The 72089-nt window shown below is 47.0% G+C and overlaps 1 long non-coding RNA gene across 2 annotated transcripts; it reads right to left on the bottom strand.

The window, feature by feature from the left end:
• Positions 1-6443: 6443 nt before the first annotated feature.
• On the bottom strand, positions 6444-47153 carry LOC140204461 (uncharacterized). 2 transcript variants are annotated; one of them, XR_011887626.1, is made up of 3 exons: positions 46952-47153; positions 45907-45954; positions 6444-6514 (listed from the first exon to the last, which is right to left on the bottom strand). It is a non-coding gene; the product is annotated as an uncharacterized lncRNA (long non-coding RNA). The 2 variants fall into 2 exon arrangements; XR_011887625.1 differs by lacking the exon at positions 6444-6514 and adding an exon at positions 14429-14688.
• Positions 47154-72089: the final 24936 nt, after the last annotated feature.

Raw genomic sequence — 72089 nt, forward strand, 5'->3', positions numbered from 1 at the left:
CAGGAGTGCTTACAGGACTGCTTTGAATCGGTGGTCTGGACCGTATTCAGGGATTCATATTTGAATCTGGACTAGTATGCTTCAGTTGTTAGGGACCTCATTCAAACCTGTGTGGATTTTTCAAGATTTTTAGACAGAACTTTATAAATCTTTATGTCCAGTAGATTCTTCCAAAGTGAATGCTTTCTTACAAAAGATTGTTTTTCCTAAAATTTCTGTTGAGGATCAAAAAACTCTTGATGTCCAAATTACTGAAGCCGAAATATATGAAGCTATTTTCTCAATGCAATCTGGTAAGGCCCATGGACGTGATGGCTATCCTGTAGAATTTTATTAAAAATTTGGAAAATTGCATGCTCCATATATGTTGGAATTGTTTAAGGATTCACTTGTGAAAGGTGATTTACCCTCTACTTTTTATGAGGCTTCTATTTCTTTAATTATTAAAAGGGATAAAGATCCTACTGGTTGTGCCTCATATAGGCCTATTTCATTATTGAATGTCAATGCTAAGATTCTGTCAAAGATAATGGCCAATCGGTTGGAGAATATTTTATGTAAAATTATTTTTAAAGTTCAAACAGGCTTTATAAAGGGTCTTTATTCTTTTTCGAATGTTTGGAGATTATTTAACATCATATATTTGTCCTCTTTTAAAACTCCACAATGTGTAGTCTCTTTGGATGCTGTAAAAGCATTTGAGCGAGTCGAATGGAAATATTTATTTAACGTTTCAGAGAAATTTGGCTTTGGTATTAATTTTAATAATTGGATTAGAATGATTTATAAAACTATTGCTACTGTTATTACTAATAACTGTAGATCCCCTGTTTTCACCTTTCACGGGGGACAAGACAAGGTTGTCCATTAAGTCCTTTGTTATTTAATTTAATACTAGAACCCCTTGCTATTGCTCTTCGTGAAGCTAAAGATATTTTTGGGATTTTTGTGAATGAGACCATTCATAAGATTTCTCCTTATGCTGACGATTTACTGGTTTATATATCCAATCCCCAAAAATCTATTCCTGCCTTGCTAAAATTATTTAATGAATTTGGAGATTTTTCAAGATATAAAATAAAATTTAGTAAAAGTGAACTGTTTCCTTTAAATGAAACTGTTTCTATATATGATAATACTGCTTTCAAAGCCACAGATTCCTTTAGATATTTAGGTGTTATAATCACTTAAAAATATCAGGATCATTATAAAGCTAATTTTGTTCCCTTGGTGGATTCTATGAAGTATTTATTTAGTAGATGGAACCCACTTACCTTTCCACTAGTTGGTCGCATCCATATAGTCAAAGTGATGATTTTACCAAAATGTTTTTATATATTTCAGAATATCGCTGTTTTTCTGACTAAGAAGGTTTTTGATCGGATTGATTTTATTATTTTATCTTTTATTTGGAATAATAAAAGACCAAGAATTAGTAAATGTCACTTACAAAAGTTGAAAAAGGATGGAGCTTTCGTTTTGCCTAATATGACATAGGTAGGAAAAGGGATGAGGTCCTGAAAGGAGAATATAGGGAGCTAGGAAGGGAGTTGAGAAAAAGGACCGCAAAGGTAGTAATCTCGGGATTACTGCCTGTGCCATGCGACAGTGAGAGTAGGAATGCGATGAGGTGGAGGATAAATGCGTGGCTGAAGGATTGGAGCAGGGGGCAGGGATTCAAGTTTTTGGATCATTGGGACCTCTTTTGGCGCAGGCGTGACCTGTACAAAAAGGACGGGTTGCACTTGAATCCTAGGGGGACCAATATCCTGGCAGGGAGATTAGCGGGGGCTACTGAGGTGACTTTAAACTAGAATGGTTGGGGGGTGGGAATCAAATTAAAGAGGCTAGGCGTGAGGAGGTTAGTTCACTACAGGGGGATGGGAACCAGTGCAGAGAGGCAGAGGGGTGTAAAGTGAGGGTAGAAACAAAAAGTACTATGGAGAAAAGTAAAAGTGGCAGGCGGACAAATCCAGGGCAAGCATTAAAAAGGGCCACTTTTCAGCATAATTGTATAAGGGCTAAGAGAGTTGTAAAAGAGCGCCTGAAGGCTTTCTGTGTCAATGCAAGGAGCATTCGTAATAAGGTGGATGAATTGAAAGTGCAGATTGTTATTAATGATTATGATATAGTTGGGATCACAGAGACATGGCTCCAGGGTGACCAGGGATGGGAGCTCAACGTTCAGGGATATTCAATATTCAGGAGGGATAGACATGAAGGAAGGGGAGGTGGGGTGGCGTTGCTGGTTAAAGAAGAGATTAACGCAATAGAAAGGAAGGACATAAGCCAGGAAGATGTGGAATCGATATGGGTAGAGCTGCGTAACACTAAGGGGCAGAAGACGCTGGTGGGAGTTGTGTACAGGCCACCTAACAGTAGTAGTGAGGTCGGAGATGGTATTAAACAGGAAATTAGAAATGTGTGCAATAAAGGAACAGCAGTTATAATGGGTGACTTCAATCTACATGTAGATTGGGTGAACCAAATTGGTAAAGGTGCTGAGGAAGAGGATTTCTTGGAATGTATGCGGGATGGTTTTTTGAACCAACATGTCGAGGAACCGACTAGAGAGCAGGCTATTCTGGACTGGGTTTTGAGCAATGAGGAAGGGTTAATTAGCAATCTTGTCGTGAGAGGCCCCTTGGGTAAGAGTGACCATAATATGGTGGAATTCTTCATTAAGATGGAGAGTGACATAGTTAATTCAGAAACAAAGGTTCTGAACTTAAAGAGGGGTAACTTTGAAGGTATGAGACGTGAATTAGCTAAGATAGACTGGCAAATGACACTTAAAGGATTGACGGTGGATATGCAATGGCAAGCATTTAAAGGTTGCATGGATGAACTGCAACAAATGTTCATCCCAGTTTGGCAAAAGAATAAATCAAGGAAGGTAGTGCACCCATGGCTGACAAAACAAATTAGGGATAGTATCAATTCCAAAGAAGCAGCATACAAATTAGCCAGAGAAAGTGGCTCTCCTGAGGACTGGGAGAAATTCAGAGTTCAGCAGAGGAGGACAAAGGGCTTAATTAGGAAGGGGAAAAAAGATTATGAGAGAAAACTGGCAGGCAACATAAAAACGGACTGTAAAAGCTTTTATAGATATGTAAAAAGGAAAAGACTGGTAAAGACAAATGTAGGTCCCCTGCAGGCAGAAACAGGTGAGTTGATTATGGGGAGCAAGGACATGGCAGACCAATTGAATAATTACTTTGGTTCTGTCTTCACTAAGGAGGACATAAATAATCTTCTGGAAATAGTAGGGCACAGAGGGTCCAGTGAGATGGAGGAACTGAGCGAAATACATGTTAGTAGGGAAGTGGTGTTAGGTAAATTGAAGGGATTGAAGGCAGATAAATCCCCAGGGCCAGATGGTCTGCATCCCAGGGTGCTTAAGGAAGTAGCCCAAGAAATAGTGGATGCATTAGTGATAATTTTTCAAAACTCGTTAGATTCTGGACTAGTTCCTGAGGATTGGAGGGTGGCTAATGTGACTCCACTTTTTAAAAAAGGAGGGAGAGAGAAACCGGGGAATTATAGACCGGTTAGCCTAATGTCGGTGGTGGGGAAACTGCTGGAGTCAGTTATCAAGGATGTGATAACAGCACATTTGGAAAGTGGTGAAATGATCGGACAAAGTCAGCATGGATTTGTGAAAGGAAAATCATGTCTGACGAATCTCATAGAATTTTTTGAGGATGTAACTAGTAGAGTGGATAGAGGAGAACCAGTGGATGTGGTATATTTGGATTTTCAGAAGGCTTTTGACAAGGTCCCACACAGGAGATTAGTGTGCAAACTTAAAGCACACGGTATTGGGGGTAAGGTATTGGTGTGGGTGGAGAGTTGGTTAGCAGACAGGAAGCAAAGAGTGGGAATAAACGGGACCTTTTCAGAATGGCAGGCGGTGACTAGTGGGGTACCGCAAGGCTCAGTGCTGGGATCCCAGTTGTTTACAATATATATTAATGACTTGGATGAGGGAATTAAATGCAGCATCTCCAAGTTTGCGGATGACACGAAGCTGGGTGGCAGTGTTAGCTGTGAGGAGGATGCAGGGTGACTTGGATAGGTTGGGTGAGTGGGCAAATTCATGGCAGATGCAATTTAATGTGGATAAATGTGAAGTTATCCACTTTGGTGGCAAAAATAGGAAAACAGATTATTATCTGAATGGTGGCCGATTAGGAAAAGGGGAGGTGCAACGTGACCTGGGTGTCATTATACACCAGTCATTGAAAGTGGGCATGCAGGTACAGCAGGCGGTGAAAAAGGCGAATGGTATGCTGGCATTTATAGCGAGAGGATTTGAGTACAGGAGCAGGGAGGTACTACTGCAGTTGTACAAGGCCTTGGTGAGACCGCACCTGGAGTATTGTGTGCAGTTTTGGTCCCCTAATCTGAGGAAAGACATCCTTGCCATAGAGGGAGTACAGAGAAGGTTCACCAGATTGATTCCTGGGATGGCAGGACTTTCATATGAAGAAAGAATGGATGAACTGGGCTTGTACTCGTTGGAATTTAGAAGATTGAGGGGGGATCTGATTGAAACGTATAAGATCCTAAAGGGATTGGACAGGCTAGATGCAGGAAGATTGCTCCCGATGTTGGGGAAGTCCGGAACGAGGGGTCACAGTTTGAGGATAGAGGGGAAGCCTTTTAGGACCGAGATTAGGAAAAACTTCTTCACACAGAGAGTGGTGAATCTGTGGAATTCTCTGCCACAGGAAACAGTTGAGGCCAGTTCATTGGCTATATTTAAGAGGGAGTTAGATATGGCCCTTGTGGCTACGGGGGTCAGGGGGTATGGAGAGAAGGCTGGGGCGGGGTTCTGAGTTGGATGATCAGCCATGATCATAATAAATGGCGGTGCAGGCTCGAAGGGCCGAATGGCCTACTCCTGCACCTATTTTCTATGTTTCTATGTTTCTATAACAATGCATTACTGGGCCGTTAATGTGCGATATATGTCCTTTTGGTTACACTGGGTTAATAAGAACGATCGGGCAATTTGGGTAGACTTGGAATTGAAAGCTGTGAAACAGTTTTATTTAACCTCGTTATTGGGAGCTGCTTTACCTATACAATTAGCTAAAGTTGCTAATTTAAATTCATACCCTGTGATTAAGCATTCTTTACAAACTTGGCTCCAGTTCTGCAATTTTTTTAATCTTAAAAAATTTAAACTTTGTAGTTTAATTTATCGAAATTAATTTTTTAAGCTTTCTTTGAGTGATCCAATTTTTTTACTTTGGAAAAATAAAGGTATTAATTCTTTTTCTGGATTTATTTAAAGAAGATAGACTGATGTCTTTTGAACAAATAGTTGATAAATATTCTCTTTCATACTCACAGTTTTTACAATACCTTCAAGTTAGACATTTCTTACAAAAATATTTCAGTAATTTTCCTTACATATTGGACGCCGACCTGTTGGATACAATTACGAGTATGAACCCTTTGATGAAGGGTTCCATTGGAAGAATTTATAATTTATTATTACAATGGGATAAGCATCCTTTATTTAAGATTAAACAAGATTGGGAAAAGGAACTTAATTTGACTCCTATGACGGAGGATTGGACGCGGACTTTGAAATTGGTTAACTCTTCTTCGACCTGTGCTAGTCATTCACTGATTCAATTTAAAATTGTACATCGTTACTATTTGACATAGGAGAGATTGTTTAAAGAGTTTCCTAATGTTGATAGTTAGTGCGATAGATGTAAAACTGAGACAGCTACACTGACACACGTTTTGTTCCTGTTCTATACTGGAATAGTTCTGGAAGTCAGTTTTTTTCTACAATTTCTAAAGCACTTAAAATTAATTTATAACCTAACAAATTAACTGTGCTTTTTGGAATAATTCCTCAAAATATCCACAGTATCTCTTTGTCTGACCAACATGTAACTGCATTTGTTACATTAATAGTTAGGAGGGCCATTTTGTTGAAGTGGAAGGAGACATTGGCTCCCATTTTGTCACAATGGTTCACTGAAGTGATGCTATGCCTTAGTTTAGAGAAAATTAGAAGTCGAACCTTTGAACCTATGTTTGATTTTGAGAAAAGATGGGGTTTATTTGCTCGCTACTATAATTTGAATTAATTGATTGATTTTCTCCACGGTCGAATTGTAAATTTTTGGTAGATTTTTTTTCTTGCTGGCAGGTTGATGTTTATCTTCAGAAGCTTTCTGTCTGACGCGTGGCTCCGGGGTGGAACAGCAGGTGGGTTTCTTTCCTCACTTTTCCTTGCTTAGCGGATTTTTTCCTCTTTCTTTGTCACCAAAATTTTTTCAATCTTTAAAACAATGTTTTCTTTTTCTTAAGACATTGTAAGTGTTGCCTACTTCGATGTACTCTTGTTAGTTTTGGATAATAATAATAATAAGATTTGAAAAGAAAGAATTGCTGTTCATTGCCAAACATGAAGCCATGGATGAACCAGGAGGTACGTTGTCTGCTGAAGGCTGGATCTGTGGCATTCAAGGCTGGCGACCCGGATCTGCAGCAGAGAACCTGTTATGACTTTTGGAGGCTATTTCAAGGGCAAAGAGACAATTTTGAGCGAGGTTGGTGGCAACATCGGATGTACAACAACTCTGGCAGGGCTTGCAAGACATTACTTTCCACAAAGCAAAACCCAAATGCATGAATGGCAGCGATGCTTCACTACCAGATGAACTTCACGTCTTCTATGCCCACTTTGAAAGGGAGAATATAACTACAGCTGCAAAGATCCCCGAGATCTCTGTCTCAGAGGCCAATGTTAAACTGTTTTTAAAGAGGGTGAACCCTCTCAAGGCGAAAGGCCCTGATGATCTACCATGTAAGGCTCTGAAAACTTGCGCCGTCCAACTGGTGAGAATATTCAAGGACATTTTCAACCTCTCACTGCTATGGGAGAAGTTCCTACTTGCTTCAAAAAGGCAACAATTATACCAGTGCCTAAGAAGAATAATGTGAGCTGCCTTTATGACTATCGCCCAGTTACACTCACATCTGCAGTGATGAAATGCTTTGAGAGGTCAGTCATGACGAGATTGAACTCCTGCCTCAGCAAGGACCTGGATCCTCCACAGTTTGCCTATTGCCACAATAGATCAACGGCAGACGCAATCTCAATGGCTCTTCACACGGTCTTGGACCACCCGGACAATACAAACACCTATTTCAGGATGCTGTTCATCGACTGTAGCTCAGCATTTAAGACCATCATTCCCACAATCCTGACTGATATGTTACAGCACCTGGCCCTCTGTACCTCCCTCTGCAATTGGATCCTTGACTTCCTAACCAGAAGACCACAATTGGTGATAATATCTCACCTGTGGCCCCTTTAAGTCATATGTTTTGGTCTTGTATAAAGCTAGATAACTTTTGGAGAGATGATTTTAAAACAGTATAAAAAGTTTTGGATCTGGACCTACAACCTAATTTACTTACGGCGATCTTTGGGATCATCCCATCGGAAGTAGGAACTATTCCTGTTTCCGCTCAACGTATGATAGACTTTTCAACTTTATTGGCTAGGAGAGCCATTTTATTGAAGTGGAAGGATTCTAATCCACGTACCGTCTTTTTTGGCCTTCCTCCATTATGTCCTGTTTTAGTTTAGAGAAAAGAAGTAGTCGGACATTTGATACATGCTTAAATTTGAGCAAATCTGGTGACCTTTTATTCAATATTTTCATTTGATTTGATTTCTTACTCGCCCAATTTTTTTTTGAAGTTTTAGATTTGATCAGAAAGTCTTTCCTTTTTTTTTGGTCATATCCTCAGAATGGACTGCCCAGACCCTTCTTTCCCCCTTTCTTCTTATAGTTTAATGTTTTTTTTCTTCATTTTGAAAATCTAAAGTTTTTTTTCCCTCTATGAATGATAAAAGGAGAATTAGTTGTCTTTTTTTAATTATATATTACATATTTGCTTAATACTATGCATGATTTTGATAATGTCTATTTCACTTTCTGTTTGTATTCTTATTGATATATATATTTTAGAGAAATCTCCTCTTGTTTGCATATAGGCTCTTTTTAAATCAATAAAAAGATTAATAAATAATGAAAGAATATCTCACCTTCGCTGACGATCAGCACTGGTGCAGTTCAGGGGTGTGTGCTTGCCCACTGCTCTACCTGCTCGATACCCATGACTGTATGGCTGGACATTGCTAAGCAGCATTTATAAATTTGCCAGTGACACGACTTTTGTTGGTGGAATATCAGGTGGAGACAAGAGAGTGGACTGGAGTGAGATATGCCAACTACTGGGGTGGTGTCGCAGTAACAACCTTGCACTCAGCGTCAGTACGACGAAAGAGCTGATTGTGGACTTCAGGAAGGGTAAGACGAAGCAACACATCCCAATCCTCATAGAGGGATCAGAAGTGGGAGAGTGAGTGGTTTCAAGGTTCTGAGTGTCAAGATCGCTGAGAACCTAAGCTGATCCCGATATATCGATGCAGTTATACAGAAGGCAAGACAGTGACTGTACTTCATTAGCAGTTTGAAGTGATTTGGTATGTCAACAAAAACATTCAAAAACCTCGACAGATGTACGGTGGAGAGCATTCTGACAGACTGCGTCACTGTCTGGTATGGGGAGCTACTGCACTGGACTGAAAGAAGCTGCAGATGGTCGTAAATTTCCAGCTTGCATACTAGCCTACAAAGTACCCAGGACTTCTTCAAAGAGCAGTGTCTCAGAAAGACAGTGTCCATTACTAGGACCCCCAGCACCCAGGGCATGCCCTTTTCTCACTGTTACCATCAGAAGCCTGAAGGTACACACTCAGCGATTCAGGAACAGCTTCTTCTCCTCTGCTATCCGATTCCTAAATGGACATTGAACCCATGAACACTACATCACTCTTTTAATATATATTATTTCTGTTTTTGCACGATTTTTAATCTCTTCAACACACATATACTGTAATTGATTGATTTTTTTTCTTCTTCTTTTATATTATGTATTGCATTGAACTGCTGCTGCTAAGTTAACAAATTTCACGACACATGCTGGTGATAATAAACCGGATTCTGATTCTGATTCTATTTGCAGACAAGGATAGGTATGGTCCTTGTGGAAGAGTTTTAAATTGAGGTCAGCCTATTTACAAGGGCATTTGGCAGGAACTAATATGTGTTATTTGGGAACATCTTTTCTCTGGCTGACCACATCAGACATGTGGAGGGTGTTTAAAGAGCAATTGCACAGAGTGCAGGAAAGGTATGTTCCTGTCAGAAGGAAGGATGAGGATGGAAATACAAGAAAACATTGGATGTCTCGGGAAGTGATGAATTTTGTCACGAAGAGAAAGAAAATATATGTAGAGCTTCAGAAGTCAGCACATGAGGAGTATAAAGAAGACAGAAAGGAACTAAAGAGAATGAAGAAAGCCAGGAGAGGCCACAAAATGTCCTTGTCAAGTCGGATTAAGGTGAGTCCCAAGGCATTCTTGTAGTAAACCATACATATATGTTGTAACAGGGTTACCTGTCTGGACACGCCCCTCTGCTGACTGTCCCTGTGGCTCCTCCCACAGACCCTGAATAAAGGTGATTTCACCATTGCTCCTCCTCCTCAGTCCAGGGGCAGACACTCAGCATGGAGGTCACATTTTACTGCGAATAAAAGCCTTTTAGTATTTACCCTACTTCCAGTCTTTTGGAGTAATTGAAGGTGCATCAACTTTACTCGCAGTAATTTTAAAGCATGAACCATACCTGAGACCTGACAAGTTAGACCTCGACCCACAAACACCTGAAGCTGGAAACACTTTCGAACTCTGGCTGGCTTGCTTTGAATCACATCTGGAGGCGATTAAAGCAACCGACACCACAGCAAATCGCAGAGTTCCACTCTCCAGGGTCAGTCCACAGGTCTATACGATGACCAGAGACCAGCCGAGCTACGACGGCGCGATGAGCGCACTCAAAGGACAATACCTGCGGCTGGTAAACACCGTTTGCGCGCAGCATCACTTAGCGACTCGGCACCAGCAGCCCGGGGAATCAAGTGCTGAGTTTGTCCAGGCACTACAGACGCCCGTGCAGGCCTGCGATTGCCAGGGACTGACGGCAGGACAGCATGCAGAGCTCCTAGTGAGAGACGCCTTCATCACGGGGACCAGGTCAGTGTATGTGCGCCAGCGGCTATTGGAAAAAGCTGATCTTACCTTACATTTGGCGATCAAGCTGGCTGATACGCTGGAGGCCACTCTGCACAACTCTGAGACTCTCCAGGCACGCGATCCCCTGATGGCCTCGTGGGCGCCGCAGACCCCACAACCCGCCGGTGAATCGACATCGGCTGCTGCCAGTCGCGAGTCCGTGAAGTGCTACTTCTGCAGACTCGAGAAGCAACCCCGGAAACGCTGCCCGGCCCGAGAAGCAACCTGCTCCAGCTGTGGAAAGAAGGGCCACTTAGCCAAGGTCTGTAAGTCCAAACCACGAGCGGGATCGAGCAGCGCCGCATACGAGACATGGAAGTCGCCATCTTACCTGCTGCCATCGTTCCTGCACGCCGCCACCACATGCGAGACATGGGGGTCGCCATCTTGACTGCCGCTGTCTTCCCTGCACGCCGCCACCATGTGTGAGACATGGGGGCGGCCATCTTGGTCAGCGCAACCCCCCACCGCCTATGACCAACGGGTGCTCACGGGGTACCCCACCACGCCGGACCAAGACAGCGACTCAACCCTGGCCTCCGTGACCCTTGACCAAAGCGCTCCCCACCAGCTCGCAAGGTCAATGATGGACATCCTGGTGGAGGGGCGCAGGACAAGCTGCCTGTTTGACACGGGCAGCACGGAGAGTTTTATCCACCCGGACACAGTGCAGCATTGCGGACTTGTGATACGGCCGGTAAGTCAGAGAGTCGCCATGGCTTCCAGGTCGCAAAAACAGACATCCGGGGTGGGGGGGGGGGTTTGTGTAGCGATGCTAGTGGTGCAGGGCACAGGATATCAAGACTTTACGTTACTGGTCATGCCTCAACTGTGTGCCCCTGTGCTATTGGGGCTCGACTTCCAGAGCCACCTGAAAAGTGTGACAGTGGAGTATGACGGGCCCCTCTCACCAATCACTGTGGTAAATCCTCAGTTTTGTAGAGATACGTCACATCCCCCGCTACTGACCACCCCGACACACCGACCCGCACATCCCACCCAACACCATGCCAACTGCCGCACTACCGACACCACTTGCGGCCTCTCCACCCTCAACATCCCTCCCCCACCGCTGTTCGCCAACCTGACCCCCGACTGTAAACCTGTGGCAACTAAAAGCAGGAGGTACAGCGCGGGGGGCAGAGCCTTCATTAAGTCGGAGGTGCAGCGGCTGCTCAGGGAGGGGGTCATTGATGCAAGCACAAGTCCTTGGAGGGCGCAGGTGGTCGTTGTTCAGAACAGGGAGTAAAATAGGATGGTCGAGGACTATAGACAGACCATCACGCAGCTCGACGCGTACCCTCCACCCCGCATCGCGGATATGGTCAATCAGATAGCACAGTACAAGGTGTACTCAACCATAGACCTAAAATCCGCTTACCACCAGCTCCCCATCCACCGGGAGGACCGCCCTTACACCGCCTTCGAGGCGGACGGCAGGCTTTATCACTTCCTGCGCATCCCCTTCGGTGTCATGAATGGTGTATCTGCCTTCCAGAGGGAAATGGACTGGATGATGGACCAGTGCCAGCTGAAGGCCACATTCCCATATCTGGATAACATCACCATCTGCGGTCACGACCGGCAGGATCACGACAACAACCTCCAAAAATTTCTCCAAGCATCCAAAGCTTTCAATCTCACCTATAACAAGGACAAGTGTGTGTTTGGGACCAACCGACTTGCTATCCTTGGGTGTGTCGTGGAGAGCGGAGTCATTGGCCCTGACCCCGACCGTATGCACCCCCTGTTGGAACTCCCTCTTCCCACCTCAAAAGGTGCCTGGGCTTCTTTTCATATTATGCCCAATGGGTGTCTAACTACGCAGACAAGGCCTGCCCCCTGGTCAAGTCCACCACATTCCCCCTCTCAGCCGAGGCCCGTGCAGCCTTCAGCCGCATAAAAGGGGACATTGTCAAAGCAGCAATGCATGCGGTGGATGAGGCCATTCCCTTCCAAGTAGAGAGAGACGCCTCCGACTTCGCACTGGCTGCTACCCTCAACCAGGCGAGAAAACTGGTGGCATTCTTCTCCCGTACCCTTCAAGGCCCTGAAATTTGGCACTCCATGGTGGAGAAAGAGGCCCAGGCCATAGTAGAAGGTATTAGGCACTGGAGGCACTATCTCACCGGCAAGAAGTTCACCCTGCTGACTGACCAGAGCTCAGTCGCATTCATGTTTAATAACCAACAGCAGGGCAAAATCAAAAATGATAAAATTCTGAGGTGGAGAATCGAACTCTCCACCTTGAACTATGACATCATGTACAGGCCTGGGAAGCTCAACGAGCCCTCCAATGCCCTATCCCAGAGAGCGTGCGCCAGCGCGCAGATCGATTGGCTATATGCCCTGCAATTAGATCTTTGCCATCCGGGGGTCACCCGGCTTTTCCACTTCGTGAAAGCTCGGAACCTACCTTACTCCCTTGGGGAGATCAGGACGATGACCAGGGACCGCCAAGTCTGCACAGAGTGCAAACCGCACTTCTACCGACCCGAAAAGGCACATCTAATCAAGGCCACCCGCCCTTTGAGTGACTGAATATTGACTTCAAGGGCCCCCTTCCCTCCACTGACCGCAATGTGTACTTTCTTAACATTATCAACGAGCACTCGCAGTTCCCCTTCACCATCCCCTGCCCCGACACCACTATCACGTCAGCTGTAAAAGCCCAGAGCTCTTCACTCTGTTCGGATACCCGTGCTGTATCCACAGTGACAGGGGGTCCTCGTTTATGAGTGACGAGCTGCGCCAATACCTGCTGGCTAGGGGAATGGCAACTAGTAGGACCACGAGCTATAATCCCGGGGGAATGGACAGGTAGAGAAGGAGAATGGCACAGTGTGGAAAGCCACACTCTTAGCCCTCAGGTCAAAGGGACTGCCGGTCTCTCACTGGCAGGAGGTCCTTCCCGAGGCACTCCACTCCATCCGCTCCCTGTTATGCACGTCCACCAATGCCACCCCTCATGAGCGGCTCTTTTCTTTTCCCAGAAAGTCGACCACTGGGACCACCATACCAACTTGGCTGATGGCCCCGGGGCCAGTGCTGCTCCGGACACATGCGAGGAGCAATAAATACTCCCCGATGGTCGAGAGGGCTCACTTATTTCATGCGAAGCCCCAGTATGCGATGTGGTTTTACCTGATGGGCGGGAGGACACGGTCTCCATCTGCGACCTGGTGCCCGCAGGAGCACCGGGCCCCGACCCTGAACACTCCGTGGTGACTATTAACCCCGTATCCACCGATATCTGTACCCACCGGACACCGCGCACTCCAAGCCCCACACAGATACCACACGACACTCCCATACCGGACGTGACGCACACGCACGAGGGATTACCAACACCTAACGTGCTGACACCTCAAGTCAGGCCGGAGCCAGCACAACCGCCGTCGCCAGTGCAATCACCACCGGTGCTACGTAGATCACAGCGACGGACTCGACCGCCTGACAGACTTGACCTGTAAATATGCTTTTTTAAAATATTGTCAGTCACTTCACCCCACAGGACTCTTTTTTAAAATAAAAAGGAGGGGTGAATGTGGTAAACCATATATATGTTGTAACTGGGTTAACAGTCTGGAAACGCCCCTCTGCTGACTGCCCCTGTGGCTCCTCCCGCAGACCCCTGAATAAAGGTGATTTCACCTTGCTCCTCCCCCTCAGTCCAGGGGCAGACACTCAGCATGGAAGTTGTATTTTACTGCGAATAAAAGCCTTTCAGTATTTACCCTACTTCAGTCTTTTGGAGTTATTGAAGGTGTTTCATTATCCTAATTCTCCGCACCCCATGTCCAATAAAACTGTGGGTACAGAAGCTTCTCCATTGCACACACAATATCTCTTTAATCTCTCAGCTGAAAGCAGTACCTCTGTTCCTCTGTACTGCAGTGAACAGCCAAGTCAGCCTGTGTTTTTGATCTCAGGTCAGTGAAAAGGGACAACAGCATCAGTGCCCTGGAACAGAACTCACTGTGGGAACCAAAGCTTCTGGCCTTCGCAGTGTTTATCTGAAGGAAACTCTGTGCATCCTGCAGCATCCCCCATCAGAGAGTGTGGAGCTGTTGGTACAAGTACAGGTGACACAGAACTGGATCCTCGACCATGTACATGTTTTAATCTGATGTCAGAACAGAAACAACTTAACAATGGAATTTCCATAGAAACAATTCAATATTGCGATGTAACTGCATAAAATAATAAACAGTAATAAAGTCATGAAATATTATTAACACTAAATTTAAAAATCAATCCCAATCTTGTGGGATCTATCTGAAAACAATACAGTGATGGATCCATCATGATACAACATAACCGTGGATGACTTTTCGTTATTCATTCATGGGATGTGAGTGGAACAACATTTCTTTCCCATCCCAACTGCTCTTGAACTGGGTGGATCACTGGGCCATTTCACAGTGCAGTTAAAGGTCAATTACATTACTGAGAGCCTGGAGACATATACAGGCCAGACCAGGTAAGTCAGCAGATTCCATTCCCTGAAACACATCAGTCATGCATTTAGACACCAATTCATTTCTCAAAGCCAGAGTTACATGTTTAAAAAACTGACTTTAACATTCCAGCTGCCATGATGCGATCTGACTTTACGTATTTTCATCACCAACTTGGCCTATTGATTAAATTCTCAGTAACTCTCACTCGCATGGTACCATATCTGTTGCTCTGCAGCCAGACTCTCTCCCACTCTCATGTTTCAGCCATCTGCAAAGCCAGGAAGTGCAACAACTGAGGACCTTACCTTGCCACTGGCCTCTGCTCCCCTCTGGGAATGTCGGCTCCCGACCCTGGCCTGCCTCTCCTTCTTGCCCTCTGTGAGTACGTGCTGCCAGTCCTCCAGTATATTTTACACTCTTCACTGCTCACAGCACAACAGCTTAGTCTTCTGCTTCCTGTTTGTGTCTCTGCTTCTCTCTCTCTCCCAGCTAATGGCTCTGACAGTCTGTTTGTACAAAGTACAGGCTGCTTGTCAGAGCCAGCTTCTGTCCCCGTGTGCTATGGGGCGGGAGGGAGGAATGCGGCAAAAAATAGGAGGTTTGGAAAGTCTTAAATGAGCTTTGAGAAGGTGGAAAGAGAGAGAGAAAGGTCAGTTTGAGAGAAAAATGCAAGGAAGGGAATGAAGGGAGAGATCACAGAGTAAAAGGGAGAGACCCTCCACGGCCAATGTACTGGACTAATATACAAATCCAAGCCACGTTCCTCACTTCCTGCTCTGCAACCTGTGTTTTAGCACTGGGAATCTCCCCCACTATCTGAATGTGTGTGTGTGTCCAAAACCGTATCCAATTATATTTTCACACAACACTGAATTAGGGGGCATTTCCCTGGAGATGGACTGAGAATTGTTCCTTTGAATCTTATCCTGGTCCAAATGACTGCTGATACCTGGATGAAGAAGTCATCTCACTGATAGGAATTGATCCCATATTCCTGAATATTAGATGACAGGTGACACTGAAATAGACGGTATTGTGGGCAGTGAAAAAGGTTAGCAACAATTACAGCGGGATCTTGATCAGCTGAGTAGGTGGACTGAGGAATTACAAATAGAGTACAATTCAGATGAGGATGTCTCTGAGTGATGGCAGAACATTCTCAGTGGGGAGGCTGAGCAGATAGAAGTGGTTGCACACATTGGTTCAAATGACAATAGGCAGAAAAATGGATGTGCTGCTGTGGAGTGAAAATAGGGAGTTGGAGAACAGGTTAAAATGTAAGACTCCATCAGTGATAATCTCTGGATAATTCCCAATGCCGTGTGCTGGGGAGGTTAAAAATTTAACACATTGTACATTAGTACATTGCTGAGACCTTGCACAGGGAGCAGGAATTCAGTTCTCCGCCCTTTCAGATGTTTTCTGGGGTCTGTTCGGATAATTTTGGGCCTTAATTTAAGAAGGGTTGCAAAAAAAAATGCTAGGAACTATGGACCGTGAACCCAATATCAATGGTAGGAAGTTAATATAATTAAGCAAAATTCAGTGGAAAGTTAGATTGGGAAGATTTTAAAAACCAGGAGAAGTAAACGAGAAAGGTCTTAATGAAGCAAAAGATGGAATATGAAAATAAGCTAGCCAATAATATTAAAGAGGATACCAAAAGTGTCTTCAGATACATAGAGTGTAAAAGAGAGGTGAGAGTGGATATCAGACCACTGGAAAACAATGCTGGAGAGGTAGTAATGGGGACAAGGAAATGGTGGACAAACTGGACAAGTATTTTGCATCAGTCATCACTGTGGAAGAGACAAGCACTATTGTGGAAGTTCGAGAGTGTCGGGAGCAGAAGTGAGTGAAGCTGCCATTACTAGGGAGAAGGTTCTTGAGAATCTGAAAGGTCTGAATGTAAATAATTCAACTGGACCGATGGTGTACACCCCCGGGTTCTGAAAGAGGTGGCTGAAGGGATTGTGGAGATATCAGTGATGATCTTTCAGGAATCACTAGATTCTGAAATGGTTCCGAAAGCACGGAAAATGGTAAATGTCACTCCACTCTTCAAGAAGGGAGAGAGGCAGAAGAAAGGAAATTATAGGCCAGTTGGTCTGACCTCAGTGGTTGGGAAGATGTTGGAGTTGATTCGTTTTGGAGTACATGGAGGCACATGATAAAATAGGCATAGTCAGCATGGTTTCCTCAAGTGAAAATCTTGCCTGACAAATCTGCTGGAATTCTTCAAAGAAATACAAAGCGGAAAAGACAGAGGAGAATTAGTGGATGAAGTGCACTTGGATTTTCAGAAGGCCTTTGACAAGGTTCCACACGTGAGGCTGTTTAAAACGTTACGAGCCCATGGTATTTCAGGAAAGATATTAGCATGGATAAAGTGGCTGATTGGCAGGAGGCAAAGAGTGGGAAGAGGAGCCTTTTCTGGTTGGCTGTCGGTGACTAGTGGTGTTCTGCAGGGTTCTGTGTTGGGACTGTTTCATTGAACATATAATGTTGATGACTTGGATGACGGAATTGATGGCTTTGTTGCAAAGTTAGCAGATGATATGAAGATAGGTGAAGGGGCAGGTAGTTTTGAGGAAGTAGAGAGGCTACATAAGGATTTAGTCAGATTAGGAGAATGAACATTCAATACTAACCTTCCTTTTAAAATTGTAAGAAAACAATTTACATATTTGGGTGTAACAATCCCGAAGAATTATAAAGATCTGTTCAAAGAAAATTTTCTAACCTCAATGATTTATGTGAAAAAGACACCTTCTAATTGGTTGCCTCTCTCTTTATCATTGATTGGTCAAATTAATTCTATTAAAATGAATATTTTACCTAAATTTATATACCTTTTTCTAGTTGCACCTGTTTTTATTCCGAAGTCTTTTTTTGATTCTTTAGATTCGATTCTTTCTTCTTATATATGGAAGAACAGAAAACCTCGATTCAATAAAGCACACCTTCAAAAAATTAAAAAGAATGGAGGCCTTGCTCTGCCCAATTTTAGGTTATATTATTGGGCAATTAACATACGAAAGCTCACGTTCTGGTTATATTATATTGATTGTGAGGATTGTCCAATATGGGTCTTTTTTGGAAGCCAGCTCTGTTGCAAAATTTTCTATTATCTCTCTTCTTCGATACTCTCTTCCTTTATCTTTAAATAAATTAACTAACAGTTTGATAGTTAAACACACTTTGAGGATCTGGCTACAGTTTAAAAAACATTTCAGTTTATTGAGATTTTCTCTTTCTAGTCCTATTTTTTTCTAATTTTTTTTAACCATCTACAACCTATCTGTATTTGAGAGAATGGGATAGATTAGGCATTAAACGATTTCAGGATCTGTTTGTTGGAGGGTATTTTTCTTCTTTTGAGCAGCTCTCAGTGAAATATAACATCAAATACCCACTTTTTTCAATATCTACAGATTAGAGATTTTTTAAGATCTAAACTACATACATTTCCCACCAGCCCGGAAAAGAACATAATAGACGTAATTTTTAACTTGAAACCTTTTGATACTGGCTCAATATCTTATATTTATGGTCTGTTGTTGGGACTGAGAATGGCTCCTTTAGACAAAATTAAAGAAAGATTGGAAAAAGAATTTACAGACTTCATTATCTGATGAGATCTGGAGGGCTGTTTTCAAAATAGTTAACTCTTCATCATTACGTGCTCATCATTCCCTCCCACAATTTAAAGTGGTACAGAGGGCTCATATGTCTGAAGACAAGCTCTCTCATTTTTTTGCAGATATATCTCCTTATCGTGACAGACGTAATAATGGAGAGGCTTCATTAATTCAGATGTTTTTGTCATATTCAAGCCTTGAAAAATGTTGGAAAGATGTATTCCAAACTTTTTCTGTACTTTTTAAAGTTAATTTTAAACCCAATCCTTTGACTGCCTTATTTGGTATCGTTGAAGAACGACTATAATTTTGGAGCCTTCTCATTTGAGGGTACTGGCTTTTATTTCTCATATGGCTAGGAGGGCGATCTTGCTTAAATGGAAGGAGGTTGCTCCCCCCCACGCATGCTCAATGGTTATGCGATATTATGTCATGTTTAAATTTACAGAAGATTCGTTGTTTGATTTCTGATTCTAATCAAGATTTTCAAACGTTATGGGGACCCTTTCTGAACTATTTTGAAAATCTTTGAATTGTTATTGTTATTAAAATATAGATCTGGGCTACTATTATAAAACACTATATCGTACTCTATTTTTTTGTTTTTTTTTAACCACCCAGCTTTGTCTTGGTAGGGGTTGTAGATCGTTTTATAACATAATTAACCATATTATTGTATTTCATAATTCAATTTATTTAATTTGATTGATCATGAATATGAGAAAACATGATGGTATCAGTGTGATTTATATATAGTGCATTATGTGCTACCTTATACTGATTTATAATAAGTATCCTTATGAATTCTGTATTTATGTATATGAAATTTAATAAAAATATTGGAAAAAGAATGAACGAATAGAAAATAAGTTACCTCAAACTATCTACCAGGAGGGGGCATCACTTCCCTGGCTATCGATTGACTCATTATAGAGCCCAATGGCCGAGGGTATGAATGACCTCATGTAGCTCTGTTTGCAGCAGCACACTTGTCTTAGTCTATTATTAAAAGTGCTCCTCTGTTTCGCCAAGGTGGCATGTGGAGGGTGAGAAACATTGTCCAGAATTGCCAGGATTCTCCGATGGGCCCTTTGCTCTACCACAGCCTCCAGTATATCCACTTTGACTCCTATAACAGAGCCAGCCTTTCTAATCAGTTTATTGAGCCTGTTAGCATCACCCGTGTTGATGTCATTGCCCCAGGACACCACCCCACAGAAGACTGTACTGGCAACAACAGACTGGTAGAACATGTGAAGGAAAGGCCTGCATCCTCCAAAGGATCTCACTCTCCTCAGGAAGTAGAAGTAACTCTGGCCCTTCCTGTGGAAGACATTAGTTTCTACATTATTGACTCTCCACTCATACCCCTGATCCTCGGTTACCCTTGACTGTCCCAGCATAACCCATCCATGAACTGGAGGGAGGGGAGAATCATTGCTTGGTCCAGTCATTGTAAGACAGTTTATTTGTGGCATGGTGTTCCAAGTCCCAGACTCTCCTGTGACCAACGACCAGTAATGGGGCAGCCTCAGACCTTCTGGACACCTAGTCCTGCCCTCAAGGATGTACAAGCTGGTTCCAGCCAGTGGGACTGTGAGAGTCCTGACACTCTTGAGTCAGGATCCCACAGGAACTAGAGAGAGGGAATCTCTAGTTCAGGAGAGGACCAAAGAGATGCCCAAACAGTCTGGGGAACTTGCAGACAAGTTTAAGGAATCCAGGTGCCAGGTCTCAAGGAAGGGAAAAGACTGCTTTACACTGAACCATGAAACCTATTTCCAGGAGGGAAGGAACCCTCTGTAATGCCTCGCTGCCATTGCCTGAGGATTTAGACGGGGATTTGGACTCTGATTTGGCCCGTTTCCATGAATGATCTTTGAGCATAGGGAGGGGTCTCTGAGGTCGATTGAATCACTCATGCTGCCCAAGGCTCAGGAGTCATTCTCACAGGAAGGTCTGTAGGAGAGAGCAACACCCAAAAGGGTCGAAATCCTTTCATTCCACAAGGAGTTTCAGGAGGTCTTTGACAAGAGACAGGCCTCACGCCTTCCCCCGCACTGACCCTACCACTGTGCGATTGACCTGCTGCCCATTTCTTTACCCCGCAGAATTGATTGTACCTGCTCTTGGGCCCAGAGAGAAGTGTAATGGAAGACCATATGAAGGAGGGTCTTGCCACGGGCTTCATTCAGCCCTCCACCTCACCTGCCTGCGCAGGCTTCTTCTTCGTACAAAACAAGGGTGGGACCCAGCGGCCGTGCATTGCTTATAAGGGATTAAACCGCATGACAGCCAAAAATCACTACCCACTACCATTCATGAAAACGGCATTCGAGATGCTCCACGGAGCAAGCGTGTTCACAAAACTAGACGTACGGAGTGAATACAATCTGGTCCATATAAGGGAAGGCGATGAGTGTAAAACTGCATTCAGTACACTGATGGGGCACGACGAGTACCTGGTTATGCCCTTCAGCCTTGTGAATGCTGCAGCCATTTTCCAGGCATTTACAAATGACATGCTCCAGGATCCTCTCCATAAGTATGCCTTAGTTGACTTGGACGACATCCTTATCTTCCCAAAACCCATGAAGGAGAACGTTGTTTATGAAGGGACATTTTAAAGAGATTTCCAGAGCATGAACTTTATGTCAAGTTGGAGAACTCCGAGTTTCACGTGATGACTGTTTCATTTTCGAGGTTCGTCATCTCCAGTGGCAATCTCAAGGTGGACTCTACCAAGACCCAGGCAGTCAGAGATTGGCCACTACCATCTAGCATCAATCAAGTCCAACGATTCTTGGGGTTTCAACTGCTTTTGTTCTGTTCAAACAGTGGTCCCTTCAAATGTCCCTTCATAAACAACGTTCTTCTTCATGGGTTTTGGGGAGATAAGGATGTCATCCAAGTCAACAAGGGCATACTTATGGAGAGGATCCTGGAGCATGTCATTTGTAAATGCCTGGAAAATGTCTGCAGCATTCACAAGGCTGAAGGGCATAACCAGGTACTCGTCGTGCCCCGTCAGTGTACTGAATGCAGTCTTACTCTCATCGCCTTCCCTTATATGGACCAGATTGTATTCACTCCGTAGGTCTCGTTTTGTGAACACGCTCGCTCCTTGGAGCATCTCCAATGCCATTTTCATGAATGGTAGTGGGTAGCAATTTTTGTCTGTCATGCGGTTTAATCCCTCATAATAAAGAAGCCTGCACAGGCGGGTGAGGTGGAGGGCTGAATGAAGCCCGTGGCAAGAGCCTCCTTAATATACTCTTCCATTACACTTCTCTCGGGGCCCAAGAGCAGGTACAGTCAACTCTGCGGGGTAAAGTAATGGGCAGCAGGTCTATCGCACAGTCGTAGGGTCAGTGCGGGGGAAGACTCGAGGACTTTCTCTTGCCAAAGACCTCCTGCAACTCCTTGTGGAATGAAAGGATTTCAACCCTTTTGGGTGTTGCTCTCTCCTGCAGACCTTCCTGTGAGAATGACTCGTGAGTCTGAGGCAGCAGGGGTGATTCAACCGACCTCAGAGACCCCTCCCTAGGCTCAAAGCTCATTCTTGGAAACCGGCCAAATCAGAGTCCAAATCCCCATCTGAATCTTCAGGTGACGGCAGAGAGGCATTACAGAGGGACCTGGGACCTGGATTCCTTAAACTTGTCTGCAAGTGCCCCAGAATGTTTGGGCATCTCTTTGGTCCTCTCCTGAACTAGAGTTTCCTTCTCTCCAGTTCCTGTGGGATCCCGACTCGAGAGTGTCAGGACCCACACAGTCCCATTTGCTGGAACCGGCTTGTCCATCCTTGAGGGCAGGACTAGGTGTCCAGAAGGTCTGAGGCTGCCCCATTACTGGTCGTTGGTCACAGGAGAGTCTGGGACTTGGAACACCATGCCACAAACAAACTATCTTACAATGACTGGACCAAGCAATGATTCTCCCCTCCCTCCAGTTCATGGATGGGTTATTCTGGGACAGCCAAGGGTACCCAAGGATCAGGGGTATGAGTGGAGAGTCAATAATGTAGAAACTAATGTCTTCCACAGGAAGGGCCAGAGTTACTTCTACTTCCTGAGGAGAGTGAGATCCTTTGGAGTATGCAGGCCTTTCCTTCACATGTTCTTCCAGTCTGTTGTTGCCAGTACAGTCTTCTATGGGGTGGTGTCCTGGGGCAATGAGATCAATATGGGTGATGCTAACAGGCTCAGTACACTGATGAGAAAGGCTGGCTCTGTTATCGGAGTCAAACTGGATATACTGGAGGCTGTGGTGGAACAAAGGACCCATCGGAGAACCCTGGCAATTCTGGACAATGTTTCTCACCCTCCGCATGCCACCTTGGCTGAACAGAGGAGCACTTTTAGTGGTAGACTAAGACTAGTGTGCTGCTGCAAACAGAGCTACATGAGGTCATTCATACCCTCGGCCATTGGGCTCTATAATAAGTCAACCTATAGCCAGGGAAGTGATGGTTCCCTCCTGATAGACAGTTTGAGGTAACTTATTTTTCATTCTTTCTGCTTTTAATATTTATATCTGTGCACTTGTAATGCTACTGTGACACTGTAATTTCCTTTGGGATCAATAAAGTATCCATCTCTCTATCTGTCCTCATCTGCAAATCCACAGTCTGTCCACAGCTGGATCTGTACAGAACCTGGAGGACGACCATCCAAGACATTTGCAGACATGGGTTGACTCAACTCTCGCTGCAGTATGTCGAACCAATGGGCTGTTCTTAACTCCAAAAAATTACCCGCTGCCCTAGTACACTGAAGTCCCCACCTGCCTTAAGTTGTTACCCTGGAAAACTCTGCCTTCAGCACGAACCCAGAATCAGTGGGAAGGGAGTAGTAACTACCACCATCACTGTCCTCCCGATACTGGACGTCTTAGCCGTCCCAACAGTTGCAGCCTGGGACATACGGCCCGCTGGTGACATACTTCCCTGCAGGTAAACCAGCGATCTCGATTCCGATCCCGGGATCTCTCATCGGCAGAGAGTCTCATGCAACTGAGCTGCATGGGTTTGACTGGATCATGAGCAGGTGACAGGCTGGTTATGGTCTAAGGCTGGGGAGTGGAACTACGGTGTGTAGGAACCGGGCTTGGAGTGGCTCTCTTTGATTTCCTGAAGTGGTCCCACTTTCGCTCTGACAGATAATTATTGAGATGGATGGACTGGTCAATCAGAACCTCTGAGTTCTCTGCTGGCTCTGCTGAGGCGAGGGAATACTTCAGTTCATCTTGGAATTCATGGCGGTGTGACGGCCAAGATCCCCCTATTCTAACCACTCTCCTGGGCCAAGATCCAAAATTCGACTGTGTAGTCGGCCGTGGACTATACCCCGTGCTGAATCTTCATCAGGCGGCCCGAGGCTCGCACGCTCCTGTGGGGTGATGAAATACCTTCCTCATGGCGGCCATGAATTCCTCTGAATCCGAGCAGATCTCTGACTGAGTCCCCAGTGCATAGTAGCCCAGGTCAGGGTCTTCCAGTCACGAGAGAGGTAATGAAGACCACTTTTCCGTGCTCTGAAGGGAACTGGGATGGCTGTAGTTTAAACACTAATGAGTATTGTGTGAGGAAGCTGTGGCAAGAACCTGGGTACCATCGAATCTTTCCAAGGATGGAAGAAGTGCTGGCTCCACAGAAGAACTGACTGGCTCTCCTGAGTGAACTTGGCTTCCTCTTTATGCAAGTTGATGTACGGTTACCTGGAGGTTCTGGATCTCCAGACCTTGTCTGGAAATCATTTCACTGCAGCTGGCCACAGTGCAGGAAAGATTTTGATATCCCACTGGGTCCATGTGGCTCAATCGTACTGAGATGAGAGTCCTTGATGATGATGGTTTGGACCAATTGCTGGGGTATGCGAAGCAAGATTCTATACGCTGTATCAAACTAGATTTGGACACAAAGCAAACACGAGATGATATCACTAGTCACCTTACAATTGAGCACCAAAACTAATCAGCTGTTCCTTACAAACAAGAGAAAATCTGCAGATGCTGGAAATCCAAGAAACACACACAAAATTCTGGAGGAACTCAGCAGACCCCTCACCGTGATGAAGGGTCCCAGCCTGAAACGTCAACTATACTCTTTTCCATAGATGCTGCTTGGCCTGCTGAGTTCCTCCAGGATTTTCTGTGCGTTGCTTGATGATATTCCATGTGGCATCAAATATCTGTTCAGTCATTCATTATATAGTCAATTCTTAGCACCAAAACCAGGACTACCAATTAGCGGGATCATCCTGAATCCTAAAAGGGGCCGTGCCAGCTATCCGTACTCCCGAGTGTTCGTGTGCCTAAATCCTGGAAGTTGGTGCAGTTGGGAGTGTCTCATAGCAAAGACTTCTGGCTGCTCACCCTCACCCTTGAGATTACCATGGGCACAATTTGAGACATCCCTAAGCCTGGCAGTAGTGATACAACCTACCATCTGCATGTCTCTACTGCGCCCACAGAACCTCATCTCTGTTTCTCTGACCGAGGAATCTCCTATCAACACTGCATATCTCTGCTCTTCTGAGCCACATCACCAGACTCAGTGCTAGAGACCCGGTCATTCTGGCTCCCCACTGGAAGGTCGACCCCTCAGTAGTATGAAAAGTTAAACACTTATTATTGAGGGGAACAGCCACAGGTGCTGTCTGCACTGGTTGTGCATTTCCCCTCCTTCTCCTGACAGTCACCCAGTTGTTGAGACTTCAGAAAGCACTGGTGAGGCCAACTTGGATTATTGTGAGCAATTTTGGCCCCACATCAAAGAAAGGATGTGGTGACATTGGAAAAGGTTCAAATGAGATTCACAAAAATGATTCCTGGATTGAAAGGCTTGTCATATGAAGACCGTTTGATGGCTTTGGGCCTGTGTTCAGTGGATTTCAGAAAAATGACCTCATTGAAACAGATCAAATGTTCATATTCATGAGACATAATCTCCCACACACACAACCTTGTTTACTAATCCTAATCTACCCCAGTTTTTTGAAATAGCTCTCAAGCTTCAGAACTCCTCCATTAAAATCATAAGATATAGCAGAATTAGGCCATTTTGACCCATCGCGTCTGCTTCGACATTTCATCGTGGTTGATCCATTTTCTCTCTCAGCCCCAACCTCCTGACAGTCTCCTGCAACCTTGGGGTTATTACCTCCCTGTAGCTCCTGTCTTTCACCTCCTCATTCTTCCGTACGAGTCGAAGGTCATCGAGTTGCAGCTCCAGTTCCTTAATACATTCTCTCAGTTGCTGCAACTGGGCGCACCTGGTACAGATGTGTTCACCTGGGAGACTGGAGTCTCCCAGACTCCCCACATCCCACACAGAATGCAAAACACTGCCCCTGGAGCCATTCCCACTAAACTACTAGTCCTAATAGATCAGTAATGAAGAAATGAGAGCAGAAAGAGAGAAACCTTATGGTCTTACGGAAGGTGAAGCAGGGACTAAACAGAGGAAACTCATGAAACATAATCTCCCACACGAAGAGCCTTACTCACTAATCCTAATCTACCCCAGTTTTCTGGAATAGCTCTTAACTCTCAGAACTCCTACGTTAAAAGCTTCAGATATAACAGTAGAATTAGACCATTTGGCCCATCGAATCTGCTTTGCCACTTCATCATGGCTGATCGATTTTCCCTCATCCCCAATCTCCTGTCTTCTTCCCGTATCCCTTCTTGCCCTAACTAGTCAAGAATCTATCAACATCTGCCTCAAAACACTTTGCCCCTACAGCCGTCTGTGGCAGCGAACTCCACAGATTCACCACTTCTCTGAAAGAATTTTGTCCTCACCTCTGTTCTGGCAGGACACCCCTCTATTCTGAGGCTGTGTCCTCTGGTCTTAAGACTCTTCCACCATTGGATACATCCTCTCCACAGCTGCTCCATTGAGGCTTTTCAACATTCGATCTGTTTCAATGAGATCACCCCTCATTCTTCTGAAATCCACTGAGCACAGGCCCAAAGCCATCAAACGGTCTTCATATGACAAGCCTTTCAATCCCAGAATCATTTTCATGAATTTGCTTTGAATCCTTTCCAATGTCACCACATCCTTTCTTTGATAAGGGGCCCAAAATTGCTCACAATACTCCAAGTTAGCCTCACCAGTGCTTTCTGAAGTCTCAACATTACATCATTGCTTTTACCTTCTAGACCTCCTGAAATGAATGCTGACATCACATTTGCCTTCCTCACCAATGATGCCACATACAAGTTAACCTTTAAGGAATCCTGCACAAGGACTCCCAAGTCCATTTGCACATCAGATTTTTGAATTTTCTCTCCATTTAGAAAATAGTCTATCCTCTTATTTCATCTGCCAGAGTGCAGAACCAAACCCTTCCAGACACTGAATTCCACTATATTCCATCTGCAATTTCATTGCCCATTCTCCTAATCTGGCTAAATCCTTCTGTAGCCTCTGTAATTCCTCAAAACTACCTGCCCCTTCAGTTATCTTCGTATCATCTGCAAACTTCACAACAAAGCCATCAATTCCATCGTCCCAGTCATCGACATTTGTTACATACTCAAGGAGATGTGTTTCTTTTCTGTGAGAATGATGTAATGGTCTTTTGGAGGTCACCTGATGTGATTTTCCCATCGATGTGAGGTCACGTGATGACGTGACCCATGACTATATAAGGGTCGACCCAGGTGACGCAGTAGGGTTTTTTAGTTTGTAGATTTCCACGTAGAACGTGTTGTGTCTCCGTTTGTTGCGCGTTTGTTTTTGTGACACAGTTTCATGTTTAAAACGGAGTACTGCGTTCTCTAGAAAAATACCATATTGTTGGACTGGAAATTTTTGCTAGATGTGTTGATTTACCCGATTCCAACAGGAGAAGGGAGGGTGAAGAGTTTATCAAAGTACAGAATCGAAGGATCGAGAGAAGTCGGCATCGTTTGGCAGTTTAAGGATCGACCTTACTGAGTCTCCGTTGGAGAAGTACGACCTGCATCGAGATAACTCTTGCCAAAAAGAGAAAGGAGTTCATGCAAAAAGGTGCTCTCTCTCTCTAAAGGAACTTAAGGTCAGTTGATATAAACTATTCATTTTCGACATCGTGAATCCTGTGGACAGAACCAGCAGGAAAGTTGCGTGTGTGAAGAAATCCTTCTACAGAGAAGTCTCTCCCAATTGAACGTGTAATTCTGTTGGACTTTCGAAGTTATCGCTTTAAGAACTACATCTGACTGTATCACTTTAAGAACTGTTTTTGCATTTAACGCTTTAAGAACCAGAGCGGAGTGGCGAGCTGGTGAACGGCTGCATATCTGTTAACTTCCGGTTAAAGATTTTATTTATTTTTTCCCCTTATCGTTTATCCGTGTTTAATAAATGTTTGGTTGTTTTTATATAATCTGTCTCGATTGATATTCATTGTTGCCGGTTACGTTACACATTACATGTTCAATGAAACAGTCCCAACACAAAACCCTGTGGAACACCACCAGTCACCCACAGCCAACCAGAAAGGCTCCTCTTCTCACTCTGTGCCTCCTGCCAATCAGCCACTTTATCCATTCTAATATCTTTCCTGAAATACCATGGGCTCGTAACTTGTTAAGCGGCCTCATGTGTGACACCTTGTCAAAGGCCTTCTGAAATTTCAAATGCACAGCATCCATTAATTCTCCTGTGTTTTTTCTGCTTTGTATTTCTTTGAAGAATTCCGAGTTTCATCAGTCAGGATTTTCAATTGAGGAAACCTTGATGACTGTGCCTATTTGTGCCTCCAAGTACTCCAAAACGAATCAACTCCAACATCTTCCCAACCACTGAGGTCAGACCAACTGGCCTATAATTTCCTTTCTTCTGCCTCTCTCCCTTCTTGAAGAGTGGAGTGACATTTGCAATCTTCTATGCTTTTGGAACCATTTCAGAATCTAGTGATTCCTGAAAGATCATCACTAATATCTCCACAATCCCTTCAGCCACCTCTTTCAGATCCCTGGGGTGTGCACCATCGGTCCAGGTGAATTATTTACATTCAGACCTTTCAGATTCTCAAGAACCTTCTCCCTAGTAATGGCAGCTTCACTCACTTCTGCTCCCGACACTCTCGAACTTCCACAATACTGCTTGTCTCTTCCACAGTGACGACTGATGCAAAATACTTGTCCAGTTTGTCCACCATTTCCTTGTCCCCATTACTACCTCTCCAGCATTGTTTTCCAGTGGTCTGATATCCACTCTCACCTCTCTTTTACACTCTATGTATCTGAAGACACTTTTGGTATCCTCTTTAATATTATTGGCTAGCTTATTTTCATATTCCATCTTTTGCTTCTTTAAGACTTTTATTGTTGACTTCTGGTGGTTTTTATATCTTCCCAAACTAACTTCCCACTGATTTTTGCTCTACCATATTAACTTAATTCCACAGATATTGGGTTCACTCGTCCATAGTTCCCAGCATTTTATTTTTATTTGCAGCCCTTCTTAAGTTAAGGTGCAAAATTATCTGTACACATTACGTCTGTCCCAGAAAACATCTGAAAGGTCCGGAGAACTGAATTCCTGCTCCCTGTGCAAGGTCTCTGCAATGTCCTCATCTACAATACGTCAATTTTTTAACCTCACCAGCACACGGCACTGGGAATTATCCAGAGATTATCACTGATGGAGTCTTACATCTTAACCTGTTTTCCAACTCCCTGTATTCACCCCACAGCAGCACATCCACTTTTCTGCCTATTGTCATTTCAGCCAATGTGTTCAACCATTTCTATCTGCTCACCTTCCTCACTGAGAATGTTCTGCCATCACTCAGAGACATCCTCATCTGAATTATACTCTATTTGTAATTCCTCAGCCCACTTACTCAGCTGATCAACAACCCATTGTAATTGTTGCTAACCTTTTTCACTCCCCACAATATTGTGGGGACCCACTTTCCAGCACACACGAACCGGCTCACAAAACGACGCGCGCCAGCAGAGAGGCCGGCCCCCAAAAACAGCGCCAGGTCATCTTCACCAGTGCGGGAAAATCCCGTGCGCGAAACGGTCTGGGAATATGCATTCCCCACAGCAGTCCGGCCCGGGGAGGGCGGGAAGGGGAAGGCTTTAAAGGAGGCCGCGAAGTTTGAATAAATCTTTTTTATCGCAACTCCAACTCACCGACTACGTGTCGTTATTCTAGCGCTGTGTGTAGCACACCGCTACAATTGGTGACCCTGACGGCCCAAACGATATTTGGACCAGAGATGACCAACGCCGCATCTGTTCATGCAGTTTCGTTAAAACTGCCAAGCTTCTGGACGCTGCGACCCCGCTTATGCTTCAAACAAGCAGAAGCCCAATTCCACATTCGGCCGATAACCTCCGATTCCGCTCATTACTCCTACGTGGTGAGCTCGCTCGACCAGGAGACAGCTGCACAAGTTGAGGAGTTTATACAGTTGTCCCCGGAGGACGGCAAATACACAGCATTCAAAGCCCTGCTCATAAGGACTTTTGGACTCTCACGGCGCGAGCGAGCTGCCCGCTTACTGCACCTGGATGCTCTGGGCGACAGGCTGCCGTCGGCATTAATGAACGAAATGCTGGCCCTGGCTGAAGGACACAAACCCTGCCCCATGTTTGAGCAGGTGTTCCTAGAGCAACTGTCCGAGGACATTTGCCTGCTGCTGTCCGACGCAGATTTCAGCGACCCCCGGGAGGTGGCGGCCCGGGCAGATGTGCTGTGGAATGCCAGGAAGGAGAGAGGGGCGTCTGCACAGATCACCAAGCCGCGTGCCCAACGACAGACCAGACCAGGCCCGGCAGCAGAGCCTACAAAACCCGGCGACGGGAGTGAGGAGCCCAACGACCAATGCTGCTTCTACCACCAGTGGTGGGGCACAGAGGCCCGCCGCTGAAGACCACCCTGCAAATTCCCGGGAAACGCAGGGCAGCCGCCGCTGATCGCTACGGCGGCTGGCCATCAGGACAGCCTCCTGTATGTCTGGGACAAGCAGTCAGGACGCCGCCTTTTGGTTGACACCAGAGCGAAGATCAGCGTTTTACCTCCCAGTTACAACACCCGTAACAGAGAACTGGGACCCACCCTGAGGGCAGCACAATACGGACCGACGGCACCCACATGGTGCGGCTACAGTTCAGCTTCAGCCGGTTCACGTGGGACTTCACACTGGCAGCCGTGGCCCAAACACTCCTGGGGGCAGATTTTCTGCGAGCTCACAGCCTGCTGGTCGACCTGCAACGGAAGCAACTAGTCCACGCCAAGACTTTTCAAACATTCTCCCTGAGTGAAGCCAAGTTGCCAGGCCCACGCCTGGACTTCATCACGCTGTCCAACGACGAATTCACCAGGGTCCTGGTGGATTTCCCATCAGTTCTGACACCGCAGTTCACGGCAGCCATGCCCAGACACAGAGTACAGCACCACATCCCGACCCAGGGACTACCCCTCCACGCCCGTACTCGAAGGCTCCCACCGGACAAGCTCCGACTGGCGAAGGAGGAGTTCAAGAAGATGGAGGAATTGGGGATCATACAATGCTCCAACAGCCGATGGGCCTCCCTCCCATCTTCTTGGGGAGCTGTGCTGACTGAGCTGGGAGAAATCGAGGCAAAACTACTGGATAAAGTTCGTGGAATACTTTGGAGGTGGCTCTAAATGTCTCTTGGACAACTGAGTGAGTGACGGCGCTGGTGTGGAAACTCGGTGTGGAGTTTTACTGCCGGTTTGGGCTGGGTTTGTTGGCGGCTGCTAACTGCGTAGCTCCAAGCTGCGACCGCTGGCAATTCGCCAGGAAGCCGGTTCGCTCCAAAACCGGAGGCAAACGCCGTCGTTCCCCCCCATTGACATCGGGGCAACGTTCCTCCTCCATTGTTTTCCTGATTTTCGTCCGGTGTTGGTGCCGGAGCATCTGGAAGGACGTTTCGGCCTCTCCCGGCCTGGGTCTCTGCAAGTCCGACGGAGCCTTTCGTGGCGCCGAGCCAGCGAGGAACTGTCGACTGCAAACTTTCCCGGCCAGTTATTCGACTCGTTCCAGGACTTCTAACCGGCACCGCTGTAGGATTCTCGGACTGGAAAGAGCGCCAGCATGCCGGACCGGTCTCCAGGGAGTCGCGGGCCTTCGGGGAGTTACGCAAGGGCGGCTGCCTCCCCGGCCTCGGACAACGCCCTGTTTCGGTCGGTGAAGGTGGAACGTGGGGTGCAATGTATTTTGCGCCCTGGAATGACACTAGAAAAGTGTACGGAGGCAATGGAGGACCTTGTTGGGAAAGGTGGTATTCTGGCCACCGAGAAGGAGTTCGGAAAGGCGGTGTTTTATCTGGCGAATGAAGAGCTAGTGCACCGGGCCCTAAGCACGGGAGTCACGGTAGACAACATCCTTTTACCTATGGAGCTGGTGACAGCCCCCACGCAACGTATCGTGCTTGGGCATGTTAAGCCTTTCATTCCAGATGAGGATTTGCTTCCCCCACTGGCCCGTTTAGGGCAAGTAAGGTCGGAGATCACTGCCATCCGACACAAATTTAAGAGACGCACCCTCCGCACCGTAATCTCTTTCTGGCGTCAGGTATTCATGCAGCTGGAAAGGGAGGACGATGTTGAGGGCCGGTTTACTGTCCAGCACGAGGGAGTGGATTATCAGGTGTACTGGAGCTCCGAGCGCCCGCGGTGCCATGTGTGCAGGGAGGTGGGGCACTTTCGGAGGGACTGTCCTGCCGCCCGGAACCCGAGGGAGCCCTTTTCGGGCACCAGTGCCCCAGCTACCTCTGCTCCTGATCCTACTCCTGCGCGTGCGTCTGCGCCTGCATCTGACCCTGCCCCCGCCCGTGATCCTGCCCCAGCCCCTCACCCTGCCCCTACCCCTACTCCTACGGTTGGGTCGGTCCCTGCTCCTCTCCCTGTGGTTCAGGTGGGGGACGGGGTGGAGTCTGTGCGGAGTAAGAAGGCAAAGGGGAAATCCAAACACAGTAAGAAGCGGGCCTTTGAGGCCGCAGAGCTCACGCCCATTTCGCCTGAAGTGGAGCGTGGGACTCGGGGAGGTGCGCAAGCAGACGGGGCGATGGAAACAGAAAGCGCCGCCCCATCGGTGAAGCCTGCACCTGTGTGCTCCTCCGGCGTGAAGAGGAGAAGGGAACGTTCCCGCAAGAGGGCAGGGGATGTAGATGCGGGGGAGTCCCAGGAAGGGGTGGGAATCCGGGTAGGGGTTGGTTCTAAACCTGAGTCCCCAGATGTAGCCACCAGTCCTGGGGTAGATGGTGTGGTTGTGCAAAAAGCTTGTCATAGCCCTGTTTGCACAAATGAGGCAGCCCTGGAGGCCTCCACCCAGGACCTACAAGTCAGCGCCTCTCTGGAGGCCAGTGTACCGAATAATGTAAGAGGAGACGAGACAAAGCTCTCTCATTCTCAGCACCAGGCTGCTTGTGAATCCCTTGGACCAAAGGTGCCGGGTTCCCCTCTATGCCTGCCCCCTGGGGAGGCCGATATTCTGTGCACGTCGACCCCAGCAATTAATGACTTGCAGGGAGTCCCTGGGGATTGTCCCTCCACTGTCGCAAATGTGGATGAGGCTGATGCGACGGTGGAGCGGGCAGGTAAGAGCGAGGTGCCCGCTGCGCGGTATGGGTCACAAGCGCAGCCATCTTTTGGAACATGCGGGGAGGCCGATGGGGATTCTGTCTGCAGTGACGGGTTGGAGGGGGACTCTTTCGATAGTGAAATAATGGACATCCTCACCCCTCCTGAGAAGTCCCCATTGATACCTGTAGAGAAAATTAAGCATTTTATTCTCACCTCTGAGGGTGCCAAGCACCGGCCTCAACTAGCCTCGCTTCGCTGGCCCAGCATGCCGAGGCTGGTGAGGTCCCTGCGAGTCATCCTCGGACGAAAGGGAAAGGGAAAGAGGAATGCGGTGGCGGGGAACGACAGACGGCAACTAAAATCTTTCCTAGATGACCTAGTAAGGGACATCAGAGGGAGAAGCAGCCTCGCTCCAGGGTGTCGCTGGTACCGCTCGAGCCCGGAAGGCAAAAAGTAACCTTGCTTTCTTTCCGGACAGTGTGGTGGAGGACGCCTCCGCTCTCACCGAAATGGGCACAGCTGCTGAGACCTAGTGTGCTCCCGCCATGAAGCTTATCATAGCTAGTCTCAATGTAAACGGCAGCAAGGGTCCTCTTCGCAGGCATAACAATCTCTCAGTCCTCAGGGCTGGGCGGTATACGGTGAGTTTCCTGCAGGAAACCTATACCATCCCTGGGGACGAGTCTGCTTGGCTCCTGGAGTGGCGGGGCGGGGTCTACATGAGCCACCTCAGCTCCATTTCTAGCGGGCTGGCGATCCTGTTGGCCCCGACCTTCCAGCCAGTAATTAAAAGAGTCCAGGACGTTGTGCCCGGCCGTCTGCTCCACCTGGTTGTGCGCCTGGATGGCGTACCATTGCATTTCATCAATGTGTATGCTCCCAGGCGCGGTGTGATGCAGACGCGCCTATTCTGCCAGCTGTCCACCTTGCTGAGCTCCATCGATCGTGGGGATTGCGTCATCCTCGGGGGAGATTTCAATTGTACCCTCGAGGCGGAGGACCGTTCGGGCCTCCAACGCGACCCAGCATCGGCAAAAAAGTTAAAGGAGCTAGTCGGCTCCTTTGACTTGGTGGACAGATGGCGGAATCTTCACCCCAACTCTAGCGCCTTCTCGAGAAGGTCTAGAGAAGGAGGTTCCAGGATAGACCGCATTTACATCTCTCGGGCCTACGTCTCCCGCGTGTCGGCGTCCTCCATGCAGCCGGTGTCGTGCTCGGATCATCACCTTGTGTGGATGGAATTTATTCCACTACACCCTCGGGTGGGATCCGGATATTGGCATTTTAACAACCGGCTGCTGGAGGACAGCCGATTCCGGGATTCGTTCCGAGCTTTCTGGGTCTCCTGGAAGGAGAGGCGGAGAGAGTTCTGCTCCCTACGGCTATGGTGGGATCCGGTTTTTATGTCGGGAGTACACTAGGGGGTCGACAGAGAGGCGGAGCTCTGAGGTTGAGCGGCTTGAGAGAGCGTTGCTCGACCTGGAGTCCCGCCTCGGTCCGACCGCTGGAGACCAGCAGCTGTGGCAAGAATACCAGGAGAAGAAGGACGCACTAAGGAACCTGCAGCTTCAGCAGTCCCGAGGTGCGTACGTGAGGTCACGGATCCAAATGCTGCAGGATTTGGACCGTGGCTCACCCTTCTTCTACTCGTTGGAAAGGTGGCGGGGAGTTCAAAAGCAGCAGGTGGAGCTGCTGGCTGCCGATGGCTCCTCCATCACGGACCCTGATGGAATTAACAACGAGGTCCGTTCATTCTATCGGTCCTTATTCTCGCCTGATCCGTCAAATGCGGAGGCGTGTAATGAGGTCTGGAAGGATTTGCCTAAGGTCAGCCCAGAGGACGCAGTGCGTCTGGATGCCCCCCTGACTCGGGAGGAGCTGTCCACTGCCCTTCGGCAACTCCGGAGGGGCAAGTCCCCTGGTTTGGATGGACTGAGTGTTGAGTTTTATCAGGCTTTTTGGGATGTCCTGGGGGATGATTACAGCCTTGTCCTAGGGGAGAGCCTAGCTACCGGAGAAATGCCCCTCTCATGGCGAAGAGCTGTTGTGGTCCTACTGCCCAAGAAGGGAGACCTCCGCCTGCTAAAGAACTGGCGGCCGGTCTCCCTCTTGTGCACGGACTACAAGATCTTCACCCGGGCAATGGCCAACCGTCTGGGTTCGGTAATTGGACAGGTGGTCCATCCTGACCAATCTTACACAGTCCCGGGCCGCTCCATCCAGGACAATGTCCACCTAGTACGGGACCTGATCCACCTACTCCAGGAGACTGGGACCCCGGCAGCGTTTCTTTCTCTTGACCAGGAGAAGGCTTTTGACCGGGTGGACCACAGTTTCCTGGTGGGCGGGGAGTACAAAAGCAGCTAGGAAAGGTGGCGGGGAGTTCAAAAGCAGCTAGTGGAGCTGCTGGCTGCCGATGGCTCCTCCATCACAGACCCTGATGGAAAGGTGGCGGCTTTTGGGCTCGGACCACACTTTGTGGCCCGAGTTCGGCTCCTGTACTCTGCCGCAGAGTGCCCAGTTAAGATTAACGGATCATTGACAGGACCTATCCACTTCCGAAGAGGAGTGCGTCAAGGGTGCCCCATGTCCGGTCAACTGTATGCGATCTGTGTCGAGCCATTCCTCGACCTTCTTCGGCGAAGGCTGACAGGTCTGGTTCTGCGCGAACCGGACATGGGGGTCGTCCTCTCGGCCTACGCCGATGACGTACTCCTCAAGATGACAGACCCGTGACCTGCGGAGGATGCGCGAGTGCCAAGATGTTTTCTCGGCGGCATCCTCCGCCAGGATCAACTGGGCGAAATGTTCCGGACTCTTAGTAGGCCAGTGGCAGGTGGACTCCCTGCTGGAGGAGATGAGAGATTTTGAGTGGAGCACCAGACGTCTTCTCTATCTGGGAGTCTACCTGAGTCCTTCTGGGGAGAGCTGGCTGGCGAACTGGCAGGACCTGGAGACAAAGGTCATGGCCCGGCTAGGGCGCTGGTCAGGCCTTCTCAGGGTGCTTTCCTATCGAGGCAGGGTGGTGGTCATAAACCAGCTGGTGGCTTCCATGTTGTGGTACCGGATGGTCACCTTGACCCCCCCTTCCCCCTTTTGTTGCAAGAATGCAGAGGAAGCTAGTGGACTTCTTCTGGGGAAACAGGAAGCACTGGGTCTCTGCAGCGGTTTGGAGTCTCCCAGAAGGAGAGGGCTGACAGTCGCTGGTGTGTGTACGTACACGACTGGCGGCTCTCCGCCTCAGGACTCTGCAGAGATTCCTGTATGCCGAGCACCCTCCCAGGTGGCACGTGTTGGCGACTTTCTTCCTCCGGAGGGGCTGCTGTCTTGCCGAAGATATGCAGCTACCACCGGCGGGCGTTAGCCGTGCTGCTTTGCAGAGGCTGCCCGGCTTCTATCAGGACCTACTGAGAGTCTGGAACATGGTTGCCTCAGGCCGGGAATCCCCTCCTCTGGCAGAGGGCGGGGTCCTGGCCGACCCTTGTCCTGTCTCAACGGATGTCAGTGCGGCTCAGGTGTGTGGAACGACTCGGGCTGAGCTGCTCGTCGGGCCCAGGCCCCGCAGCCTTGCCCGAGAGACGAATCCACACAACTTGAGCCGTCTTTCATCGACACCCACAATCCCATTCAGGAATGCAGGCAGGAGGTACCTTTATGGGCTGCTGCTCCACACCCTCCACTTCCTCGCATTTGTCCACCGTCCCGACATGCCATGGTGGTCGGTCTTTCCACCTGGAGGTGAGGGGGGTCCCCAGTGGAAGTCCCTTTACAAGGGAGTCCTTCCCATGCACCTTGGGGATCTCGGCTGGAGGGTGCTGCATAAAGCGGTGCCCTGCAAGAAGTTCTTTAGTTTGTACACGGATCTCCCAGCCGCATGTCACTTCTGCGGGCTGGAGGAGACCGTGTACCATATGTACATGGAGTGTGTGAGGCTGCAGCCCCTTTTCGCGTTTTTGCGTGGGCTGCTTCTCGCCTTCTGGTTGCATTTCAGTCCCACCCTATTCATATATGGTCATCCAGTAAGGAGGGGGGCACAGAGGGATGAGGATGTCCTTGTCAACTTGCTCCTGGGGCTGGCGAAAATTGCCATCCGTGGCTCCTGGAAAAGGGTGGCAGGAGGTTCTCCCCAGGCAGACTGCCTGGCTATGTTTAGGGGGTATGTTCGTGCCCGGGTGAATATTGAAAAGGAATACGCACAGTCCACGGCGACCGTCGAGATGTTCCAGGACCGTTGGGCTCCGCGAGGTGCAAATGCCATCATTGATGAGGATGGCAATATATTGGTTTAACATGTATTGTCTGTTTGTAGTGTAGTAAATGTGTTAGTCACTGGGTTTGTAAATATTGTATAGCACCGACATTTGTAATAAAGAATTTTGTAAAAAAAAAGGCTGCGGGGGCTGGAGACCATGCGGCGACTACCGCAGGCTGAACAAGGCTACAACTCCAGACCGCTACCCTGTGCCACACATTCAAGACTTTGCAGCAAACCTACACGGCGCAAGGATCTTTTCCAAGGTAGACCTCATCCGGGGACTACCATCAAATCCCGGGACATCCGGACGACATCCCCAAAACAGCACTCATCACCCCGTTCGGCCTTTTCGAATTCCCCCGAATGCCACTCGGCCTAAAGAATGCCGCAAAGACGTTCCAGCGGCTAATGGACGCAGTGGCACGCGACCTGGACTTTGCATTCATCTATTTGGACGACATCCTCATAGCCAGCAGTAGTCGTCAGAAGCATCTGTCCCACCTCCGTCAACTCTACGCCCGACTGAGCGAATTCGGCCTTACAATCAACCCGGCCAAATGCCAATTCGGATTCGACACCATCGACTTCCTGGGCCACAGGATTGCTAAAGACAGGGCAACCTCTCTGCCCGCCAAGGTAGACGCAGTCCGCCACTTCCCCCGACCCAACACAACCAAAGGCCTGCAGGAATTCGTGGATGTGGTGAATTTCTAACACCGTTTCCTCCCCTCAGCAGCCCGAATCATGCACCCCCTGTTCACCCTGATGTCGGGTAAGGACAAGGACATTACCTGGGATGAAGAGGCCGCGGCCGCTTTCATTAAAACCAAAGAAGCCTTGGCAAACGCCGCAATGCTAGTGCATCCCAGAACGGACGTTCCTACTGCCCTCACGGTGGACGCATCCAACACAGCAGTCGATGGCGTGCTGGAACAACTCATCGAGGGTCGCTGGCAACCCCTGGCGTTCTTCAGCAAACACCTACGACCACCCAAACTCCAAAACAGTGCTTTCGACTGAGAGCTATTGGCACTTTACCTGGCTATCCGGCATTTCAGATACTTCTTAGAAGGTAGGCCCTTCACCATGTTCACGGACCACAAACCGCTTACCTTTGCGTTCACGGTGTCCGACCCATGGTCATCCCACCAGCAGTGACATCTGTCCTACATCTCCGAATACACGACGGACATCTGGCATGTCTCGGGAAAGGGCAACGTCGTGGTGGACGCACTATCCAGACCTACCATACAGGCCCTGTCCCAGGGGGTGGACTATGCAGCGCTGGCGGAGGCACAGCAGGCAGACGATGAGATCCCTAGTTACAGAACTGCGGTCTCCGGTTTGCAGCTCCAAGACCTCCCCGTAGACCAAGGTGAGAGGATCCTACTGTGTGACGTAGCTACCGGCCAACCCCGCCCCATCGTCCCGGCAGCATGGCGGCGGCGAGTTTTCGACTCCATTCACAACTTCGCGCACCCCTCCATCAAGACAACTGTCCGGCTGGTCGCCAACAGGTTCGTGTGGCATGGACTTCGTAAACAGATCAGTGAATGGGCCAAAGCGTGCATGCAGTGCCAAACAGCCAAGGTGCAGCGGCACACCAAGGCTCCGCCACAGCAGTTCGAACCCACCCGCCGGAGGTTCGACCACATTCATGTGGATAACGTGGGGCCCTTGCCAGTGTCGCGAGGAGCGCGGTACCTCCTAACTATGATAGACCGGTTCACCAGATGGCCAGAGGCGGTCCCGCTCACCGACACCACCTCTGAATCCTGCGCCCGAGCACTGATCGCAACCTGGGTAGCACGCTTCGGGGTACCAGCCCACATTACCTCCGTCAGAGGCGCCCAGTTCACCTCCAGCCTGTGGTCAGCTATGGCCAGACTTTTAGGAAAACAGCTACACCAAACAACTGCCTACCACCCACAGTCGAACAGACTAGTGGAGCGTTTCCACCGTCACCTGAAGTCGGCTCTCATGGCCCGCTTGGGAGGGCCTAACTGGGTGGACGAACTTCCCTGGGTCCTGCTCGGAATCCGCACGGCACCCAAGGAGGATCTACACACCTCGTCGGCCGAGTTGGTGTACGGCACATCCCTGGTAGTCCCAGGAGAGTTCACACCAGCCCCAAGGGAGCAAGAGGAAGAACCCGCAGCAGTCATGGCCAGACTACGTGACAGGCTCAGTAACCTGGACCCCATACCCACTTCACAGCACGGACAGAGCCCGACCTGCGTACCCAAAGATCTGCAGAACTGTAAGTTTCTTTTTGTATGACGGGGCGGACACCGGCACCGCTACAGCGGCCCGACGAGGGGCCGTTTAAGATGATCAGGAACAACGGGTCCACATTCGTGCTGGACATTGGGGGGAGAGAGGAGGTTTTCACAGTGGACCGACTCAAACTGGCCCATGTAGACTTGGCACAGCTGGTACAGGCTCCCACCCCTCATTCTGGACTTCCCCAACATTGGGAACAATCTTCCTGCATCTAGCCTGTCCAATCCCTTTAGGATCTTATACGTTTCAATCAGATTCCCCCTCAATCCTCTAAATTCCAACGAGTGCAAGCCCAGTTCATCCATTCTTTCTTCATATGAAAGTCCTGCCATCCCAGGAATCAATCTGGTGAACCTTCTCTGTACTCCCTCTAAGGCAAGGATGTCTTTCCTCAGATTAGGGGACCAAAACTGCACACAATACTCCAGGTGTGGTCTCATCAAGGCCTTTTACAACTGCAGTAGTACCTCCCTGCTCCTGTACTCGAATCCTCTTGCTATGAATGCCAGCATACCATTCGCCTTTTTCACCGCCTGCTGTACCTGCATGCCCACTTTCAATGACTGGTGTATAATGACACCCAGGTCTCGTTGCACCGCCCCTCTTCCTAATCAGCCACCATTCAGATAATAATCTGTTTTCCTGTTCTTGCCACCAAAGTGGATAACCTCACATTTATCCACATTAAAGTGCATCTTCCATGAATTTGCCCACTCACCTAACCTATCCAAGTCACCCTGCATCCTCGTAGCATCCTCCTCACAGCTAACACTGCCGCCCAGCTTCATGTCATCCGCAAATTTGGATATGCTGCATTTAATTCCCTTGCCTAAGTCATTTCTATATATTGGAAACAACTGGGGTCCCAGCACTGAGCCTTGCGGTACCCCACTAGTCACTGCCTGCCATTCTGAAAAGGTCCCATTTATTCCCACTCATTGCTTTCTGTCTGCCAACCAATTCTCTATCCACATCAATACCATACCCCCAATACCGTGTGCTTTAAGTTTGCACACCAATCTCCTGTGTGGGACCTTGTCAAAAGCCTTTTGAAAATCCAAATATACCACATCCACTGGTTCTCCCCTCTCCTAGTTACATCCTCAAAAAATTCTATGAGATTCATCAGACATGATTTTCCTTTCACAAATCCATGCTGACTTTGTCCGATGATATCACCGCTTTCCAAATATGCTGTTATCACATCTTTGATAACTGATTCTAGCATTTTCCCCACCACCAACATCAGGCTTACGGGTCTATAATTCCCCGGTTTCTCTCTACCCACTTTTTTAAAAAGCAAGGTTACATTAGCCACCTTCCAATCCTCAGGAACTAAACCAGAATCTAAAAAGTTTTGAAAAATTATCACTAATGCATCCACTATTTCTTGGGCTACTTCCTTAAGCACTCTGGGATGCAGACCATCTGGCCCTGGGGATTTATCTGCCTTTAATCCCTTCAATTTACCTAACACCACTTCCCTACCAACATGTATTACCCTCTGTTCCTCCATCTCACTAGGCCCTCAGTCCCCTACTATTTCCAGAAGATTATTTATGTCCTCCTTACTGCAGACAGAACTAAAGTACTTGTTCAATTGGTCTGCCATGTCTTTGTTCCCCATGATCAATTCACCTGTTTCTGTCTGTAAGGGACCTACATATGCCTTAACCAATCTTTTTCTCTTCACATATCTATAAAAGCTTTTACAGTCAGTTTTTATGTTCCTTGCCAGCTTTCTCTCACAATCTTTTATCCCTTTCCTAATTAAGCCCTTTGTCCTCCTCTGCTGGACTCTGAATTTCTCCCAGTCCCCAGGTATGTCACTTTTTCTGGCTAATTTGTATGTTTCTTCTTTGGAATTGATACTATCCCTAATTTCCCTTGTCAGCCACGGGTGCACTACCTTCCCTGGTTGATTCTTTTGCCAAACTGGGATGAACAATTGTTGTAGTTCATCCATGCAACCTTTAAATGCTTGCCGCTGCATATCCACCGTCAACCCTTTAGGTATCATTTGCCAGTCTATCTTAGCTAATTCACATCTCGTACCTTCAAAGTTACCCTTCTTTAAGTTTAGAACCTTTGCTGCTGAATTAACAATATCACTCTCCATCTTAATGATGAATTCCACCATATCATGGTCACTCTTACCCAAGGGGCCTCGCACGCCAAGATTGCTAACTAACCCTTCCTCATTGCTCAATACCCAGTCTAGAATGGCCTGCTCTCTAGTTGGTTCCTCAACATGTTGGTTCAGAAAACTATCCCGCATACATTCCAAGAAATCCTCTTCCTCAGCACCCTCACCAATTTGGTTCACCCAATCTATATTTAGATTGAAGTCACCCATTATAACTGCTGTTCTTTTATTGCACGCATTTCTAATTTCCTGTTTAATGCCATCCCCAACCTCACTACTATTGTTAGGTGGCCTGTACACAACTCCCACTTGCGTTTTCTGCCCCTTAGTGTTATGCAGCTCTACCCATATCGATTCCACATCCTCCTGGCTAATGTCCTTTCTTTCTATTGCGTCAATCTCCTCTCTAACCAGCAATGCCACCCCACCTCCTTTTCTTTCATGTCTATCCCTCCTGAATACTGAATATCCCTGAATGTTGAGCTCCCATCCTTGGTCACCCTGGAGCCATGTCTCTGTGATCCCAACTATATCATATTCATTAAATCTGCACATTCAATTCATCCACCTTGTTACGAATGCTCCTTGCATTGACACACAAAGCCTTCAGGCTTGCTTTTACAACACTCTTAGCCCTTATATAATTATGTTGAAAAGTGGCCCTTCTTGATTTTTGCCCTGGATTTGCCGGCCTGCCACTTTACTTTTCACCTTACTACTTTTTGCTTCTACCCTCATTTTACACCCCTCTGTCTCTCTGCACTTGTTCCCATCCCCCTGCCACATTAGTTTAAATCCTCCTGCACAACAGTAGCAAACGCTCCCCCTCGGACATTGGTTCCAGTCCAGCCCAGGTGCAGACCGTCCTGTTTGTAACGGTCCCACCTCCTCCAGAACTGGTCCCATTGCCCCAGAAATTTGAAATTTCAAGCCACATATTCATCTGAAATATCCTCCTATTTCTACTCTGACTAGCACGTGGCACTGGTAGTAATCCAGAGATTATTACCATTGTAGTCCTACTGTTTAGTTCACCTCCTAACTCCTTAAATTCACCTTGTCGGGCCTCATCCCGTTTTTTTCCCTATATTGTTGGTACCTATGTGCACCCTCCCACTCCAGAATGTCCTGCAGCCGCTCAGAGACATCCTTGACCCTTGCACCAGGGAGGCAACCTACCCTCCTGGAGTCTCGTTTGTGGCCGCAGAAACGCCTATCTATTCCCCTTACAATCGAATCCCCTATCACTACAGCTCTCCCACTCCTTTTCCTTCCCTCCTGTGCCGCAGAGCCATCCGTGGTGCCATGAGCTCGGCTGCTGCTGCCTTCCCCTGATGAGACATCTCCCCCAACAGTATCCAAAACAGTATATCTGTTTAGGAGCGAGATGACCTCAGGGGACTCCTGCACTACCTGCCTACTGCTACGCTGTTCAGTGGCCACCCATTCCCTTTCTGCCTGTGTAGCCTTTACCTGCGGTGTGGCCAACTCACTGAACGTACTATTCACGACTTTCTCAGCATCGCGGATGCTCCCGTATGAATCCAGTCGCAGCTCCAGCTGCTCAATGCGGTCTGCCATTGCGGAAAGTTGATTAGCAAAAGGGATACCAGAGGATCATGGGACGGGAGGCCTAGGGAGAAAGAAAGGGGGAGGGGGAAGCCTAGAGGATGGGCAAGGAGTACAGTGAGAGGGACAAAAGAAGAAAATGGAGAGAGAGAAAAAAAATTAATAATAATAAACAAACAAATATCGGATGGGGTACAAAGGGGAGGTGGGGCATTAACGGAAGTTAGAGAGTCAATGTTCATGCCATCAAATTGGAGGCTACCCAGACCGAATATAAGGTGTTGTTCCTCTAACCTGAGTGTGGCTTCATCCTGACAGTAGAGGAGGCCGTGGGTAGACATATCAGAACGGAAATGGGACGTGGAATTAAACTGTTTGGCCACTGGGAGAACCTGCTTTCTCTGGCGGACAAAGCGTAGGTGTTCAGCAAAATGGTCTCCCAATCTGCGTTGGGTCTCACCAATATATAGAAGGCCACACTTGGAGCACCAGACACAGTATATCACACCAGCAGTGTCACCTCACCTGGAAGGACTGTCTGGGGCCCTGAATGGTGGTGAGGGAGGAAGTGTAAGGGCAGGTGTAGCACTTGTTCCGCTTACAAGGATAAGTGCCAGGAGGGAGATTGGCGGGAAGGGACAGGAAGGGACCGGGGGGGGGGGGTTGAATGGACAAGGCAGTTGCGTTGGGAGCGATCCCTGCGGAAAGTAGAAAGTGGGGAGGGGGAGGGAAAGATGTGCTTGGTGGTGGGATTCCGTTGGATATGGCGGAAGTTACAGTGAATTATGTGTTGGACACAGAGGCTGGTGGGGTGGTAGGTGAGGACAAGGGGAACTCTATTCCTAGTGGGGTGGCGGGAGGATGGGGTGAGAGCAGATGTGCGTGAAATGGGAGAGATGTGTTTGAGGGCAGAGTTGATGGTGGAGGAAGGGAAGCCCCTTTCTTTAAAAAAGGAAGACATCTCCTTCGTCCTGGAATGAAAAGCCTCATTCTGAGAGCAGATACGGCGGAGACAGAGGAATTGAGAGAAGGGGATTGCATTTTTACAAGTAACCGGGTGGGAAGAACACTAAGAAGGTCTCAGTTTATATTCAGGAATTTTAAATTTCCCATGTCAACAACCCCATTATTTTTACACATTTCCTTAATCAGATTGCATATCTGTTCCTCAATGTCCTGGTGGCTATTAGGGGGTCTGTAGTGCACAACACATAGGAGCAGGAGTAGGCCATCTGGCCCGTCGAGCCTGCTCTGCCATTCAGTAAGATCATGGCTGATCTGGCCATGGACTCATCTCCACCTACCTGCCTTTTCCCCATAACCCTCAATTCCACGACTATGCAAAAGCCTATCCAACCTTGTCTTAAATATATCTACTGAGGTAGCCTCCACTGCTCATTGGGCAGAGAATTCACACAGATTCACCACTCTCCAGGGAAAAGCAGTTCCTCCTCATTTCCGTCCTAAATCTACTCCCCCAAATCTTGAGGCTATGTCCCCTCGTTCAATCCCTTCAATCCCATCAGTGTGATTGCACCCTGCCTATTCCTGAGTTTCACTGAAATGGACTCAGTTTTTGACCTCTCCATTATGTCTCCTCTGAGTGCAGCTGTGATATTGTCCCTGACTGGTAATGCAACACACCCCCTCTTTATCTCCTCTTCTATCTTTTCTAAAACTTCAAAAACCTGGTACATTAATCACCCATTCCCGCCCCTCTCTCAACCAAATTTCAGTAATGGCTATAACATCGTAGTTTCATGTTCTAATCGATGCTTTAATTTCATCACCCTTACCCATAATACTCCGAGCTGTACCCAGAATGATTCTACACCTTCCCATATGTCACCTCTTTCTAATGATTCGATTTAATTTTTTGCCAACATAGCCACACCACGCCTTCGGCCTACCTGCCTGTCCTTTCGATACAATGTGTATCCTTGTATATCAAGCTCCCAACTATAATCTTCTTTCAGCCACAATTCAGTGATGCCCACAATGTCATACGTGCCAATCTGTAGCTGTGCTACAAGTTGATCTACCTTATTCCGTATACTGTCTGAATTCAAAGATAACACTTTCAATCCTGTATTCATCACATTTTTTTGATTTTTGTACCCCTTTTGCATTGCAACTCATCCCATTGACTGCAGTTTTGCCCTGTCATCAGCCTCTGCTTGCTAGCAGTCTCACAAACACTGCCTTTGTTTGTAAACCAACAACTCGATCCTCACCCTTCTCTCTCTCCATTTAATTATCTATTAGAATTAGAAACTGCGGATACCGTTAAATTTTTAGGAATTTAGTTTGATAAAATACTCAAATGGTCAACACATATTAAAGAAATAATAACCAAAAGTCAGAAAGTGCAAAATGTTATGAGGTGTTTAACAGGAAAGGAATGGGAAGCTGATAGGAAACCCTTGAAAGCAATATATAGGATTAATAAGATCAATACTGGACTAAGGAAGTATGGGATATGGACCAGCATCACACTGTGTGCTCAATAAACTGGATATAATTCAAATTCAAGCATTAAGGTTGATCAGTGGGGCAATGAGGACAACACCAGTGGTGGCAATGCAGGTGGAGTTGGGAGAGACACCTCTGGAACTGAGAAGGTCACAGCTTGTGTTAACATATTGGGTAAACCTACAAGGGCCTGGAGAACATCATACAAGTAAACAGCTTTTAGACCGATGCTGGGAAAAGGAAAGAAGGAAATTCAGAAATTTTGCACGGACTATTGAAGGGAAAGCAGAAAGGACAGGAATTAGTAACAAGGCAGCGAGTGATACAGTACCTTTTCCTGGGCTGACTCCATGACTGTGTGAAGCATCAGAGGTGGATCCTAAATTATTCAGAAAGAGATGGAAAAGTAGAGAAGTCAACTTAAATCAAGATATAGTTGAATGTTACGTAAACAATAATAATTATGGATATTTACAAAATTACACAGATGTTTCAAAAACAGTAATAGTAGATTAGGGGTAGGACTGGTCGTGCCTGATTTTAACATGAAAAAGCAGGTGAGGATAAATGATGATTTCTCAGTGTATACAGGTGAAATGACAGCTGGACTACAGTATTTTCTTTGCAGTGGGTGGAGGAAGTGAGTCTGACCAGATTTGTAATATTGTCTGATTCAAGCACAACAATCAGGAGTCTAAAAGATTTACATTCAGTGGCAAAACCAGACATTGTATGTGGGATAATACAAACCTTATTTCGACTTGAAATAGTATCCAGAGAGAAGTGGGATGGTTGAGGAACGCAGGGAAGAGCAGGAGGGAGGAAGTGATAATATCGAGACTGAGGTTTGGGCACAGAGTGTTAAAGTGCATTGTTTTTCATAATACAAAACATGGGAGGTGTGAATATTGTAATCAACAAGACATAATCAGAAAAGCGAATAGACCAATTAAAAGTTATCACAGAATAAAATACGATTTAAAATTAACAGCATTTTCCTGAAAGAATCACAGGATTATTGCTTTAAATAGTAGTGCAGTTACTTCAGAGCACAGGTCTTTTTTTTCTAAAAATTGATACAAATATAAATATGTGGGTTAAAATTCGTTGACCCACACTCCAGTTCAGAAGGGGCAGCAATGGACCTTAAAGATTTTTACCAACCGCCATAAACGCCTCAGAAACCTATCGGCTATTGAAAGGCCTCGATGGGGTTGATGTGCAGAGGATGTTTGCGAGAGTGTCGGGATGTAAACATACCCAGACCATTCCCGCCTTTCGCCGTTTGCCCAAAGAAGAGCGAATAAGGCATCAACAGAGTAAACGTCAGGCAGATACGGTGAACCAGACGTCCAGCTTCCTGTTCCGTTCCTTACCGCCATTGTTTAAAAGGACCTACGGGTCCTGACAAAGGGTCTCGGCCCGAAACGTCGACTGTACCTCTTCCTTGAGATGCTGCCTAGCCTGCTGCGTTCACCAGCAACTTTGATGTGCGTTGCTGCGGCCCTCCCACCTGTTTTACAGAGGATGAGAGACACATGCAGACCGCCTGCCGCTGTTGGTTGCTTGGAGGCGGCACCTTCCCACCCATTGTTTTGCGCGCAGAGCCGTCATACGACTTGCTCTGCCACGGGTCAAATTGTTTTAAGTCATGCGGAGGTTGAATTATTATTTCCGCACGGTATTTCTGAAGCCTTGAGGAACATTGGGAGCGAATTTGCCATTTGATGGTCACATGTTGTGTTGTTTTTAAAAAAGAAAACGATGTTTAATGGCAGTTGCGATTCTCTTCCAAATAATGAAATGGAGACACTACGTACCCAAGCGCCTCTGCGCGTAGAATAAGCTCTATCTCGAATGGAACTGGAGACGAAGTAGGGTTGAGATCTTTCATGTGGACTGAAAGACAGAGGGGAGGTGACCGGGGTAAAGAGGCGAGGGAAGGGGTAGAGCAGGTGCTGTCAGGTGATAGGGGCCGCCAGGTGAGCGGGTGGACGGGCAGATGGGGAATGGAACAGTAGCAAAAGGCTGAAGATAATGGAATCTGATGGGAGAGGAAGGTGGAGCATGAACTAAAGGGAGGGAGGTGCGGAGGGCAGAGGGGAGTAGTGGGGACGGGAACCAGTGGGATGAGTGTGTGGGTTGTGTCACGGACTGGTATGGAAACACCCTTGAATAGAAAAGCCCACAAAAATGCATGGATACAGTCCACTCCATTACAGGTAAAGCCCTTGTTGTGACTGTGAACGAAGTCACCAGGGAGACACTGAAGCTGGTGGTGATAGAAGTCTTTATTCAGCAAAACAAGCAGCAGGCATCATACTCCAGACACTCTTAGAAAAAGAGGCCTGCCTGACCCAATATTACATGACATTTTTATATGCTAAATATGAAATGTAACAGCAGGACAATTCTGTATTTACAATGCATCCAGAATGCTCCCTTTGAATCATATATAATTTTCAAATACCTCCATCTTCACATCCACACTCCAGACACCCAAAATGAATGTTAATTCCCCTGACTCTGGGCACATTCATGCTCATGCAGGTATCTGGGGTCGAATCTGGAGTTTCCTTGTTTGCAATCTACCCCATTCTGCAGCTCCAAGAACACCATTGTTCTGGGTGCAATTTAAACTGAATCTACAATCCATGTTCAATTTGAAGACTGGTTACTGTGGAAATTAGTATTTACTACATACCATCACTCCAGAATACGTCCTCACAGCCATCCACACGGTTAAGCACATCTCCAAGGGATGCTGTTGCAGGAAAGCAGCATCCATCATCGAGCACATCCACCATTCAGGACATGCTCTCTTCTCACTGCTGCCATCAGGAAGAAGGTTCAGAAGCCTTGTGTCCCAGACCACCAGGTTCAGGAGCAGTTATTACCACTTAACCATCATGCTCTTGAACCAGAGTGGATAACTTCACTCACCCCAACACCAAACTGATTCCATGAGACCATTAAGATATTGGAGCAGAGTAAGGCCATTCGGCCCATCGAGTCTGCTCCACAACCTGTGGACTCACTGTCAAGGACTCTACAACTGATGTTCACAATATTACTTATTTATTATTTTGATTTATTTTTCATATTTGCATATTTTCTTGTCATTTGAACATTGGTGCATTATCCATCTTTGTTGTTTGCAGATTTTTGTTGAATCTATTCTGTTTTTTAAATATTTACTGTGACTACCTGCAGAAAATCCGTATACCACTTTGGATACTTTTGTGGGGATGACCTCCTGGAGGAATGCCACGGCAAGCGGGTTACAGGCACTGAGCATGGGACTGTGGTGCAGAAGGGAAAGAGAGAGAAGAAGGGAGTGGTAGTGATCGGGGACTCAATAGTGAGGGGAACCAACAGGAGATTCTGTGGACGTGAATGGGACACCCGGATGGTATGTTGCCTCCCTGGTGCCAGGGCCAGGGACGTCTCAGATTGTGTCCACAACATTTTGCAGGGGAAGGGAGAGGAGCCAGATGTCTTGATACATATTGGTTCCAATGACATTGGAAGGAAAAGCAAAGAGGTCCTGAAAAGAGATTTTGGAGAGCTAGGCAGAAAGCTGAGAAGCAGGATCTCCAGGGTATTAATTTCTGGATTACTGCCTGTGCCACGTGTCAGTGAGGGTATAAACAGGATGATTTGGCAGATAAATGCGTGGCTGAGAAGCTGGTGCAGGGGGCAGGGCTTCAGGTTCTTGGATCGTTGGGATCTCTTCTGGAGGAGGTGTGATCTGTTCAAAAGCGACGGGTTGCATCTGAATCCGAAGGGGACCAGTATTCTCGTGGGCAGGTTTGTTAGAGCTATTGTGCAGGATTTAAACTAATTTGGCTGCGGAATGGGAACCGGAGTGATAGGACTCAGGATAGGACGGATGGTGAAAAAGTGAAGATAGTGTGCAGTCACCGTCAGGAAGGGCAGGCAGGTGATGGGATATTGTCACAGCTAACAGGCTGAGTATCAAAACGTTAGGGATGCAAAATCAAAAAGGGTAGCAAATATAGCATTCAGGGTGTTGTATCTCAATGTGCAGAGTATAAGAGATAAGGTGGATGATCTTGTTGCACTGCTACTGATTGACAGGTATGATGTTGTGGCCATCACTGAATCATGGCTGAAGAATGGTTGTAGTTGGGAGCTGAATGTCCAAGGTTACACATTGTATCGGAGGGATAGGAAGGTAGGCAGAGGGGGTGGTGTGGCTCTACTGGTAAAGAATGGCATCAAATCAGTAGAAAGATGTGACATAGGATCAGAAGATGTTGAATCCTTGTGGGTTGAGTTAAGAAATTGCAAGGGTAAGAGGACCCTGATGGCAGTTATATACAGGCCTCCCAACAGTGGTTAGGAGGTGGACCACAGATTACAACAGGAAATAGAAAAGGTGTGTCAAAAGGGCAATGTTATGATAGTCATGAGAGATTTTAACAGGCTGGTCAATTGGTAAAATCAGGTTGGTAATGGATCTCAAGAGAGTGAGTTTGTTGAATGCCTGGGAGATGGCTTTTAGAACAGTTTGCCATTGAGCATACCAGGAGATTAGCGATACTGGATTGGGTGTTCTGTAATAAACCGATAAAATTGATAAAATCGATGATCTCAGGGTGGCCAGCAACCTTGGCTGGCTACGGAAACAGCCGAATCCATATCTAGCTCAGAGTGGCAGGGCCACTCAGCTGGCCCCGGAAATGGCCAAATCCATACCACGATGACTGCTCCAACTACAGACAAGGTTCCATGAAGCAGTGGTCCTCCATAAAGGCCCAGAAATCATGAATGGCTGCTCTAGCCTTCCACCAGCAGGTTGCTCTAAGGGGATACTAACAAGAAAAACCAGCACCCACACTCGATCCCAGGGCCACTTATATTCCCAGCCCCAAGACAAGCATCAGGTGCCTTTGATTAAGCCCAACTGAAACAAGGGACAGCCGGAAGACCCGGAGTCTTGAGTCCACGGACCGGACTGTGAACCGGAATGCAGACTTCATGGACCGGACCATGACAGATTATACGTTATTAGGAGTTTGAAGCGATTTGGCATTTCAACAAATACGCTCAAAAGCTTCTATACAACACACACAAAAAATGCTGGTGAACACAGCAGACCAGGTAGCAAATATAGGAAGTGGTACAGTCGACGTGTCGGGCTGAGACCCTTCGTCAGGACTAACTGAAAGAAGAGATAGTAAGAGATTTGAAAGTGAGAGGGGGAGGTGGAGATTCGAAATGATAGAAGAAGACAGGAGGGGGAGGGATGGAGCTAAGAGCTGGAAAGTTGATTGGCAAATGGGATACGAGGCTGGAGAAGGGAGAGGATCATGGGATGAGAGGCCGATAGAGAAACAAATGGGGAGGGGAGCCCAGAGGATGGGCGAGGAGTTATAGTGAGAGGACAGAGGGAGAAAAAAGAGAGAGAAAAAAACAATAACAATAATAAATAAATAAATAAGGGATGGGAGGTGGGGCATTAACGGAAGTTAGAGAAGTCAATGTTCATGCCATCAGGTTGGAGGCTACCCAGCTGGAATATAAGGTGTTCTTCCTCCAACCTGAGTGTGGCTTCATTTTGACAGTAGAAGAGGCCGTGGATAGACATAGCGGAATGAGAATGGGATGTGGAATTAAAATGTATAGCCACTGGGACATCCTGCTTTCTCTGGGGGACAGCCTTCCCATCCTCTGGGCTCCCCTCCCCCTTTCTTTCTCCCTAATCCTGATCCTCTCCCTTCTCCAGCCTCATATCCCTTTTGTCAATCAACTTTCCAGCTCCTAGCTCAATCCCTCCCCCTCCTGTCTTCTCCTAACATTTCGGATCTCCCCCTCCTCCCACTTTCAAATCTCTCACTATCTCTTCTTTCAGTTAGCCCTGACGAAGGGTCTCAGCCTGAAACATCGACTGTACCTCTTCCTATAGATGCTGCCTGGTCTGCTGCGTTCACCAGCATTTTTTGTGTGTGTTGCTTGAATTTCCAGCATCTGCAGGTTTCCTCGTGTTTGCAAAAACTTCTGTGGTTGTTCCGTGGTGTCTCAGGAAGACAGCGTCCATTATTAAAGACCTGCAGCACCCAGGGCTTGCACTTTTCTCACTGTGATCAGAGTCATAGTCATTGTCATAGTCATAGTCATACTTTATCCATCCCGGGGGAAATTGGTTTTCGTTACAGATGCACCATAAATAATAAATAGTAATAGAACCATAAATAGTTAAATAGTAATATGTAAATTATGCCAGTAAGTTATGAAATAAATCCAGGACCAGCCTATCGGCTTAGGGTGTCTAACCCTCCAAGGGAGGAGTTGTAAAGTTTGATGGCCACAGGCAGGAATGACTTCCTATGATGCTCTGTGCTGCATCTCGGAGGAATGAGTCTCTGGCTGAATGTACTCTACATTATGTAGTGGATTGGAGACATTGACCAAGATAGCATGCAACTTAGACAGCATCCTCTTTTCAGACACCACCGTCAGAGAGTCCAGTTCCATCCCTACAACATCACTGGCCTTACGAATGAGTTTGTTGATTCTGTTGGTGTCTGCTACCCTCTGCCTGCTGCCCCAGCACACAACAGCAAACATGATAGCACTGGCCACCACAGACTCGTAGAACATCCTCAGCATCGTCCAGCAGATGTTAAAGGACCTCAGTCTCCTCAGGAAATAGAGACGGCTCTGACCCTTCTTGTAGACAGCTTCAGTGTTCTTAGACCGGTCCAGTTTATTGTCAATTCGTATCCCCAGGTATTTGTAATCCTCCACCATGTCCACACTGATCCCTTGGATGGAAACAGGGGTCACCGGTACCTTAGCTCTACCACCAGCTCCTTAGTCTTTTTCACATTAAGCTGCAGGTAATTCTGCTCACACCATGTGACGAAGTTTCCTACCGTAGACCTGTACTCAACCTCATCTCCCTTGCTGATGCATCCAACTATGGCAGAGTCATCCGAAAACTTCTGAGGATGACAAGACTCTGTGCAGTAGTTGAAGTCCGAGGTGTAAATGGTGAAGAGAAAGGGAGACAAGACAGTCCCCTGTGGAGCCCCAGTGCTGCTGATCACTCTGTCGGACGCACGTTGTTGCAAGCACACGTACTGTGGTCTGCCAGTCAGGTAATCAAGAATCCATGATACCAGGGGAGCATCCACCTGCATCACTGTCGGCTTCTCCCCCAGCAGAGCAGGGCAGATGGTGTTGAACGCACTGGAGAAGTCAAAAAACATGACCCTCACAGTGCTCGCTGGCTTGTCCAGGTGGGCGTAGACACGGTTCAGCAGGTAGACGATGGCATCCTCAACTCCTAGTCGGGGCTGGTAGGCGAACTGGAGGGGATCAAAGTGTGGCCTGACCATAGGCCGGAGCAGCTGTCATCAGGTAGGAGATACAGAAGCCTGAAGGCGCACACTCAGCGATCAGGAACAGCTTCTTCCACTCTGCCATCCGATTCCTAAATGGACATTGAAGCTTTGGACACTACCTCACATTTTTCATGTACAGTATTTTTGTTTTTGCACATTTTTAAATATTATATTCAATATACGTAATTGATTTACTTGTTTGTTTATTATGTTTTATTTTATTTATTGTTATATTTTTTTCTCTCTCTGCCAGGTTATGTATTGCATTGAACTGCTGCTGTGAAAATAACAAGTCTCATGTCACATGCTGGTGATAACAAACCCGATTCTGATTCTGATTCTGAACCGGAGGTGATCAGGGAGTTTAAGGTAAAGAACCCTTAGGAACTAGTGATCACAATGTGATTGAGATCAACTTGAAATTGGATAGGGAGAAAGTAAAGTCTGACATAGCAATATTTCAGTGGAGTAAGGGAAATTACAGTGGTATGAGGAGTTCGCCAAAGTAAATTGGAAGGAGCTGCGAGCAGGGATGTCAGCAGAGCAGCAATGTCATGTTTCTTTGGGAAAAATGAGGAAGGTGCAGGACATGTGTATTCCAAATATGAAGAAATACTCAAATGGTAAAATAGTACAACTGTGGCTGACGAGGGAATTCAAAGCTGATGTAAAAACAAAAGAGAGGGCATACAACAAAGCGAAATGATTGGGAAGACAGAGGATTGAGAAGTTTTTAAAAACCTACAGAGAACAACGAAAAGAATCATTAGAAGGGAAAAAATAAAATATAAAAGCAAGCTAAAAATAATATCAAAGTGGATAGCAAAAGCTTTTTGTAGTATGTAGAAATTAAAAGAGAAATGAGAGTGGATACAGGACCGCTACAAAATGAGGCAGGAGAAATAATAATGGGGAACAAGGAGATGGCAGATGAATTACATGAAAATTTTGCATCAGTCTTCACTGTGGAAGACACCAGCAGTATGCCTGATGTTGTAGTGTGGGAAGGAAGAGAAGTGGGTGCTGTTACTATTACAAGGGAGAAGGCTGAAGACCTAAAAGATCATAAGTCACCCAGACCAGAGAAACTGCACCCTAGCGTTCTGAAAGAGGTCGCATTAGAGATTGTGGTGGCAGTGGAAATGATCCTTCAAAAATCATTGGACTCTGACAAGGTGCCAGAGGACTGGAAAATTGCAAATGTCACTCCACTCCTTAAGAAAGGAGTAAGGCAGCAGAAAGGAAATTATAGAAACGTTAGCCTGACCTCAATGGTTGGGAAGATGTTCGAGTCAATTGTTAAGGACGAGGTGACGGAGTACTCGGTGACCCAGGACAAGATAGGACAAAGTCGGCGCGGTTTCCATCAGGGAAAACCCTGCCTGACGAACCTGTTGGAATTCTTTGAGGAGATTAAAAGGAGGATCGATAAAGGGGATGTAGTGGATGTTGTATATTTGGACTTGCAGAAGGCCTTTGACAAGGTGCCACGCATGAGGCTGCTTCACAAGTTAAGAGCCCATGGTATTTCAGGAATGTTACTAGGATGGGTGGAGCATTGGCTGATTGGAAGAAGTCAGCGAGTGGGAACAAAAGGATCCTTGGCTGGTTGGCTGCCAGTGACTATTGGTGTTCCGCAGGGATCAGTGTTGGATCCACATTTTTTATGCTGTATCTAAATGATTTAGATGATGAAATAGATGGCTTTGTTGCCAAGTTTGCAGATGATACAAAGACTGGTGGAGGAACAGGTAGTGTTGAGGAAATGGGTATGATGCAGAAGGACAGATGGAGTTGGAGAATGGGCGAGAAAGTGGCAAATGAAATATAATGTTGGAAAATGCATGATCATGCACTTTGGTAGTAGAAATAAATGAGTGGAGTATTTTCTAAGCAGGGACAAAATCCAAAAATCTGAGATGAAAGGGACTTGCAAGGCCTTTTGCAGAAGACCCTATAACCATATAACAATTACAGCACTGAAACAGGCCATCTCGGCCCTTCTAGTCCATGCCAAACACTTACTCTCACCTAGTCCCACCGACCTGCACTCAGCCCATAACCCTCCATTCCCTTCCTGTCCATATACCTATCCAATTTTGCTTTAAATGACAATATCGAACCTGCCTCTACCACTTCTACTTGAAGCTCATTCCACACGGCCACCACTCTCTGAGTAAAGAAATTCCCCTTCGTGTTACCCCTAAACTTTTGCCCCCAACTCTCAACTCATGTCCTCTTGTTTGAATCTCCCCTACTCTCAATGGAAAAAGCTTATCCACGTCAACTCTATCTGTCCCACTCATAATTTTAAATACCTCTATCAAGTCCCCCCTCAACCTTCTACGCTCCAAAGAATGAAGACCTAACTTGTTCAACCTTTCTCTGTAACTCAGGTGCTGAAACCCAGGTAACATTCTACTAACTCTTCTCTGGACCCTCTCCATTTTGTTGACATCTTTTCTGTGATTCGGGGACCAGAACTGTACACAAGACTCCAAATTTGACCTCACCAATGCCTTGTACAATTTAACATTTCATCCCATCTCCTATACTCAATGCTCTGATTTATAAAGGCCAGCATACCAAAAGCTTTCTACACCACCCTATCCACATGAGATTCTACCTTCAGGGAACTATGCACCATTATTCCTGGATCACTCTGTTCTACTGGATTCTTCAGTACCGTACCATTTACCATGTATGTCCTATTTTGATTAGTCCTTCCAAAATATAAAGGTAAACTTTCAAGTCAAATCGTCACTTTTTATTGTCATTTCGACCATAACTGCTGGTACAGTACACAGTTAAAACAAGACAACGTTTTTCAGGACCATGGTGCTACATGAAACAATACAAAAACTACACTGAACTACGTAAAACAACACAAAAACTACGCTAGACTACAGACCTACCCAGGACTGCATAAAGTGCACAAAACAGTGCAGGCATTACAATAAATAATAAACAAGACAATAGGCACAGTAGAGGGCAGTAGGTTGGTGTCAGTTCAGGCCCCGGGTATTGAGGAGTCTGATGGCTTGTGGGAAGAAACTGTTACATTGTCTGGTCGTGAGAGCCTGATCGCTTCGGTGCCTTTTGCCAGATTACAGAAGGGAGAAGAGTTTGTATGAGGGGTGCGTGTAGTCCTTCATAATACTGTTTGATTTACGGATGCAGTGCGTGGTGTAAATGTCTGTAATGGTGGGAAGGGAGACCCTGATGATCTTCTCTGCTGACCTCACTATCCGCTGCAGAGTCTTGCGATCCGAGATGATGCAATTTCTGAACCAGGCAGTGATGCAGCTGCTCAGGATGCTCTCAATACAACCTCTGTAGACTGTGGTGAGGATGGGGGTTGTGAGATGGACTTTTCTCGGCCTTCGCAGAGAAGGCTGGGCTTTCTTTGCAATGGAGCTGGTGTTGAGGGACCAGGTGAGTTTCTCTGCCAGGATGATTCGGTGGTGAGGAAGGCAATGCAATGTTAACATTCATTTCAAGAGATCCAGAATACAAGAGCAGGAATGTGATGCTGAGGCATTATAAGGCACTGGTGAGGCCTCACCTTGAATATTGTGTACAGTTTTGGGCTCATCATCTTAGAAGAGATGTGCTGGCATTGGAGAGGGTCCAGAGGAAGTTCACAAGGATAATTCCAGGACTGAAAGTGTCATAATATGAGGAGCACTTGATGCTTCGGTGTCTGTACTCGCTGGAATTCAGAAGGATGAGGGGGAATCTCATTGAAACCTTTTGAAAATTGAAAGGCCTAGACAGAGTAGATGTGGAAAGGCTGTTTCCCATTATGGGAGAGTCTAGGACAAGAGGGCACAGCTTCCGGATAGAAGAACGTTCATTCAAAATAGAGATGTGGAAAAATTTCTTCAGCCAGAGGGTGATGAATCTGTGGGATTTGTTGCCACATGCAGCTGTGGAGGCCAGAACTTTGTGTGTATTTAAGGCAGAGATTGATAGTTTCTTGACTGGACATGATATCAAAGGTTGTGGGGAGAAGGCTGGGAAGTGAGGTTGAGGAGGAGATAAAAAAAGGATCAGCCATGATTGAACAGTGGAGCAGACTAGATGGGCCAAATGGCCTAATTCTGCTCCTATGTCTCATGGTCTGAAATAAATCTCAGGGTAGTGTATGGCGGCATCTATGTACTCTGATAATACCGTTAAGGAAGGGGTCCATGTACCGAAGGTTAGGAACCCCTGCTCTGAATCCTATCAATTCATGTACTTGTCCAAGTGTTTTTTTAGTGTTGTTCTTGTATCTGCCTCACCCACATCATCAGGCAGCTGATTCCATCTGCAGACCGTCCTCTGGTTGAAAAACTTGTTCCTTCTGTTCCCATCAAATCTTTTAACTCTGTCCTGAAAACTGTGCCCCCTGGTAGGTGATGGGTGGGAGTGACAAAAGGCTGAAGATAATGGAATCTGATGGAAGATGAAGTGAGGCCTCAACAGTGCTTTATAAAGTCTCAACATTACATCCTTGTTTTTATATTCCAGTCCTCTGGAAATAAATGCTAACATCTAATTTGCCTTCCTCACCACAGACTCAACCTGCAAATTAACCTTCAGAGAATCCCGCTCAAGGGCTCTCAATTCCTTTGTACCTCAGAATTTTGTATTTTCTGTGTCCACCTGGTCAAAAGTTAAAGCTTTAATTTCTTCTACAAAAGAGCATGACCATACAATTGCTGACACTGTATTCCATCTGTCACTTCTTTGCCCAGTCTGCTAATCTGCTTCAGTCTTTCTGTAGCCTCTCTAAAAACTACCTGCCCCTCCCCCATGACAAACTCGCCAATAATTTCCTTTCTTCTGTCTCTCTCCCTTCTTGAAGAGTGGAGTGACATTTGCAATTTTCCAGTCCTCCATTCCAGAATCCAGTGCTTCTTGAAAGATCATTACTAATGCCTCTATATTGTCTTCAGCCACCTCTTTCTGAATGTTGTGGTGTGCACCATCTACTCCAGGTGACTCATCTACCTCAATTTCTCAAGAATCTCCTCCATGGTAATGGTAGCACACTTCATGACCCCTGACACCTGGAACTTCTACCATGCTGATTGTGTCTTCCACAGTGAAGACTGATGAAATGTATTTATTCAGTTCTTCAGCTATTTCCTTGTCCCACATTACTACCTTCCCAGCATCGTTTTCCAGTGGGCCGATATGACCTCTCACCTCTCTTTTACACTTCATATATCTGAAGAGACTGTTGGTATCCTCATTAATATTATTGGCTAGCTTACTTTCGTATTCCACCTTTACCTTCTTACAGACTTTTTTAGTTACCTTATGCTGGTTCTCAAAAGCTTCCCAGTCCTCCAACTGTCATGGTCTTGTCCGTGAAGTCAGCATTCCGGTTCACGGACCGGTCCATCAATCCGCATTCTGGGTTTTCCCTGTTTTCCCCAGTTCCATTGGGTGCCTTAACTGACGCACCTGATTCTTGTTTTGGGCTGGCACATAAATACCTCTCAAACCAAAAATTGTCTGCTGGACTGTTCCCTCCCCCTTCCTTCTGAAGCCCTGCCTGCATCCCCGTCAAGTTCAACTGCCAGAGTGAGACCGGAGCCTTGCCGTGCCAAGATAAGGAACTATTTATTGTTGAGTGTGGAACTATCTCTTTGTGTCCCCGTGTTTAGTGACTGTGTCAAAGATGAGTCCTGACCCTAGGTCCTGTCCCCAAGGAGGGGTCCCGGCTCTGTGTTCTGTGTTCCAATTTCCAGGTGCTGTGTTCCAGTCCTGTCCAAGTCTAGGCTTCCTGTTCTTGTCCAGTCCAGGAGTCCCTTGGCAGTTTACTTCAGCAGTTCCCTCGGCAGGTGTCCTTGGCAGAGAGGGTCCTGGCCCTGTGTCCCAGAGCTTAACCAAGCCGAGTTGAAGAGACACGTCCTGTCCTGGAGTACCTCGTCCAATTCAAGTCCAAGGCTCTGAGTGTACAGTTCAATTCCAAGGCTCTGTGCTCCAAGTCCAAGTCCAGGCGCTGTGTTCCAGCCTGGTCCAAATCTGAGCTCCACGTCCTCATCTAGTTCCGGTTCCTTGCCCAGTGCTGGGGTATCCTATCCTGTCCTGTAGCCACGTCATGTCCTTGCCAAGATGCTAGGCCCGAGTTCCAGCCTAGACCCGGGTTCCAGTTCCGAATCAAGACCCAGGTTCCGGGTCCTTGTCCAGTTTCTGTTTCCGGAGTTCCGTGTTCCTAGTCCAGGCTCCTCGTTTCTAGTTCCCCGTCCAGGTCCTCTGTTTCTAGTCCAAGTCCTAGCCCAGGCCCTGAATCCTAGTCTCATCCAGGGCCTGTGTCAATGTCCAGCGTTGTTTCTTCCTTACTCACCTTCCTATCTCGATAAACCTAGTCTCTGTCTTGCTTTTGGGTCCGCCATCCATGCACAGCTTATAACACTAACTTCTCAGTAATTTCTGCTCAGTTATGTGCCCTCTCTTTGACTTTATGTTGTCCTTGACTTTCCTTGTTCGGCATGGCTGAGTCACCTTGCCTTTAGAATACTTTTTCCTTTTTGGAATGTATAGATCTTTTGCCCTCTGAATTGCTTCCAGAAATTCCAGCTATTGTTGCTCTACCATCATCCCTGCCAGTGTTCTTTTCCAATCCATTATAGCAATCAACTCCTCTCTCATGCCTCTATAACTTCCTTTACTCCACTGTAATACTGATACATCTAACTTTAGCTTCTTCTCAAATATCACGGTGAATGTCGTCATTTTATGATCATTAGCCCTTCAGGGTTCTTTTACCTTAAACTCTCTAATCAATTCCAGTTCATTGTACAATCCCCAATACAGAATAGTCAATCTGCCTGCAAGGATATGGGAACTCTCGGGCTCAGGTGTAACCTATCCCTTTTGTACATGTTAAATCTTCCCCAGAAGAGGTCCTGATAATCCATAAATCTGAACCCGTGCCTCCTACACCAGTTCCTGAGCCAGACATTCACCTGCAAATCAGCCTATTCTTACCCTCATTGACATGTGGCTCAGGCAGCAATCCAATGATTACTACCCTGGAGGTTCTGTTCCTCAGCTTTGTACCTTGCTTCCTAATATCTCTCTTTGGGACCACCTCACCATATCTACCTATGTCATTTGTGCCAATGTGTACAAAGACTGTGACGAGAGTCCTTGATGAGGATGGTTTGGACCCAGTTGCTGGGGTATCTTTGTGCCCAAAACATCATTACCAATTAGCAGGACCATCCAGAATCCTGAAAGGGGCTGCACCAGCTATCTGCACTGCGAAGAGTCAGAGTCGATTTTCCGGAAGCTGGGGCTGTTGGGTGCGTCTCATAACAGGACCCATCATGTACGCTGATTTCTGACGACCCTGGCTGCTTGGAGAGGCAGTGATGAGAGTTGTGGAAGAGAGCAGGATCTCAGATATCTCTATCAGGAACCCAGCACCTCTCCTGGAGTCCGAATACTTCCCAGTCCATGAGGTATTGTCAAATACCCAGAGCAGTACGCAAGTACAAAAGTCTTCTCACCGGGGCAGCGGGGCTGATGGTGGTGGGGCTAAGGGGCTGATGCAGACAAGTTTTAATTTAGAGATTTGGAAGGTGGGATTGATCTTTGGAGTTTTGGGGAGCTGCAAAGTTTCTCTTGTCCTAATCCATTTCTGCTTGCAGCGTTGGATGAAACCTTTGGACTCAGGGACCCCAACCTCTGCCTCCTTGTATGGAAAGAGAGGCAGAGGATAACCAAACTGTCACTTGAACGGTGACAACCCATGCACTGAATGCTGTATGGTGTTGTGGGTGACCCACATCAAATGGTCACACCACTTATCAGGTCTTTTCGAGGCCAGGCATCTAAATCTTGTTTGGTTCACTCCGTCTGAACTTTGGATTGCGGGTGAAACCCAGAGGAATCATTTACTGTTGCCCCTGTCAGTTTACAGAACGCTCTCCAAAAATGTGATATTTATTGTGGACCACAATGTGAGACAACGTCCACCGGGAATCTGTGGATCCTGAAGACCAGGACCAGGACAATTTCGGCCATCTCAACTGCAGATAGTTGCTTCTCCAAGGCAATGAACTTACAGACTTTCGAAAACCATTCGGCAATTACCCGTGATAAACTCCATGGAGGTCTGTGTCCAACATCTTTCTGGAACAGGTTGGAGTGGAGAAGCCCTTGAGGTTGGGTACCAGGCTCCTTGTTCTGGCCGCACTCCTCACATGCCTGCATGTAGTGCCGAACCTCTTTCATCATTCCGGGCCACCAGTATCTCCTCTTGATAAACTTGAGGCAATCCCTGGCAGTATGGTCATTCTCGACGAATGACCCCATTGGAGGACCTGTGACCAGATTGAACTTGGGACAAAGAGCTGACCCGGAGTGTAGTTCTTAGAAATCCCCCCTGCACTTGGGCCCTTGTGAACAAGAGTGTCGATTCCCCAACAAATTGCCACGAGCACCCTGATTATGTGGCAAAATGGGTATTGGTTGCTCAGGTACTCGTCGTGTCCCATCGTTGTATTGAATGCCGTCTTCCACTCATCACCTTCCCTTATATGGACCCGATTGCCGTTCCAGATTTCTGAATACTCTTGCTCCTTGGAGCATCTCGAAGTCTATTTTCATGAGTGGTAGGGGATAGTGATTTCTGACCATCATGCAGTTGAGTTCCCTATAATTAATGCATCGTTGCAGGCTCCCATCGTTCTTTTGTGCAAAGAAGAAGCCTGTGCCAGCAGGTGTGGTGGAGGGCTGAATGAAGCCTGTGGCAAGAGCCCCCTTGATATACTCTTCCATCACACTTCTCTCTGGGCCCAAGAGCACATACAATCAACCCCTTGGGGGACAGGTTCCGGGCAGCAGGTCTATCGCACAGTTGTGGGGTTGGTGTGGTGGAAGAGTTGATGCCTTTCCCTTGCTGAAGACCTCCTCCATGTCCTTGTAGATGGAAGCACTTTCAATGGGTTTGGGTGTGCTAACCCCTCAGGATCTTCTTTTGAGGATGACCCCTTTGGTTTTTCAGGTGGCAGGGTGATTCAACCAACCTCAGAGTCTGCTCCCTGGGCTCACGAAGCTCATTTGTGGAAACAGGCCAAATCAGAGTCCAAATCCCAATCGGAATCCTCAGGCGACGGCAGCAAGACTTTACTGAGGGTACGTTCCCTCCAGTAAATAGGCTTCAAGGCTCAGCATAATGGAGTCTGTTCCATTACTTGAGACCTGGTGGCTGTGTTCTTAAGCTTGGCTGCAAGTTCCCCAGAATGTTCGGGAATCTCTTTGGTCCTCTCTTCCACATAATCCCATATCCTCATCTGCAAATCCACAGTCCGTTGCTGGCTCCACCCGGAACTGAGTGGGCAACCGTACAAGACAGTCGCAGGCATGGATTGGCTCAACTTTCGCAGTGGGAGATAAGTTATAGAACCTGGGCCTCTGTACCTCCCTCTGCAATTAGATGCTCAACTTCTTAACTGGAAAACCAATCTGTGTGGATTGGCAATAATGTCTCCTCCTCGCTGATGATCAACACTGGGGCACCTCAGGGGTGTGTGCTTAGCTCACTGCTCTACCCTCTCTATACCCATGACTGTGGCTCAGCATTGCTCAAATACCATCCATAAATTTTCTGATGATACAACCATTGTATTGTTGGTAGAATCTCAGATGGAGGTGAGGGGGCGTACAGGAGCAAGATACACCAACCAGGATAGTGGTGTCACAGCAACAACCTTGCACTCAACATCAGTAAGATTAAAAAGCTGACTGTGGACTTCAGGAAGGGTAAGACGTAGGAACACATACCAATCCTCAAAGAGGGAGCAGAAGTGGAGAGAGTGAGCGGTTTCAAGTTCCTGGGTGTCAAGATCTCTGAGGATCTAACCTGGTCTCAACATATCGATTCAGTTACAATGAAGGCAAGGTAGTGAATATACTTGAAGAGATTTAGCTGAAGAGTTTGAAGAGATTTGGTATGTCAAGAAAAATTCTCAGAAACTTCTATTGCTGTACTGTGGAGAGCAGTCTGACAGACTGATCACTGTCTGGTATTGGGGGGAGTACTTTACTTTATACCTCATTGTCGCCAAACAATTGGTACTAGAACGTACAATCATCACAGCGATATTTGATTCTGCACTTCACATTCCCTGGATTACAAATATTAAATATAAAAATATTAAAAATAGTTAAAATTAGTAAATATTAAAAATTTAAATTATAAATCATAAATAGAAAATAGAAAAATGGGAAGTAAGGTAGTGCAAGAAAACCCAGAGGCAGGTCCGGCTATTTGGAGGGTACGGCCCAGATCCAGGTCCGAATCCGTTCAGCAGTCTTATCACAGTTGGAAAGAAGCTGTTCCTAAATCTGGCCGTACGAGTCTTCAAGCTCCTGAGCCTTCTCCCAGAGGGAAGAGGGATGAAAAGTATGTTGGGTGGATGGGTCATTTCCTTGATTCTCCTGGGAGCACTGCTCCAACAGCATGCGGTGTAAAGTGAGTCCACGGACAGAAGATTGGTTTGTGTGATGTGCTGCGCCGTGTTCACGATCTTCTGCAGCTTCATCCGGTCTTGGACAGGACAACTTCCATACCAGGTTGTGGTGCACCCTAGAAGAATGCTTTCTATGGTGTATCTATAAAAATTAGTGAGGGTTTTAGGGGACAGGCCAAATTTCTTTAGTTTTCTCAGGAAGTAAAGGCACTGGTGGGCCTTCTTGGCAGTGAACTCTGCTTGGTTGGACCAAGTCAGGTCATTTGTGATATTGACCCCGAGGAACTTAAAGCTTTTGACCTGTTCCACTTGCGCACCACCGATATAAATTGGGTCGTGCGGTCCGCTACTCCTTCTGAAGTCAACAACCAATTCCTTCATCTTGCTAACATTGAGGGATAAGTTATTGTCTTCGCACCATGCCACCAGGTTCTTAATTTCCTCTCTGTACTCAAACTCATCATTACCTGAGATACGGCCTACAATTGTTGTGTCATCAGCAAACTTATATATTGAGTTCGATGGAAAGTTGGCTATACAATCATGTGTGTACAGTGAGTACAGCAGGGGGCTGAGTACACAGTCTTGTGGGGCACCGGTGCTCAGAGTGGTTGTAGAGGAGAGCTTGTTCTCTATTTTTACAGCCTGGGTCCTGTCTGTGAAGAAGTTGAAGATTCAGCAGCAGACCTGAGTGCTAAGGCCCAGGTTCCGGAGCTTAGGAATCAGTTTATTTGGAATGATGGTATTAAAGGCAGAGCTGTAGGCAATGAAAAGGAGCCTTACGTATGCATCTTTATTCTCCAGGTGTTCTAAGGAGGAACGTAGGGCCAGAAAGATGGCATCTGCCATTGACCTGTTGCTCCGGTAGGCGAATTGCAAAGCGTCGAGGTTGACCGGTAGGCTGTGGTTGACGTGTGCCATGATCAATCTCTCGAAGCACTTCATAGCAATTGATGTCAGAGCCACAGGTCGATAGTCATTCAGGCATGCCACCTTGCTCTTCTTCGGCACTGGGATTATCGTTGCCTTCTTAAAACACGAAGGGATGTTCGACTGAAGCAAGGAGCAGTTGAAGATGTCAGCAAACACTCCAGCTAGCTCGCTTGCACCGACCTGGAGAACCCATCCTGGGACGCCATCTGGGCCCGTCGCCTTCCTTGGATTTATCTTCAGGAAGGCCCTTCTAACGTCATCCTCGGTGACGATGAATCTCGATGCCACCAGGTCTGGTTCATCCGGAGGGAGCGGGACGCTCCTCTTCTGTTCGAATCTTGCGTAGAATACGTTAAGTTCGTCAGGAAGAGAAGCGCCACAGTTATTAATATTCCCAGCCTTTTCTTTGCGCCTAGTGATCTCATTTAGACCCTGCCATAGTCTACTGGCATCCCTTTGGTTAGCCTGGGCTTCCAACTTGGCTCGATATTGCCTCTTGGCACCCTTATTGGCCTTCCGGAGTTCACACCTGGATTCCGTGTAGCGACTGGTATCCCCGGACCTAAAAGCCGCAGCGCTAGCCTTTAAAAGGGACTTGCCCTCCTCATTCATCCAAGATTTCCGGTTAAGGAATATCCGGATCGTCTTGCGAGACACACAGTCCTCCGTGCATTTCCAAATAAAGTCCGTGACAGCTGAGGCATACTCATCGAGGTTAGCTGCCGAGTCCTTGAATGCTAACGAGTCCACCGATTCAAAGCAGTCACAGAGGACCTCACCCGTTTCCTCCATCCAACGCGACACTACTTTTGACACCGTGACCTCCCGCTTCAGTTTCTGTTTGTAAGCCGGGAGGAGTACGGCCTGATGGTCTGATTTTCTGAAGTGAGGTCCTGGGATGGAACGGTAGGCATCCTTCACTGCTGTGTAGCAGTGGTCAAGTTTATTCGGGCCTCCAGTGGGGCAGGAGACATGCTGGGATAACTTTGGTAGCGCCTTTCTGAGGTTGGCCTGGTTAAAGTGTCCAGCTGTAATGAGCAAAGCCTCCAGATACCCGGTCTCAAATTCACTGATGTTGGCATACAGTATGTTCAGAGCACAATCCACGCCTGCCTGGTGGGGAATGTAGACTGCTGTCAGTATGACCGAGGTGAATTCCCGTGGCAGATAGTAGGGACGACAGTTCACCGACAGGTGTTCCAGGTCTGGGCTGCAGGAGCTTGTCAGTGCCACTGTGTCCGAGCACCACCCAGTGTTGATCAGTAGGCAGACACCACCTCCCCTTGTCTTGCCCGAAGACGTCATGCAGTCCATCCGATGGACCGAAGATCCCTCCAGTCAGATGGCACAGTCGGGGGTGGCAGGGGAGAGGCAGGTCTCAGTGAAACAGAATACACAGCAGTTCCTCATCTCCCTGCAGTAGGTGAATCTCCCTTTAAGATCATCCATCTTGTTCTCTATGGCTTGCACATTAGCGAGTAGGATGGTGGGCATAGGGACCCGGAAGCCCCTCAGCTTCAATCTGACCAGCAGCCCAGCTCTTTTCCCACGCTTCCTCGGTAAATAGTGCATCTTTCCAGATTTCCATCGATGCAGTGTGTTGTTGTCAGCTGTTTGAGATAGAAACATAGAAACATAGAAAATAGGTGCAGGAGTAGGCCATTCGGCCCTTCGAGCCTGCACCGCCATTTATTATGATCATGGCTGATCATCCAACTCAGAACCCCACCCCAGCCTTCCCTCCATACCCCCTAACCCCCGTAGCCACAAGGGCCATATCTAACTCCCTCTTAAATATAGCCAATGAACTGGCCTCAACTGTTTCCTGTGGCAGAGAATTCCACAGATTCACCACTCTCTGTGTGAAGAAGTTTTTCATAATCTCGGTCCTAAAAGGCTTCCCCTCTATCCTCAAACTGTGACCCCTCGTTCTGGACTTCCCCAACATCAGGAACAATCTTCCTGCATCTAGCCTGTCCAATCCCTTTAGGATCTTATACGTTTCAATCAGATCCCCCCTCAATCTTCTAAATTCCAACGAGTACAAGCCCAGTTCATCCAGTCTTTCCTCATATGAAAGTCCCGCCATCCCAGGAATCAATCTGGTGAAGCTTCTCTGTACTCCCTCTATGGCAAGGATGTCTTTCCTCAGATTAGGGGACCAAAACTGCACACAATACTCCAGGTGTGGTCTCACCAAGGCCTTGTACAACTGCAGTAGTACCTCCCTGCTCCTGTACTCAAATCCTCTCGCTATAAATGCCAGCATACCATTTGCCTTTTTCACCACCTGCTGTACCTGCATGCCCACTTTCAATGACTGGTGTATAATGACACCCAGGTCTCGTTGCACCTCCCCTTTTCCTAATCGGCCACCATTCAGATAATAATCTGTTTTCCTATTTTTGCCACCAAAGTGGATAACTTCACATTTATCCACATTAAATTGCATCTGCCATGAATTTGCCCACTCACCCAACCTATCCAATTCACCCTGCATCCTCTTAGCATCCTCCTCACAGCTAACACTGCCACCCAGCTTCGTGTCATCCGCAAACTTGGAGATGCTGCATTTAATTCCCTCATCCAAGTCATTAATATATATTGTAAACAACTGGGGTCCCAGCACTGAGCCTTGGGGTACCCCACTAGTCACCGCCTGCCATTCTGAAAAGGTCCCGTTTATTCCCACTCTTTGCTTCCTGTCTGCTAACCAATTCTCCACCCACACCAATACCTTACCCCCAATACCGTGTGCTTTAAGTTTGCACACTAATCTCCTGTGTGGAACCTTGTCAAAAGCCTTCTGAAAATCCAAATATACCACATCCACTGGTTCTCCCCTATCCACTCTACTAGTTACATCCTCAAAAAATTCTATGAGATTCGTCAGACATGATTTTCCTTTCACAAATCCATGCTGACTTTGTCCGATCATTTCACCGCTTTCCAAATGTGCTGTTATCACATCCTTGATAACTGACTCCAGCAGTTTCCCCACCACCGACGTTAGGCTAACCGGTCTATAATTCCCCGGTTTCTCTCTCCCTCCTTTTTTAAAAAGTGGAGTTACATTAGCCACCCTCCAATCCTCAGGAACTAGTCCAGAATCTAATGAGTTTTGAAAAATTATCACTAATGCATCCACTATTTCTTGGGCTACTTCCTTAAGCACCCTGGGATACAGACCATCTGGCCCTGGGGATTTATCTGCCTTCAATCCCTTCAATTTACGTAACACCACTTCCCTACTAACATGTATTTCGCTCAGTTCCTCCATCTCACTGGACCCTCTGTCCCCTACTATTTCTGGAAGATTATTTATGTCCTCCTTAGTGAAGACAGAACCAAAGTAATTATTCAATTGGTCTGCCATGTCCTTGCTCCCCATAATCAATTCACCTGTTTCTGTCTGCAGGGGACCCACATTTGTCTTTACCAGTCTTTTCCTTTTTACATATCTATAAAAGCTTTTACAGTCCGTTTTTATGTTGCCTGCCAGTTTTCTCTCATAATCTTTTTTCCCCTTCCTAATTAAGCCCTTTGTCCTCCTCTGCTGAAATCTGAATTTCTTCCAGTCCTCAGGTGAGCCACTTTCTCTGGCTAATTTGTATGCTTCTTTTTTGGAATTGATACTATCCCTAATTTCTCTTGTCAGCCATGGGTGCACTACCTTCCTTGATTTATTCTTTTGCCAAACTGGGATGAACATTTGTTGCAGTTCATCCATGCAACCTTTAAATGCTTGCCATTGCATATCCACCGTCAATCCTTTAAGTGTCATTTGCCAGTCTATCTTAGCTAATTCACGTCTCATACCTTCAAAGTTACCCCTCTTTAAGTTCAGAACCTTTGTTTCTGAATTAACTATGTCACTCTCCATCTTAATGAAGAATTCCACCATATTATGGTCACCCTTACCCAAGGGGCCTCTCAGGACAAGATTGCTAATTAACCCTTCCTCATTGCTCAAAACCCAGTCCAGAATAGCCTGCTCTCTAGTTGGTTCCTCGACATGTTGGTTCAAAAAACCATCCCGCATACATTCCAAGAAATCCTCTTCCTCAGCACCTTTACCAATTTGGTTCACCCAATCTACATGTAGATTGAAGTCTCCCATTATAACCGCTGTTCCTTTATTGCACACATTTCCAATTTCCTGTTTAATACCATCTCCGACCTCACTACTACTGTTAGGTGGCCTGTACACAACTCCCACCAGCGTCTTCTGCCCCTTAGTGTTACGCAGCTCTACCCATATCGATTCCACATCTTCCCGGCTTATGTCCTTCCTTTCTATTGTGTTAATCTCTTCTTTGAATAGCAACGCCACCCCACCTCCCTTTCCTTCATGTCTATCCCTCCTGAATATTGAATATCCCTGAACGTTGAGCTCCCATCCCTGGTCACCCTGGAGCCATGTCTCTGTGATCCCAACTATATCATAATCATTAATAACAATCTGCACTTTCAATTCATCCACCTTATTACGAATGCTCCTTGCATTGACACACAAAGCCTTCAGGCGGTCTTTCACAACTCTTTTAGCCCTTATACAATTATGCTGAAAAGTGGCCCTTTTTAATGCTTGCCCTGGATTTGTCGGCCTGCCACTTTTACTTTTCTCCATAGTACTTTTTGTTTCTACCCTCACTTTACACCCCTCTGCCTCTCTGCACTGGTTCCCATCCCCCTGTTGTGAACTAACCTCCTCATGCCTAGCCTCTTTAATTTGATTCCCAACCCCCAACCATTCTAGTTTAAAGTCACCTCAGTAGCCCCCGCTAATCTCCCTGCCAGGATATTGGTCCCCCTAGGATTCAAGTGCAACCCGTCCTTTTTGTACAGGTCACGCCTGCGCCAAAAGAGGTCCCAATGATCCAAAAACTTGAATCCCTGCCCCCTGCTCCAATCCCTCAGCCACGCATTTATCCTCCACCTCACCGCATTCCTACTCTCACTGTCGCGTGGCACAGGCAGTAATCCCGAGATTAGGTGGAGGCATCCCGTGGGGATCGATTGACTGGTCGCGTCGTTGGACAGTCTGGGTCGAGCTGAGTTGGGGAGGCTTCGCTGCCACTTCCAGCTGCCGGGGGCCAGGGCTGTCGATTGGGTCGGACCCCGAAGCCGACACTTAATCCTGGATGGCCGGGCTCCTGGCTCAAGCAAGTCTGTAAACTGAGTCACGGTTGCGGAGGCCTCCACTCCAGCCAAGCCTCGGGCTCAACTTCTGAAGTTGGCGGTGGAGGTCTCATCTTCCAGCAGCTGTGGGTAACCACCAATGGAGCTTTACGGTGGTCGCTCCGGGGAAGCGTCTGCGGCACCTTGAGGTCCCCGTCGTCACTTCTGTGTGGTCGTCTGCTCCGGAGAGGTGCTGGTCGGAATGGGCCGTGCCTCCAAGCGCTCCGGCACGGTAGCAGACCGCGGGTCTCCGGGAACGTTGGTCGGGTCCAGGTGCGGTCCGGAGTTTAAGAAGCAGTTGTGGCGCGGTGGTCTCCAGCTGGGTCAGTAGCTTCGCCAGAGTGCTGTTGAGCTTTATCTTTCTAAATTGGAGTTTTAGTTTCTCAGTTACAGGACAGTGGAGAGGGCAGTTTGCTCGGGACAGCTGACGCAAAGTCGCCAGTTACCAGCGCCATCTTCGACAAACTGCACAGGACTGAAAGAAGGGTCGTCAATTTAGTTGCCTCCAACTTGGGTATGAGCCTACAAAGTACCCAGGACATCTTCAAGGTGTGGTGACTCAGAAAGACAGCGTCCATTATTAAGGACACCCAGCACCCAGACCATTCCCTTTTCTCACTTTTACCATCAGTGGGACGTACAGAAGCCTGAAGGCTCACACTCAGCGATTCAGGAACAGCTTCTTCTCCTCTACCATCCGATTCCTAAATGGACATTGAACCCTCGAACACTCCCTCACTTGTTTAATATATATTATTTCTGTTTTTGCATGATTTTTAATCTATTCAATATACATACCCTGAAATTTATTTATTTATTACGGCCCGGATCTGGGCCGTACCCTCCAAATATCCGGTCCTGCCTCTCGGATTTTTTGCACTACCTTACTTTCCATTTTCTATTTTCTATTTATGATTTATAATTTAAATTTTTAATATTTACTATCAATTTGTACTCCAGGGAGTGGGAAGTGCAGAATCAAATATCGCTGTGATGATTGTGTGTTCTAGTATCAATTGTTTGGTGACAATAAAGTATAAAGTATTTATTTTTTCTTTTATATTATGTATTGCATTGAATTGCTGCTGCTGCTAAGTCAACAAATTTCACAACACATGCCGGTGATAATAAACCTGATTCTAATTCTGATTCCGGATATTGAACTGACCGATGAATCAATGGGATCGGAAGTAGTGACTGCTACCATCACAGTCCTCCCGATACTGGATGGTACTGGATGATAGCAGTCCTGATAGTTGCAGCCTGGGGAGTTCAATCGTGCCCATAGAACCTTGTCTCTGTCCCGCTGTCTGAGGAATCTCCTATCATCACTGCATTCCTCTTCACCTCTCTGCTTTTCTGCGCCTCATCACCAGATCAGTGCCAGAGACCCGGTCCCTCTGGCTCCCCACTGGCAGATCAGCCCCCCAATATTATCTGAAGTTAAATACTTATTATTGAGGGGAACAGCCACAGGTGTTCTCTGCAGAAGCTGTCGATTTCCCCTTCTTTGCCTGCCATTCACCCAGTTATTTGTCTTCCCCAACCTAAGGGTAACTACCTCCTTGTACCTCCTGTCGATTACCTCCTCATTCTCCCGTATGAGTTGAAGGTCATCGAGCTGCAGCTCTAATTCCTCAATACATTCTCTCAGTTGCTGCAACTCGGTGCACCTGGAGCAGATGTGTTCACCTGGTAGACTGGAGTCTCCTAGACTTCCCACATCCCACACAGAGTGCCCCTGGAGCCATTCCTACGAAACTACTATGCCCTAATAGATGAGGAATGAACTAATGGGTACAGAAAGAGAGAAACCTTTTGGTCTTATGGAAGGTGGAGCAGGACTAAACAGAGGAAATCCATGAGACATAATCTCTCACACACAGAGCCTTGCTCACTAATCCTAATCTACCCCAAGGCCATTTGGCCCATCGAGTTTGTTTCGCCTTTATTATCATGGCTGATCCATTTTCCCTCTCAGCCCCAATTGTCTGTCTGCTACCCATATCTCTTCATACCCTGATTAATCAAGAATCTATCAACCTCTACCTTGAATATGCCGAGACTTGGCCTCCGCAGCCGCCTGTGGCAGTGAATTCATCTTCTAAAATAAACCCCTATTTTCTGAGGCTGTATCATCTGGTCTTAGACTCTCCAGTCATGAGAAACATCCTCTCCACATCTACTCTTATCAAGGCTTTTCAACATTTGATCGGTTTCAATAAGGTCACTCTTCATTCTTCTGAATTCCAGTGAGCACGTGAAATGCTCATCATGTGACGAGCCTTTCAATCCCAGAATCATTTTTGAGAATCTCCTTTGAACTCTCCACTATGTCAGCACATTTTTTCTCAGATAAGGGGCCCAAAATTGCTCACAGTACTCCGTTAGGCCTCACCAGTGCTTTGTAAAGCCTCAACATTACATCCTTGCTTTTATCTTGTAGTCCTCTTCAAATGAATGCTGACATCACTTTTGCCTTCCTCACCACCCACTCAACCTGCAAATTAACCTTTAGGGAAGCCCACACAATGACTCCCAAGTTTATT

This window comes from Mobula birostris, chromosome 10 (genome assembly GCF_030028105.1).
Source record: "Mobula birostris isolate sMobBir1 chromosome 10, sMobBir1.hap1, whole genome shotgun sequence".
Lineage (NCBI taxonomy): Eukaryota > Metazoa > Chordata > Chondrichthyes > Myliobatiformes > Myliobatidae > Mobula > Mobula birostris.